At 38.8% G+C, this 69,021-nt stretch overlaps 1 protein-coding gene and 1 non-coding gene across 2 annotated transcripts; one reads left to right on the top strand and one right to left on the bottom strand.

Moving 5' to 3' along the window:
- Positions 1-27,911: 27,911 nt before the first annotated feature.
- On the bottom strand, positions 27,912-28,017 carry LOC145621662 (small nucleolar RNA R71). The gene has a single exon (XR_014108482.1). It is a non-coding gene; the product is annotated as a small nucleolar RNA R71 (small nucleolar RNA).
- A 5,837-nt stretch (positions 28,018-33,854) lies between these two features.
- Positions 33,855-58,402, top strand: LOC145619706 (uncharacterized). The gene is made up of 12 exons (XM_081674410.1): positions 33,855-33,882; positions 35,748-35,866; positions 35,963-35,974; positions 54,474-54,719; positions 54,903-54,970; positions 55,041-55,491; positions 55,732-56,985; positions 57,082-57,315; positions 57,582-57,893; positions 58,010-58,066; positions 58,159-58,289; positions 58,333-58,402. Exons 1-12 carry the CDS (start codon positions 33,855-33,857, stop codon positions 58,400-58,402), a joined length of 2,982 nt encoding a protein of 993 aa, XP_081530536.1.
- Positions 58,403-69,021: the final 10,619 nt, after the last annotated feature.

Genomic DNA, 69,021 nt, shown 5'->3' on the forward strand with positions numbered 1-69,021 from the left:
TCGCTACATATAAAAAATTAGTTGTCAGAATTTGTTGATATGGAAACGAGACAAAATTTGATGAAATTTAGCAACAACTAGTAAGACAACTTGTTTTCAATAACAACAAAAAGAAATATATTGAATCAAATGAAAGTCAAATGCATTCAACAAAGGTAATTGGGTCAAATGAAAGTCAAACACATTGATACAAAGCTTTTTGAATCAAATAAAACTTAAATGCATTCAACAAAGCTAATTGAGTCAAATCAAAGTCAAACACATTCAACAACGCTTTTAAAATTAAATGAAAGTCAAATGCATTCAACAAAGACAATTGAGTCAAATGAAAGTCAAACACATTCAAACAAAGCTTTTTGAATCAAATGAAAGTCAAATGCATTCAACAAAGATAATTGAGTCAAATGAAAGTCAAACACATTCAAACAAAGCTTTTTGAATCAAATGGAAGTCTAATGCATTCAACATAGCTTTTTGACTCAAATGAAAGTCAAACACATTCAAACAAAGCTTTTTGAATCAAATGAAAGTCAAATGCATTCAACAAAGCTTTTTGACTCAAATGAAAGTCAAACACATTCAAACAAAGCTATTTGAATCAAATGAAAGACATATTCATTCAACAAAGTTAATTGAGTCAATTGAAAGTCAACCATATTCAAACAAAGCTTTATGAATCAAATGAAAGTCAAATATTCAATAAAGATAATTGAGTCAAATGAAAGTCAAACACATTCATACAAAGATTTTTGAATCAAATAAAATTCAAATGTATTCAACTAATATAATTGAGTCAAATGAAAGTCAAACACATTCAAACAAAGCTTTTAGAATCAAATGAAAGTCAAATGCATACAGCAAAGCGAATTGAGTCAAATGAAAGTCAAACACATTTAAACAAAGCTTTTTCAATCAAATGAAAGTAAAATGCGTTCAACAAAGCGAATTGAGTCAAATGAAAGTCAAACACATTCAAACAAAGCTTTTTGAATTAAATCAAAGTGAAATTCAAATAACAAAGCTAATTGAGTCAAATGAAAGTCAAACACATTCATAATAAGCTAAGTGAGTCGAATGAAAGTCAAATGCATTCTACAAAGCTAATTGAATTAGATAAAAGTCAAAAACATTCAAACACAACCTTTATAATCAAATGAAACACAAATGCATTCAACAAAGTTAATTGAGTCAAATGAAATTCACACACATTCAAACAAAGCTTTTTGAATCAAATGAAAGTCAAATGCATTCAATAAAGACTATTGACTAAAATGAAAGTCAAACACATTCAAACAAAGCTTTTTGAATCAAATGAAAGTTAAATGCATTAAATAAAGATTATTGAGTCAAATGAAAGTCAAGCACACTGATACAAAGCTTTTAGAATCAAATGAAAGTCAAATGGGTTCAACAAAGATAATTGAGTCAAATGAAAGTTAAACACATTCAAACAAAGCTTTTTGAATCAAATGAAAGTCAAACACATTCAACAAAGCTAATTGACTGAAATGAAAGTTAAACACATACAAACAAAGCTTTTTATATTAAACGAAAGTCAAGTGCATTCAACAATGCTTTATGACTCAAATGGAAGACAAACACATTCAAACAAAGCTTTTTGAATTAAATGAAAGTCAGATGCATTCAACAAACCTAATTAAGTAAAATGAAAGTCAAACACATTCTAACAATACTTTTTGAATCAAATGAAAATCAAATGCATTCAACAAAGCTAATTGAGTCAAATGAAAGTCAAACAAAGCTTTTTAAATCAAATGAAAGTCAAACACATTCAAACAAAGCTTTTTGAAATAAATGATAGTGAAATGCAATTAACAAAGCTAATTGAGTCAAATGAAAGTCAAACACATACATACAAAGCTAATTGAGTCAAATGAAAGTCAAATGCATTCTACAAAGCTAATTTAGTCAAATGAAAGTCAAACAGATTCAAACAAAGCTTTATGAATCAAATGAAAGTAAAATGCATTCAACAAAGCTAATTGAGTCAAATTAAAGTTAAACACATTAAAACAAAGCTTTTTCAATCAAATGGAAGTCAAATGAACTCAACAAAGATTTTTGACTGAAATGAAAGTCAAACACATCCAAACAAAGCTTTTTCAAACAAATAAAAGTCAAATGCATTCAACAAAGCTAATTATGTCAAATGAAAGTCAAACACATTCAAACAAAGCTTTTTGAATCAAATGAAAGTCAAACACATTCAAACAAAGCTTTTTGAATTAAAAGAAAGTGAAATGCAATTAACAAAGAGAATAGAGTCAAATGAAAGTCAAACACATACATACAAAGCTAATTGAGTCAAATGAAAGTCAAATGCATTCTACAAAGCTAATTGAGTCAAATGAAAGTCAAACAGATTCAAACAAAGCTTTTTGAATCAAATGAAAGTCAAGTGCATTCAACAATGCTTTTTAAATTAAACGAAAGTCAAACACATTCAAACAAAGCTTTTTAAAACAAATGATAGTCAAATGCATTCAGCAAAGCTAATTAAATCAAATGAAAGTCAAACACATTCATATAATAGTTTTTGAATCAAATGAAAGTCAAATGCATTCAACAAGGCTAATTGAGTCAAATGAAAGTCAAACTCATTCAAACAAAGCTTTTTGAATCAAATGAAAGTCAAGCACATTCAAACAAAGCGTTTTGAATTAGATGAAAGTGAAATGTAATTAACAAAGCTAATTGGGTCAAATGAAAGTCAAACACATTCATACAAAGCTAATTGAGTCAAATAAAAGTTAAATATATTCTACAAAGCTAATTGAGTCAAATGAAAGTCAAACACATTCAAACAATGCTTTTTGAATCAAATGAAAGTCAAATAAATTCCACAAAGCTAATTGACTCAAATGAAAGTCAAACACACACAAACAAAGATTTTTGAAACAAATGAAAGTAAAATGCATTCAATAAAACTAATTAAATTAAATGAAGGTCAAACGCATTCAAACAAAGCTTTTTGAATTAAATCAAAGTGAAATGCAATTAACGAAGCTAACTGAGTCAAATGAAATTCAAACACATTCATAAAATGCTAATTTAGTTAAATGAAAGTCAAATGCATTCTACAAAGCTAATTGAGTTTAATGAAAGTCAAACACATTCAAACAAAGCTTTTTGAATCAAATGAAAGTCAAATGCATTCAACAAAGCTAAATGAGTCAAATGAAAGTCCAACACATTCAATCAAAGCTTTTTGAATAAAATAAAAGTCAAATGCATTCAACAAAGATTTTTGACTTAAATGAAAGTCAAGCACATACAAACAATGCTTTTTGAATCAAATGAAAGTCAAATGTATTCAACAAAGGTAATTGAGTCAAATGAAAGTCAAACACATTCAAACAAAGCTTTTTCAATCAAATGAACGTCAAACACATTTATGAAAGTGAAATGCAATTAACAAAGCCAATTGAGTCAATGAATGTCAAACACATTCATACAAAGCTAATTGAGTTAAATGAAAGTCAAATGCATTCTACAAAGCTAATTAAGTCAAATGAAAGTCAAACACGTTCAAACAATGCTTTTTGAATCAAACTAAAGTCAAATGCATTCAACAAAGCTAATTGAGTCAAATGAAAGTCAAACACATTCAAACAAAGCTTTTTGTATCAAATGAAAGTAAAATGCATTCAACAAAGCTAATTGAGTCAAATGAAAGTCAAACACATTCAAACAATGCTTTTTGAATCAAATGAAAGTAAAAAACATTCATACAAAGCTTTTTGAATCAAATGAAAGTTAAATGCATTCAAATAAGCTAATTGAGTCAAATGAAATTCAAACGCATTCAAACGAAGCTTTTTGAATAAAATGAAAGTAAAGTGAATTCAACAAGGGTAATTGAGTCAAATAAAAGTCAAACACATTTAAACAAAGCTTGTTGAATTAAATGAAAGTTGAATGCATTTCACAAAGCTAATTAAGTCAAATGATAGTCAAACACATTATACAAAGGTAATTGAGTCAAATGAAAATTTTGTTTTTGCGAGATGTCGTAAGTCGGTAACCCAGCCTCCCATAATTGCTTTAACTCTTCAATAAGAGGTTGCAAGTACACATCGAGATTCCCTTTAGGATTCTTTGGACCTGGAATTATCAAACTTAGAAACATAAAAGGTTTCTTCATGCACAATTCAGGTGGAAGATTATAAGGAGTTAAAATAACGGGCCAACAAGAATATTGCCTTCCTGTCTTTCCAAATGGTGAAAATCCGTCGGTACAAAGACCTAGTCGGACATTTCTAGGCTCCGCAGCAAAAGAAGGGTACTCTTCATCTAGGTGTTTCCACGCCTCTCCATCACTTGGATGAGACATAAGGCCATGAACTCTAGGATTATCTTTATGCCACCTCATCTGCTCCGCAGTAGATCTTGTTGCATATAATCTTTGTAATCTCGGGCCTACAGGAAAGTAAATAAGAGCACTATGAGGAGAATTGTTGCCACTTTCTCTAAGTTTCTTATAACGACTTCCTTTGCAAAATAGACATTCTTTGAGATCTTTGTGTTCCTTTTAAAATAACATACATCCATTTAGACATACATGAATCTTTTGGTGCGGAAGTTTTGGCCCTTCAAGCAATTTCTTAGTCTTGTAAAAACTATCTGTCATCTTGTTTTCATCTAGGCACATGTCTTTCATTAAGGAAGCAACACCATCTATAACTGACGTGGGGAAAATTATGTCGTTGAACTAATCCTCCCTACGGTCAAACAAATTTATAATCACTCAACTACCTAAATACAAGTATAGAGGTAAGTCAAGGGTCGAACCACTAGGAACGGTTATGTTCAAGTATTTCTAATTAACGCCTAAGCTAGGTCGAAGTCTAAAGTGAAAGGTAACATTATTCAACTTCCTAAATCAAGAACCAAACAAATGAAACACTAGGGAGTGGGGATCAACATGCATTCATGATAATCAAGCTAATTAAGGAGTCAAGCAATCCAAGCAATGCAAAGACAAATAGTAGGAGCAATTAGGGGCATTCAACTAATCATCCTCACACTCTCTAACATAGATTTCTCTAGTGCTAAACAATATGAAGAAACATAATCAAATACTCAACTAATTATGATCAAATCAATATCAATTGGTCATGTCAATCAATTCAATCATGCAATCAATGCTAGCAATCATGGTTAGCTACTCCAATCAAACTTATGCAACATGCAAACCTCTATGAATCAATTTAATCCAAACACAAGAACTACTCAAATTCCCAAATCAAACTCAATCCATCAATCATACATGTTTACCCAAACCCTAGCAAGTAAACTACTCAAGAAACATGATCAAATCTACTATCAATTATAGAAAACAAGAATTAACAAAATATGAAGAACAATTACTCTAATCAAACATCAAATATCAAAATCAAACCAAACAAACATCAAATTAAACAAAGCAATTAAATGAGATAAAGTTTAGAAATGCTCATTGATAATATAGAAAATCTCAAACACAATTGTCACACTTGCATCTTCAATCTCTCAATCACCATTGAAATCTCTCACTTTCTCTCTCTAAAACTACTCCTAAAATAGCCTAATCTAGAGAGAGAAGCTCTCAACCTAAGAGAGAGAAAACTAAGCTAATTCAGAAAATAGAATAAAAGTTGCATCCTAATTATCCCCCAAAAATGGGTATATAAACTAAGCTAAGAAAAATAATAAAAGAAGGGAAATAAAATAAATAAACTAGGAAAAGGAAAATAGAAATTAAGAAAGGAAAAATTAGTTCAGAAAAGAAATAAGAAAAAGAGAAATAAAATAAAATGAAAAGGAAAAGAAATAAATAAAAATAAAAGGAAAAGAAAAAGAAAATAAATCCCCAAAAACAAGTCAGACCCTCAACTCCCCTCCTTCTCCTTTCATGGCTGCTCTGAAATTCATCACACCACCATCATCTCTCGCAAATCTTCATCATCAAATCAGCACCATTAGCAATTTTTAGCAAATAATCTTGACCGCCCGATCTTATTAATGCTCGCGGAGAAGCTCGTGATACGGGTTTAAATTGAACCCAGAAAACCGCGCCCGCGGTGGTCTAAGTCGCGCCCTCTCCATAGCCACCGCGTCCGTGGGAGGTCCTCGGGACAACCGCGGCTACTTACTACCTGATTTGTGACATCGAGCCCGCGTCCGCTCCTCTCACACCCGCGTCCTCGGGGAATTTCAATTGAATTGGGGGAAATGAAGGAGGTTGCGAGAGTGGTGGCGGTTTTGGGTGGTCTTGCGACTGTGGTTGCTGCAGGATTTTGGTGGCTGATTTGGTGGGAGATTTGGAGGGGCAGCAGGGGCTGCTTGCGTGGCTGTTTGTGGTGGCGGAAATGGAGTGCAGCAGGTGGTTGATTTATGTGGCTGCGATTGTTGTTGTGAGGTGGTTTGCGGGATTTGTTGTTGTGTGTTGCGTGTGTGGTGGCTGGCAGAATTAAGGAGCAGGGAGGTGGCTGCGTGTGTGGCTGGTGTTTGTGTTGCGGTTGTAATGGTGCATTGGGGGTTCGATTGGTGGCGCTGCGGTGGTGGTTAAATGAGGGAAGAAAGGTGGCTGGAGGTTGCGGCAGGTGCGTTTTGGGGAGGTGCTGCTGCTGTTGGGTGGTGTGGTGGTGCTGCGTGAGGTAGAGGCTGGAACAGGGGAAAGCAGGGGAGATAAGGGAAGAGTTGTTGAATTGCAGTTGTGGTGTAGGTTAAGAAAATGGGTGGTGTAGGTTAGGCTGGCAGCAGGGGTTAAGACATGTTGGCTTGTTATCGTTGCAACACTTGATTGACTTTGAACTTAAGACCTCGAAACATCAAGCTTGAATATCGGAATTCCGAATATGACAATGTAACTCGTGTCTTATCCCGAGCAATCACCTACACAAACAACTGAACATGAGGGAGAAATAGAAGACAAAAATAGAAGACAAATAAAATAAATAAAATGAAAATAAATAAAAGAAATAAAACTAAAACTACGAATTAAGGGCTAAAATAAAGAAAAACACATAAAAACTAGACAAAACTCAAAATGAGTTATTAAAATGGAAAACCAAATAAAACTAAGAAAAATATAGGAAAATAATGAAAGAAAATAGAGAAAAAGAACCTAAATCTTATTCTTTGGAGCGCCATAAATGACGCTCATCAAATTCCCCCAAGCTAAACTTTTGCTCGTCCTCGAGCAAAATAAAATCCAACCCAAGGAAAAAAGATGAAATTATTCAAGCAAGGAAAGAAACAAGAAAAACTAGAGAAGATGGGAATATACACTAACTCACTTTCGTAGGAATCACGGTCAATTTTAGCAACTAAAGACAAGCCATTTATACCCCTAGATCGCCCTAGAGGACGAGTGATGCTCTCGTAAGGGTATCCTAAGAGTTTACCCATAACTCTCATAATAATACAAACAAGGCAAAGCATGAAAAAGAAAACAAAATACAAGAAAAGCAAACAAATGTTCATGAGAGGAATTTTGCAAATGCACAAGCACAAGAGGATGCAAATCTTTCTAAACAAGCAAGGGAGTGCACGCTATAAGATACCTAAGGTTGATTGAAACATAAATATGCTAAGCATAGGAACTAGCTTTCACAATCCACTTTCATCCCAAACGATCTTACCGCGTCCTTCCTAATAGCTTCAAATCGACCTCTAATGAGCATCCCAATGATTCCACGAAGGAACCGGAAAAAGAGAATTTTTAGGCTACTTGACATCTAGACTTTTGCATTCCCTCTCCCTATTTCTAAAACTCACATTCCTCTCCACCGATGAATGACTCAACCATTTAGGTTAAAAGGTCTTTCCCCAAGGTTGTAACGTAAGGCAATAAGGGTGAAGGTAGGCTAAAAATTTGAAATTTGGTGGTTTTCCTAAAAGTGAAGCAAAGAACGGCCAATTCTTAGAATCACAATTAAGTAGACACCAATCCAAACAAAAATACTCACACCCCCAAGCTTATTCAAAGCTATAAATCACAAACATATACACAAAAAGCGTGAGAACGCTTCCCCCCAAGCTTAAATGGAGCATTGTCCTCAATGCTCAAAAAGGGAGAAAACTCACAACAAAATAATTTTGAATTTTTTCATTCTTCACTTTTTTTTTTCTTTTTTTTTAGTGCTTTGTCCTCGCCTCTTTCTACTTTGGACGGCTTTTTCAATTTTGCACTTATTTATCCATGCCTTTTATAATGTAGGACGGCTTTTACTCATACTCATTTGCCATTATTCACAAAGAAGACATAACACAATCTTGCTTTCATAAGAACCAAACATTTCAACTTCTCCACCACAAACTCCATCAAGAATGATCAATTGCTTCACAAAAACCAAGAAAAGAAAGAAAATGAAACAAAAGGCCAAAGATCTAAAGATGTGGCTTGAAAAGAAAGTATAAGGCTCAAATGGTTGCAAGAAGGCAAATGTAAACCCAAAAATAAAGAAAATGAATAAAACTATCCTAAAAATGAAAAATACCACCCCGTTAATCTGCCTTTGTCCTCCCTAAATGGTTCGGTCTCGGATTCAAGATCTATGAGTCAAGTTTCAAGATTAGGTTTGCAAGAAGTCAAGGATCCATGCCGCTCATACAAGTATAGGTAGAAGGCTTGAAAAACAAAGAACTCACACGGGTGTAGCAAAAACTCACTATTGGCGTCAAATCGACTATAGGAAGCAACTACTAAACATGCCACAATCAAGTAGAATCCGTCGAACCACTAGGAACGGTTATGTTCAAGTATTTCTAATTTGCGCCTAAGCTAGGTCGAAGTCTAAGGTGAAAGGTAACGCTATTCTACTTCCTAAATCAAAAACCAAACAAATGAAATACTAGGGAATGGAGATCAACATGCATTCGTGATAACCAAGCTAATTAGGGAGTCAAGAAATCCAAGCAATGCAAAGACAAATAGTAGGAGCAATTAGGGGCATTCAACTAATCATCCTCACACTCTCTAACATAGATTTCTCAAGTGCTAAACAATATGAAGAAATATAATCAAATAATCAACTAATTATGATCAAATCGATATCAAATGGTCATGTCAATCAATTCAATCATGCAATAAATGCTAGCAATCATGGTTAGCTACTCCAATCAAACTTATGCAACATGCAAACCTCTAAGAATCAATTTAATCACAATACAAGAACTACTCAAATTCCCAAATCAATCTCAATCCATCAATCACACATGTTTACCCAAACCCTAGCAAGTAAACTACTCAAGAAACATGATTAAATCTACTATCAACTATAGAGAACAAGAATCAACAAAATATCAAGAACAAATACTCTAATCAAACATCAAATATCAAAATCAAACCAAACAACCATCAAATTAAACAAAGAAATTGAATGAGATAGAGTTTAGAAATGCTCATTGATAATTAAGATGATCTCCAACACAATTGTCACACTTGCATCTTCAATCTCTCAATCACCATTGAAATTCTTCACTTTCTCTCTCTAAAACTACTCCTAAGCTAGCCTAATCTAGAGAGAGAAGCTCTCAACCTAAGAGAGAGAAAACTATTCTAAAACTAAAGAATTACATGAATCAAGAATAAAGGAAACCAAAAACTATATAAACAAAAGGAGAAAAGAAGCTTAAAATCGTAAAAGACCTAGAAACCCGCGCCCGCGGAGAAATCGGCCGCGCCCGCGGAGAAGAACGGACACCCCAATAGCCGCGCCCGCGGCCCAAGCCCGCGCCCACGGGGCCAAGGCCCGCGCCCTCGGGGAGCCCTCGGGACAACCGCGGGTGCTTACTGCCCAAATACGGCAGTTTTGGAGCAGCAGCAACCCCGTGCCCGCGGGTACTGTAGCCCGCGCCCGCGGCAGTTTTCCTGGGCCAACTTCAGAAGGCTGTAACTTCCGATCTAAGAATCGTATGAAGGCGTGCGACCTATCATTGGAAAGCTCTTCAAGTGTAGTTTCCAACCCAACTTGAATCACATCAATCCGATCTCTAGAACTTGAGATATGGCTGACACAATGCACAAAGGTCCTATTTGATACTTTGCAATCCTTCGTTTTCCTTTGTTTCAAACTCAAATTCAATTCCAAAAAGTGCATATTGATGCTAGTGGGTGCTATTTTCAATTTCCATGCATATAGCCCGCGACGTACCTACAAAACAACACAAATATACAAAGAAGCGAGAGAAATAGCCGAGAAATGAATAAAATGATAAGAAAACCATTAAAAGCATGCATTTCTCTAAACTAACACAAAATAACACAAATCGAGCATTATTTTCTATAAACACGACACAAACAACTAAAAACGAGCATAGAAATATAAAGAAAACATAGCCTAAAGGTGCCATAAATGGCACGGATCAATGGTCCGTATCATAGCATGCTCACAATGCAACCTAGTGCAATAATCAAAGATGGCAATACCTCAATTAATCACACACATGCACATGAATTATCAACCAAATTTAATCATATCATCAACTCCATCAATTATCCCCAAATTACTCTAATCCATTATTCAAACATGCTTCACCATTTCCCTAGCTAGGAAACTACTCACTAGCCATAGGAATCAAGATCAAAACTACAACAATCATCAATTTCATCATCAACATAATAGAAATCAAAGATTAAACCAACAATCAATCAAAATCAATCAATCAAAATTCGATTAAACTACAATCAATCATCAATAACATGGAAAACAAATGAAATCAACTAGAATCAAACTTATATTGAAATCAAGAAGAAGATCCTTACAAAACTTTGATCTAAAGATCAAATACAATGAGGAATTGTTGAGCAATCACCAAAAATCATGAGTTTCTCTCTCTAAAGTTCTTGAGTTTCTCTCTCTAAAATTCTCCAAAAACTAACTATCAAAAATCAATCTAAAAAAACTTCCTCCTAAAAATAGGTAGAAATAACTATATATACAAAGAGGAGGTCGGTATTGACGCCCAAAAATAGACCCTTGTAGGTGCGGGCGCTCGAAGGAGGGAGAATGGTGCGCACGGGGGATACCCAGATTGGTGCGCCCGCACGCACCAGGTGTGCGGCCGCACCCGACCAATGTGCGGCCGCACACCACCTTGGTGCGCCCGCACATAACTGGGTCTTTCCCCCTTCTTCTCTTCGTCCTAGCTCAAGCGGTGCACACGTCCTAGATGATGATGATGGAGGACAGAGTAGGCAGAAACTTTCTTGAATTTCTTGAAAAGTATAAGCCATGAAGAAGGCATATACAAAGCCTTGAAGCTTGCCTCTTGGATCCACCCTTAACTTGAAGCTTCTTGCACCATCTCTAGGCATGAAAACAATGAAAGCTCATAGAGAGGAAGCTCGGGATTTCTTGGAGAATCAATTACCACCTACAAATAAATGATAAAAAGCAAGTAAAAGAGAAAAATAACAAGTAAACTAGAAAAAGCATGAAATAGAGAAACTAACTACAAAAGGCATAAAATAAAGAAAACAAGAATAAAACTAAGGAAAACTAAAGAAAAGAGAGATAAAATGAAATAGAAATCATCCAAAAAGGAACCAAATGAGTGCCATAAATGTCACTCATCAAACACATTCAAACAAAGCTTTTTAAATCAAATGAAAGTCAAATGCATTCAACAACGATAATTGAGTCAAATGAAAGTCAAACACATTCATACAAAGCTTTTGGAATCAAATGAAAGTCAAATGCATTCAATAAAGGTAATTGAGTCAAATGAAAGTCAAACACATTCAAACAAAGCTTTTTGAATCAAATCAAAGTTAAATGCATTCATCATAGTTAATTGCATCAAATGAAAGACAAACATATTCAAACAATGCTTTTTTAATCAAATGAAAGTCAAATGCATTCAACAAAGCTAATTAAGTAAAATGAAAGTCAAACTCATTCAACAAAGCTTTTTGAACCAAATGAAAGTCAAACACATTCAAACAGAGCTTTTAAAATCAAGTGAATGTCAAATGCATTCAACGAAGATAATTAAGTCAAATGAAAGTCAAACACATTCATACAAAGCTTTTTGAATCAAATGAAAATCAAATATTCAATAAAGATAATTGAGTCAAATGAAAGTCAAACACATTCATACAAAGCTTTTTGAATTAAATGAAAGTGAAATGCAATTAACAAAGCTAATTGAGTCAAATGAAAGTCAAACACATTCAAACAAAGCTTTTAAAATCAAGTGAAAGTCAAATGCATTCAACGAAGATAATTGAGTCAAATAAAACTCAAACACATTCAAAAAAAGCTTTTTGAATCAAATGAAAGTCAAATGCATTCAACAAAGCTAATTGAGTCAAATGAAAGTAAAACACATTCAAACAAAGCTTTTTGAATTAAATGAAAGTGAAATGCAATTAACAAAGCTAATTGAGTCAAATGAAAGTCAAACACATTCAAACAAAGCTTTTAAAATCAAGTGAAAGTCAAATGCATTCAACGAAGATAATTGAGTCAAATGAAACTCAAACACATTCAAAAAAAGCTTTTTGAATCAAATGAAAGTCAAATGCATTCAACAAAGCTAATTGAGTCAAATGAAAGTCAAACACATTTAAAAAAAGATTTTTGAGTCAAATGAAAGTCAAATGCGTTCAACAAAGCTAATTGAGTAAATGAAAGTCAAACACATTTATACAAAGCTTTTTGAATCAAATGAATGTCAAACACATTTAAACAAAGCTTTTTGAATTAAATGAAAGTCAAACGAATTCAACAAAGATAATTGAGTCAAATGAAAGTCAAACACATTCAAACAAAGCTTTTTGAATCAAATTAAAGTCAAACGCATTTAAATAAAGCTTTTTAAATCAAATGAAAGTCAAATGCATTCAACAAAGTTTATTGAGTCAAATAAAGTCAAACACGTTCAAACAATGCTTTTTTAATCAAGTGAAAGTCAAATGCATTCAACAAATCTAATTGAGTAAAATGAAAGTCAAACATTCGAACAAAGCTTTTTGAATCAAATGAAAGTAAAATGCATTCATTAAAGCTAATTTAGTCAAATGAAAGTCAAAAATGAATGTGAAAGTAAATGAAATTTAGAGAGAGAAAGTCTCAAGAACTAGAGAGAGAAAGTGGTGAATTCGATTGAAACCCACGATTTTGTTCTTCGATTTTAAGCTCGATTTTAATGGCGAAGAGGAAGAAGGGCAAGGGAAGTAAGAATTCAGGATCAAAATCGAAGAAAAAGCAGAAAGCAAGGCAGTTTTCTAGGCCCAAAACAAGGAATTTTACGAAGAGGAAGGAACAGAGCATTGCTACTGAAGATGTTTCAGTTGAGAGTTGGCTTGATGAAGTAATGGAGAATGTTATTTCGGAGATAGAGATCACTGAGGAAGAGAAAGGTGCACATCAAGAAGACTTCAATGCGTGGTTACAGGTAATCCATAATTCTGCTTCCGCCATTGATGCTGAGCTTAGAACTGATTCATGTTGTGATAGTGTGCTAAATTTTGATAATCCAACTCCTATTTTGATGATTGAGCATGCTAATTGCACTCCGAAGTTGTTTTCCCCAATTTCTAAGACCCCCGAGTTGCGTTCCCCTGTTTTTCAATATCCTCCTGCTCGATTGAATTGGCGGGAATCTTTATTTGAGGGGACCAGGGATGAGGGTTTAGATCTTTCTGGGGGTAGGAAATCTTGTGTTGGGGGGCAAGATGCTAGCCATTTGATGCAGATTACCTTTGATGATGTGAAACCAGAAATTGAATTTTGGAAGTCTGCGATTGTTTGCTATATAGTGTGTGCCAAACCTCCTTTGAATGTGATTAATGGTTTCATAAGAAGGGTTTGGGGCAAGTATGGGATAGACAAGTGATCGGGATTTAGTAGGTCGTTGGGACTACCAACCCAAATCAAATTAACTACTTATAACCTAAACTAACCTAATACAAATATAGGGGTAAGTATAGGGTCGAACCCAAAGAACACATGATCCTACCTAAACAATTCATTCTCATGCAATAGTCTAGGTAAATCAATGAAAGAGCCCTATGCTAATAGAATCATTCTCATGCATCCTAATAGACACTAGCAAAATCAAGAGAATAAAGAGGCACAATTCATAAAACACTATTTTAACAACTCATTTTCATGCAATCATCAAAATAGGGGTGATCTTAATCTAGTTCAAATCATTTTCATGCATTTAAGCTAGAAGGCAATCAAATAAAGTGCAACAATAATCTCAAGCCATTAAAAATCATATCTTTCATCAATTTAAGGCATGTATTCAATCCAACCATCATCATTCATCCAACATTCAACACATATTTTCCACCCCCTTCCCCTAGCTAAGAAATTAGCCTAGAGAAGGGAGATTAAACATGATGATAAAACAAAATGAAAACAAAATAGACATGGAAGAAAACATGATCAAAAACAATGAAAATACCAAAAGATATCAATCCACAAAATAGATAGAAATAAACAACTAGAGTGAAAATAAACAAAGCTAAGAGAAAGGAATAGAGATTACTAGATAGGCAATAGTAGAAAGATTAAAACTTGCAAAGTTACTTGATTGATTGATTGAAGGGAAAGCTTGAACCAAAGTTGCATACAATGAGATAAATTGTGCAATAGTACTCTACCTCTCTCTAAGATTAGGTTTAATTGTCTAAGATAATGAGATAATCCCCCAACATTACATAAAAACGTTCTAAAATAACCGCCTAAAGTAAACCGTACAAAGCAGCTAGCATAAAAGAGATGGTCCAACCGAACAGTGGGAAGGTTCGGCTGGACCACAAGGTAGGTTCGGCCGAACCCTGGGTAGGTTCGGTCGAACTTCCCCTGATCTTGGTCTGGTCAAACTGCTGATGTTCGGTCACTCCTGCAAAACGGCCGTTTTTCATCTTGAAACTGCCAAACTGGTTCGGCCGCACCACAAAGAGGGTTCGGCCACACCCAGGTTCGACCGAACCTCCTCAAGGTGTGGCCGAACCAAGCTCATTCTTCCACCCTTCTACTTCTCTTGACCTTCATGCTCCTCCTTCACGGGATGCCATGCAATCCAAAGCTCATCCAAGGAGGCCAAATGATGGGATGAAGAACGGTAGGTCGTTGGGCTACCACCCCACCCAATCAAACAAAATTTATAACTCAAAAAACCCTTATAAAGTGTAGTGGTAAGTCAAGGTCGAACCCAAAGGAATGGAGGTCGAATGTATATTGCCTAGGTCAAGCTATTCCGAAGTCAAATAAAGGGGTTTATAGTAGAAACTAGAGCTAGAGCTAAATGATGCAAGAACTTGTATGAAATCAATCTAAAAGACACTAGGGCAATGGATCCACATGTAATTGTAATGGAGAATGGTAATTTGGGAGGTCAAACCGACTAAGTCAAGTAATATGAAGGAAGATCAATCATGTATCCAAAAGAGCATACCAAGATAATTCTCCTAGAGGTCTAACTAGCGTCAACTACGCTAAACACTACCTAGGAAACATCACAAGGCACCTCAATTGTGAAATTGCAAGTTACTAATCAATGGTCTGTATCATAGCAAGCTTACAATGCAATCTAGTGCAATAATCAAAGATGGCCAAGCTTCAATCAATCACACACATGCACATGAATTATCAACCAAATTTAATCATATCATCAACTCCATCAATTATCCCCAAATTACTCTAATCCATCACTCAAACATGCTTCACCATCTCCCTAGCTAGAAAACTACTCACTAGCCATGGAAATCAAGATCCAAACTACACTAATCATCAATTTCATCATCAACATATTTGAAATCAAAGATCAAATCAACAATCACTCAAAAATCAATAAAACTTCAATCAAACATCAATCAATAATCAAACAAACTTCAATCAATCAACAATAATATGGAAAACAAATGAAATCAACTAAAATCAAACTTGTACTGAAATCAAGAAGAAGATCCTTACAAAACTTTGATCTAAAGATCAATTACAATGAAGAATTCATGAACAATCAACCAAAAACCATGAGTTTCTCTCTCTTCAATCCTTGAGTTTCTCTCTCTAAAATTCTAATAAAAAACTAACTATATGAATTCTAATGTAAAGCTTCTCCAAAAATAGAAGGAAATAACTATATATACAAAGAGGAGGTCGGTATTGACACCCAAAAATAGACTCACGTCGGTGCGGGCGCTTGGAGGAGAGAGAGTGGCGCGCACGGGAACACACCCAGAAAGGTGCGCCCGCACGCACCAGGTGTGCGGCCGCACTCGACCAATGTGCGGCCGCACACTCCCCGAGTGCACCCGCACATAGCTGGGTATAGCCCCCTTCTTCTCTTCGTCCTAGCTCAAGTGGTGCACACATCCTAGATGATGATGATGGAGGACAAAGTAGGCAGAAACTTCCTTTGAAATCTTGAAGAATATAAGCCATGAAAAAAGGCATATACAAGGCCTTGAAGCATGCTCCTTGGATCCCCCTTTGACTTAAAACTTCTTGCACAAGCTTTAGGCATGAAAACAATTAAAGATCCTGGAGAGGAAGCTCGGGAATTCTTGGACAATCAATCACAACCTACAAACAAAGGATAAAAAGCAAGTAAAATAGAAAAATAACAAGTAAACTAGAAAATGCATAAAATAGAGAAACTAACTACAAAAAGCATAAAATGAAGAAAATAAGAATAAAACTAAGGGAAACTAAAGAAAAGAGTAATAAAATGAAATGAAATTCATCCAAAAAGGGACCAAATGAGTGCCATAACTGTCACTCATCAAATTCCCCCAAGCTAAACTTTTGCTCGTCCTCGAGCAAAACAAAGCAAGAAAGATAAAGGATGAAAAATTTATTGAAAATGAAAAAGAAACGACTCAAGATAAGAATATACACTAAGACTCACTGTCGTAGGAATCACGGTTGCTTTTAGCTACAACAAGCCCTTTAAATCCCAAAGTCGCTTATGAGGACAAGTGAGGTCTCGTAAGGGTGTCCTAAGAGTTTGACCCATAACTCTTCACCAAACATCAATGAGGCAAACCATTTTCATGCATTTAAGCTAGAAGGCAATCAAATAAAGTGCAACAATAATCTCAAGCCATTAAAAATCATATCTTTCATCAATTTAAGGCATGTATTCAATCCAACCATCATCATTCATCCAACATTCAACACATATTTTCCACCCCCTTCCCCTAGCTAAGAAATTAGCCTAGAGAAGGGAGATTAAACATGATGATAAAACAAAATGAAAACAAAATAGACATGGAAGAAAACATGATCAAAAACAATAAAAATACCAAAAGATATCAATCCACAAAATAGATAGAAATAAACAACTAGAGTGCAAATAAACAAAGCTAAGAGAAAGGAATAGAGATTACTAGATAGGCAATAGCAGAAAGATTAAAACTTGCAAAGTTACTTGATTGATTGATTGAAGGGAAAGCTTGAACCAAAGTTGCATACAATGAGATAAATTGTGCAATAGTACTCTACCTCTCTCTAAGATTAGGTTTAATTGTCTAAGATAATGAGATAATCCCCCAACATTACATAAAAACGTTCTAAAATAACCGCCTAAAGTAAACCGTACAAAGCAGCTAGCATAAAAGAGATGGTCCAACCGAACAGTGGGAAGGTTCGGCTGGACCACAAGGTAGGTTCGGCCGAACCCTGGGTAGGTTCGGTCGAACTTCCCCTGATCTTGGTCTGGTCAAACTGCTGATGTTCGGTCACTCCTGCAAAACGGCCGTTTTTCATCTTGAAACTGCCAAACTGGTTCGGCCGCACCACAAAGAGGGTTCGGCCACACCCAGGTTCGACCGAACCTCCTCAAGGTGTGGCCGAACCAAGCTCATTCTTCCACCCTTCTACTTCTCTTGACCTTCATGCTCCTCCTTCACGGGATGCCATGCAATCCAAAGCTCATCCAAGGAGGCCAAATGATGGGATGAAGAACGGTAGGTCGTTGGGCTACCACCCCACCCAATCAAACAAAATTTATAACTCAAAAAACCCTTATAAAGTGTAGTGGTAAGTCAAGGTCGAACCCAAAGGAATGGAGGTCGAATGTATATTGCCTAGGTCAAGCTATTCCGAAGTCAAATAAAGGGGTTTATAGTAGAAACTAGAGCTAGAGCTAAATGATGCAAGAACTTGTATGAAATCAATCTAAAAGACACTAGGGCAATGGATCCACATGTAATTGTAATGGAGAATGGTAATTTGGGAGGTCAAACCGACTAAGTCAAGTAATATGAAGGAAGATCAATCATGTATCCAAAAGAGCATACCAAGATAATTCTCCTAGAGGTCTAACTAGCGTCAACTACGCTAAACACTACCTAGGAAACATCACAAGGCACCTCAATTGTGAAATTGCAAGTTACTAATCAATGGTCCGTATCATAGCAAGCTTACAATGCAATCTAGTGCAATAATCAAAGATGGCCAAGCTTCAATCAATCACACACATGCACATGAATTATCAACCAAATTTAATCATATCATCAACTCCATCAATTATCCCCAAATTACTCTAATCCATCACTCAAACATGCTTCACCATCTCCCTAGCTAGAAAACTACTCACTAGCCATGGAAATCAAGATCCAAACTACACTAATCATCAATTTCATCATCAACATATTTGAAATCAAAGATCAAATCAACAATCACTCAAAAATCAATAAAACTTCAATCAAACATCAATCAATAATCAAACAAACTTCAATCAATCAACAATAATATGGAAAACAAATGAAATCAACTAAAATCAAACTTGTATTGAAATCAAGAAGAAGATCCTTACAAAACTTTGATCTAAAGATCAATTACAATGAAGAATTCATGAACAATCAACCAAAAACCATGAGTTTCTCTCTCTTCAATCCTTGAGTTTCTCTCTCTAAAATTCTAATAAAAAACTAACTATATGAATTCTAATGTAAAGCTTCTCCAAAAATAGAAGGAAATAACTATATATACAAAGAGGAGGTCGGTATTGACACCCAAAAATAGACTCACGTTGGTGCGGGCGCTTGGAGGAGAGAGAGTGGCGCGCACGGGAACACACCCAGAAAGGTGCGCCCGCACGCACCAGGTGTGCGGCCGCACTCGACCAATGTGCGGCCGCACACTCCCCGAGTGCACCCGCACATAGCTGGGTATAGCCCCCTTCTTCTCTTCGTCCTAGCTCAAGTGGTGCACACATCCTAGATGATGATGATGGAGGACAAAGTAGGCAGAAACTTCCTTTGAAATCTTGAAGAATATAAGCCATGAAAAAGGCATATACAAGGCCTTGAAGCATGCTCCTTGGATCCCCCTTTGACTTGAAACTTCTTGCACAAGCTTTAGGCATGAAAACAATTAAAGATCCTAGAGAGGAAGCTCGGGAATTCTTGGACAATCAATCACAACCTACAAACAAAGGATAAAAAGCAAGTAAAATAGAAAAATAACAAGTAAACTAGAAAATGCATAAAATAGAGAAACTAACTACAAAAAGCATAAAATGAAGAAAATAAGAATAAAACTAAGGGAAACTAAAGAAAAGAGTAATAAAATGAAATGAAATTCATCCAAAAAGGGACCAAATGAGTGCCATAAATGTCACTCATCAAATTCCCCCAAGCTAAACTTTTGCTCGTCCTCGAGCAAAACAAAGCAAGAAAGATAAAGGATGAAAAATTTATTGAAAATGAAAAAGAAACGACTCAAGATAAGAATATACACTAAGACTCACTGTCGTAGGAATCACGGTTGCTTTTAGCTACAACAAGCCCTTTAAATCCCAAAGTCGCTTATGAGGACAAGTGAGGTCTCGTAAGGGTGTCCTAAGAGTTTGACCCATAACTCTTCACCAAACATCAATGAGGCAAACCATAAAAAGAAAGAAAAAGAAAATGAAAACAAACCTTTGCAAAATGAACTAACATAAAGACTACAATGCAAATGAATGACAATCTTTCTCAAGTAGTTAAGGTGTGCACTTTTCAAGATATCTAAGGTTGATTGAAACATAGGGTATGGTCATCAAAATCCACGTTCATCCCAAACAATCTTACCGCGTTCTCCCCACTAGTCTCAAATCTCCCCTTAGTGAGTGTCGCAATGATTCCTCGAAGGAACCAAAAAAAGAATTATTTTTAGGCTACTCGACATTCTTGACTATGCATCCCCTTTCCCTAGGCAATGACCCATGATGCCCTCCCCCGAATAGTGACTCAACTATCTAGGTCGAACGGTCTTTCCCCAAGGTTGTAACGTAAGGCATAAAGGGTGAAGGTAGGCTAAAATTTAAAAATTTGGTGATTTTCCTAAAAAGTGAAGCAAAAGGGTGATCAATCCTTAACACCACAATCAAGAAATAACCAAACAAAAACAACACCCCCAAGCTTACTTGAAGCTATACTCACAAAGAAATATATAAAGCGTACACACTTCTCCCTTAAGCTAAAATGAAGCATTGTCCTCAATGCTTAGAAGGAGAAAAGAATACATCAAAATAATTTTGACTTTTTCCACTTTTTCAATTTTTTGTTTTTTTTTTTTTACGAATTTGCAATGTCCTTGCCTTTTACTTAATTCGGACGGCTTTTTCTATATGCAACTTATTAGTCCATGCCTTATATGAAGTAGGACGGCTTTTTCACAAATATTTGCCGTTATTCACAAAGAAAATGATATCACAAACTTGCATTCATAGAGATCAAAATTCCAACTCATCCACCAAAAACTCCATCTCAAATGATCATTATGCTTCCCAAAAACCAAGAAAAGTAGAAAATGAAACAAAAGGTCAAATATCTAAAGATGTGGCTTGAAAAGAAGGGAAAAGGCTCAAATGGTTGCAAGAAGGAAAATGTAAACCCAAAAATAAAGAAAATAACAAAATATAACAAAAATGAAAAATACCACCCCGAAAAATGTGCCTTTGTCCTTCCTAGATAGTTCGGTCTCGGGTTTAAGAATCATACATCAAGCTTTATTAGATTAGGTTTACATAGTCAAGGATCCTCGCCGCTCATACAAGAAATGTTGAAGGCTAGAAAAACAAGTAACCTCACAAGGTTGTGGCAAAAACTCACTAATGGTGTCAAATTGACTATAGGGAGCAACTGCCAACATGCCACAAACAAGTAGAATCCGGCTTCATGATCCTGCTAGTTCAAACCAACTACCCTAGCATACACCTATCATAGAGTCACTCGGCCCGGCCCCATTGGGGTCCATGTTACGCTCGGGGTCATCGAAGGGATGAGGGTAAGGCTCCCATCCCTATAGTCTCTACCACCCGGGCAAGGTAAGTTCGAAGGGGTGGTTGGGATGGACATGGGGGTAGTTAGGATCACCCCTATAGTCTCTACCACCCGGAGCCTTGTAATCATAGTTACCATGCGCATCCGGATAGTAGCGACGCTCGGTATCGGGGTTGGAAGGCCCCAACCAATATGGATGCCCATACGAAGGTAAAGGACCTTGTTAGGGCGGGAAATACGGATAGTTAACCGGGGGAGTAATGTTCCCACGGTCAACTTCCGCATCATAAATTTGTTGTTGTTGAGCAAACATACCTTGTTGCATTTCTTGAATACCTCTTAGTTGTTCATAGATAGCCCCAAAGTCTTGATCATACATGCCATCCAAGTGGATTTTCCACTCATTTGCTCACTAAGAGCCCTCAAATCGGCATTGGCATAAGCATGATGCCCATCTTCTTCTTGTTCTTGAGGAACTTGTTGTTGTGGAATTTGTTGTTGTTGTTGTTGTTGTTGTTCATCATCTTCCTCATCCTCATCGGAGTCGAAGTTAGGACGCCAAAAGGACTTAGGGACATGCCACACATTGTTGGCGAACCGGGCCAAAGAAGTCAAGCCGGGGTTAGGCAAATAGCACCAATGCTCATTGCCCCTTAGCCACTCATATCTCCCTTCACTATAGCTCTTGGAGATGAATTGGATTTGACCCAATTGTTGCAAATCAAGGTAGAGGGAGGTGCTATCCCCAATCTCCTTACAAAAGGGGAGATATGCATCAAGGCGAAGGCGAGTCAAGAGCCTAGTCACCATGCCCCCGCATAGGATCTCTCCCGAACTCCGGCCACGAAGATCCACACAATATTGGGCAAAGATATACCCCAAGTTCAACCGGCCCACATACTCCGGGCGGGTAGACAACCACAAGACCTTGAGCTCCAATTTGCTCTATTTCCCCAACTCTTGTTTAGGGAACACCACATAGCCCAAAAGACGGTGCACAACCCTAAGGCAAGGTTGGTACACCGATGAAATCTTAGCCATGTTGGTGATGAACTCGTTACCACCCGAGATGTCTTCCTACCATGAGTTGTGGTCGTAATCCGGGAAGATATAGTGTTCAACGTTCAAAATATCCTCATGGGGATCAAAGTCCAATGCCGCGTTGAAATCTTCCAAGGAATGATCGATGACATGGTTGAATATTTGGAATCGCACCCGATATACCCCTCCCACGGGCACAAGCTCCAAGGTAGCCAATAATTCCAATGTAGGCTACTTGTAGGTGCGATATGCGTTGTTGATGAAAGAACCCAACCGAAGGTTCAAGAGCAAAGACCGCACATCATCATCTATCCCCAATTTTACCATGTCGGGTTGGAAATAATGGCGGGTTTGTTTGAGGGTTCTCTCTTCCTTCAACTATTGGTAGAAGGTCTTTTGCTCGTTGGTGAAATTTTTCTTTTTGGGTAGAGAGGTTGGAGGTCGTGTTTGAAAGGAAGAGGGGTTGGAAGTACTTGGCCTAGAAGATGTACTTGGCCTTGAGGAGGTACTTGGGCGAGGCTCATCGATGATAACATTGGTTTTTCTTTTCTTGGTGAGTTTCTTTATGTATTTAGACATGTTTGAGAGGTTGAGAAAGGTCACCAACAATGATCAAATAGAGCAAAACCAACGAACCAAGAACACCACACCCAAAATCACCACTTACTACTAAATTCACCAAACTTCAATTTCACACTTCCTTCCAATCAAAACCAATTCCAAACCAATCAACAACACCAATAATCCAAGAAAATCCCCTTTCAAACAATTCAAGAGTAACCAAAAGACCAATACCAACAATCACAACATACTACCCATATTCCAAAAATCCAACTCACAATATATCAACCAAAAATGATGAGAATCACTACAAAATCAACAAACAATACAATGTTATGCAAAATCAATCATTAAACATCACCAAATCACAACCAATATCAAGATCAAGCATCAAAACTCACAAAACCAATACTACACTATTCATGCTCATACAAATTTTCAATCTATGCAAAATTATGATATATTTGGCAAAATTAAAGCAAGGATTAGTGATTATACCATAAAAGAAGCAAGATTAAGCAAATTTGAGCAACCAATTTCGAACCCAAACAAAAGCCCCAAATTCGGCCACCAAGAGTAGGAGAGAGAGTAAGTGAAATTTGGTTCAATTTGTGAGGAATTTTGAGTGTAGGAAGGTTTGTGAGTGATTTTAAGTGAAAATAGAGTGATTTTAGTGACAATTTGAGAGATTTTTGATGGTGAATAAGGGGGTTGGAGGTGCGCACAAGAGGAGGGTTTGAGGGGGGTTTTCGTGAGCTTGAAGAGGAGGAATGAAGGAATGAGAAGAAGAAGAAGAAGGAGGAGAATAAGAAGAAGGCACGACAGCAGGTGTGCGGCTACACCTGCTGCTGGTGCGCCCGCACACGCAGGCTGTGCGCCCGCACAGGCCTCGTGTGCAGCCGCACACACTGTGCTTTTCCTATTTCTTCTTTTTCTCATCTTTTTGATACTTACTGCCTATTTGGGTGCGCACATGAATCATGATGGTGATGAGGAACACCAAAGGCAGTAGCTAAAATCATTTTCAAAGATCTCCAAGTTGAAAATTCATGTGCTCACCACAAAAATTCACTAAGTATCAATTTCCTCCAACTTTCAAAACAATGAATTTCCTATCTTACCTTTCTAAAATTCTTACCACTTTTACCTCAAATTGCGATTAGAATCGAACAAAATATGATATGTGCCACGAACACCTTCCATTCACCATGCATTCTTGTAGAATTCCAATCCCGCAAAAGTCATCCTAAAAATCCAATCAAGTAGAAAAGTGAAAGAAAAGACAAAGTAATAAAAGAAACCAAAAATAAGAAAATTCAAAAATCAAAAGGAAAAGTTAGAAACTCCGAGTTGCCTCCCGGGAAGTGCTTGCTTAAGGTCCTAAGCTCGACCCTTCCTCCAAATCATGGAGGGTCAAAGAACACCACCTTCTTCAAGGTGGTTGATGGAGCAAAATCTTTTTCAATTTTGAGCAACTTCTCATCGTTGCTTGATGAAACCTTCACAAAATTCTTTTCCAATTCTTCCTTCTCTTTTCTCAATTTCTTTCTTTTTTCTCAATTTCTTCGAATCACGGGCCTTTTTCTTCGGCTTGACTTTAACATCCTTAACCATGGAAGCTTTCTCTTCATCTTGAGAATTAAGCTTGAACCAATTTGAAATCTCAATTTCTTTCTCATCCTTAAGCTTTGGAATTACAAATTCTTCTTTACTAACATCATCAAAACTTGCACAAACATCATCAACATTCTCAAAAACATTGTTAGTAGAAGAATCAACCATGCACACATCATCAATGGAACGAGAAAGACTAGCACATGCTATATCTTGCACACAAGATAAGGACTCCTGCATTGGCTTCAACTAAAAACTCTCTTCTAACTTTCCACATCTCAAAGTAATTCGGCCTCCCTTCAAATCTATTAAGGCTCCCGAGGTGGCTAAGAAAGGTCTCCCTAGAATGATTGGAATATGCTCATCTTCCTCAATCTCCAAAACCACAAAATTTCGGGAAAGACAAACTCTCCAATCTTTAGAGGGACATCATCAACTCTCCCCTTAGGAAGCTTAATAGACCGATCGGCCAATTGAAGTGTTATATTAGATGGTTGAAGCTCACCTAGATCAAGCCTCTTGAAAACCGAATAGGGCATGATACTCACACTAGCCCCTAGATCACACAAAGCATTCTCAAACACCATTTTCTTTATCTTGCAAGGAATTGAAAAATTTCCCGGATCCTCCATCTTCTCCAGAAGCTCAACATGGACAAGAGCACTAAAACACTTCCCTCCTTCCACCGAACTACCCTTATCAAAATCTTCCTTCTCCTCTAGTATCTCTCTAAGAAACTTGGAGTACTTAAGCATTTTGGGAATTGGCTTGGTAAAGAACTTCAAGGACCTTCCCAAATTTCTCATCCATTTTGAATCTCAAAAATTTTTAGGGTATGGTAGATCGGGAAATCTCTCTACCTTACACATCTTTTCAACAACACTTTCTTCTTTTTCCTCATCCTCACAATAAACTTCCTTAGACTCAACCCTCTCAACTTCATTCTCCATAGCACCATTCTCATCTTCTCCCTCCTTTGAACAAGAAACTCCTTCACTAAAGTCATTCCCACCACTAGTGGCAATAGAGTACACGGGCTTCTTTGGTTCAACACCATGGGAAGGTAAAGATGAAGGACTAGCATAATCCTTAAGAGTGTTTTCTAGTTGGGTTATTTGAGTCTGAAGCATCTTATTGTGAGTTATCATTTCGTTGAATTTCTTATCACTAACCGCTATATAGGTGTTAATGATCTTGGTTTGATTAACTTTCAATTCCTCCAAATTTGTCCTAAGAGAAGAAGGTTGTGAATAGGAATTTTCACCTTGAGTTTGATGAGTGACATTTATGGCACTCATTTGGTTCCTTTTTGGATGATTTCTATTCCATTTTATCTCTCTTTTCTTTAGTTTTCCTTAGTTTTATTCTTGTTTTCTTCATTTTATGATTTTTGTAGTTAGTTTCTCTATTTCATGCTTTTTCTAGTTTACTTGCTATTTTTCCCTTTTACTTGCTTTTTATCCTTTGATTGTAGGTTGTGATTGATTGTCCAAGGATTCCCGAGCTTCCTTTCCATAGTTTTCCATTTATTTTCATGCCTAAAGCTTGTGCAAGAAGTTTCAAGTTAAAGGGAGGTTCAAGGAGCATGCTTCAAGGTCTTGTTTATGCCTTCCTCATGGCTTCTATCCTTCAAGAAATTCAAGGAAGTTCGTGCCTACCTTGTCCTCCATCATCATCATCTAGGATGTGTGCACCTCGTGAGCTAGGGCAAAGAAGAAAGAAGGAAGCAACAGCGTTGTGCGGGCGCACTATAGGAGTGTGCGGCCGCACATCTGTCGTGTGCGGCCACACATCAGGTGCGTGCGGGCGCACCTGTCTGGGTGTGCTCCCGTGCGCACCATTCTCTCTCCTTCGAGCGCCCGCACTGACGTGGGTCTATTTTTGGACGTCTTTCCCAACTTCCTCTTGGGATTGTTAGTTATTTCTTTCCGTTTATAGAGAGAAGATTAGATCTTCATTAGTAGGAAATAGATTAGATTAGATTTTAGAGAGAGAAAACATTAGTTCTTAGCATTTTTAGAGAGAGAAAGTGTGGGTTTGATGATTGATGATTGAAGATTGTTTCATTTGATTTGATTCCTATCAAGTTTGTAAGAATTCTTTACTCCTTAATGCAATTCAATGTTTGATTTCATTACTATTGTTGTTTGATTTGGTTAATTGATAGTTTGATTGATTTAATTGAATTTGTTGGTTTCAATTTGATTTCAATTGATGAATTTGGGAATGATGATTAGTTTAGCTTTGATTTTGTTGTTCTTTATGGATTGTGAGTAGTTTATTTGCTAGGGTAGTGGTGAAGCATGTATTGATGATGAATTGAGATTAATTTGGGGGAAATTGATTGAGTTGATAATGTGATTAAATTGGTTGATTGATTTTGTGCATGTGTGTGCTTGATTAGGCTTGATCACCCTTGTTATTCACACTAGATTGCATTGGGAGTTCACATTGATACGGACCATTGATTTGTGGCTTGCATTTACTCGATTGAGAAATCTTGTGATGTTTCCTAGCTAGTGTTTGATGTAGTTGACGCTAATTAGACCTCTAGGAGGATAGCTTGATGTACTCTCTTGGTTGCAATTTCGATTTTCCCTCACATTGCTTGACTTGATTGGTTAATTCCCCAAGTTGATTGAACTTCATCGTTGATGCATGTTGATCCATTCCCCTAGTGCCTTAGCATTCATTTAGTACAAGCCTTTTGCATCGCCTAGCTTAGCCTTAGTTTCTACCATAAACCCCTACTAGACCTCGGAGTAGCTTAACTTAGGCATCGTGCATTCCACCTCCATTCCTTTGGGTTCGACCTTTACTTACCACTACACTAAATAGGGGTTTGTTAAGTTACAAATTTTGTTTGATTGGGTGGGGTGGTAGCCCAACGACCTACCGTTCTCCTTCCCATCAAAATGACGCCGTTGCCGGGGAGTGGTGCTTTAAGTGCATGTTGTTGTTGAGTCTATTCCACTTTATTTGCAAAATACAAAAAGATTTTACACTTTAGGCTACACTTGTAACCGTGCTACTAATATTGTCTTTGAGTTTTGTGTGCATAGATCCCAAGCCATGGGAGGTAATTCAAGAGTTACCTTGAAAGAATTGGGAGTACCCGGTGCATATAGGTATGAGAGCGGCATAGCTCCACCTACAACACCGGAAAACGACTTTGAAATTCGGCCGGCAATGATCACCCTAATTGAGAGGAGACAATATAGTGGGGCAAAGAACGAGAGCCCATTGAACCATCTTAAGGAGTTTGAAAAATATTGCAACACGATCAAGGTTAATGGAGTGTCTCAAGAATTCATCCGCCTTAAGTTGTTCCCTTTCTCCCTCATAGGAAGGTCTTTGGAATGGCTAGACAAAGAGGTGAAGCCCAATTCATTGAGAACTTGGGATGATGTCACCAAAGCTTTCTTGTTCCGTTTCTATCCTTAAAAGAAAACGGCGGAGGCAAGAGCTTTGATTCAAGGGTTCAAGCAAAAGCCAAATGAAAGCCTTTATGAAGCATGGGAAAGATTTAAGGATTATCAAAGGGAGTGTCCACACCATGGGATTCCTACCTATCAAATCATACATATCTTTTATGGTGGGTTGAGTTCTCATGGGAGAGCAAGTTTGGATGCCGGAGCCGGAGGCCCAATCATGAACAAAACGGAAGAAGAAGTGGTTGATGCAATTGATGAAGTAGCTCGTCATTATATGAATTGGCAAGAAGTGGAGAGAGAACCAACAAGCAAGGGTTACTCGATCGAACAACTTGGTGCCATCAATAATTTGACCACTTTGATTGCGGGCTTAGGGAAAGAAGTTATGTCTCTCAAAGAAAAGCTTTAGAAGCCCCCTTCCCAAGCTCCAATTCTTCCCTCCCAAATTAAGGGGAGAGGTACATCTTCTCACTCTAACTCCAATCTTTCTACTTGTTGCATGATTGTGGAATGTTGGCCATGTGAATTATGTGGAATGAATGATCATAATGCTTCTATGTGCCCAAATGTTCCTTGTAGTGAATGTGATTGAAGTGAAATGGAACATATGAATTATGTCAATAATCATGCTTGTGAACCTAGAATTGATGTTCAAAGGAATATTGAAAATAGAAATTATCATATGAATCATGATGATTATAACCAAAATGGAGATTGTAGAAATCATGGATACCAAGGGATTCATGGTAACTATAACCATCATGGTTGTAATGGTCATGGTCATGGCTATAGACATGGGGATCATAATCAAGGTTATGATAACTATGGTCAACAAAGGAGCCAAAATGAAACTAGGGGTAATTGGAATAATCAAACTAGGGGATATTTTCAAGCAAGTTTTCAAGATGGTTCCCCAATTGATTTAGTTCCAAATGCTCAAAGTTCAAATGATAATTCCCATGACCAATCATTTTCTTCTAGGGAATTTTTGGAAAGTGTCATTGAGAAACAAGCCAAAACTTTGGAAATGTGTATGGTTTTGAATGAAGAGAAGTTTAATTACATGTTGGCTTATAACAAGGATTTGAGCGAAAAACTTTCTCAATTGACTAGTGTATTCAAGGAATATGCAAACTCTTCTTCTTTGACTCCACCTAGCCTAGATTCTAGGAAACCTATTGATACCATTGTTACTAGAAGTGGTAAGATACTTGAGGGAGGTGTGCCTAAGAAGAGTGTTGCTAATGAGAGAACTAGTAAGAATTCCATTGAAATTGAAGGGGGTGAATGTCCCTTGAGCGAAAATGTTGGTGAGGAACAAGAAGAGAAGGTGATAGAGAAAGAGAAAGAGGTTTGCAAACCAAGGCTTCCCTATCCCCAAAGATATAATAGATATAAGTTGGATGAGTAATTTGGGAAATTTGTAGAGATGCTTAAGCAACTTCATTTAACTCTTCCTTTCACCGATGTTGTTGAACAAATGCCAAATTATGCTAAGTTCCTTAAGGAGATTTTGAGTAGAAAAAGGACTTGTGATGTGGCGGAGACCATTAGCCTTACCGAGCATTGTAATGCAATCATCATGAATAAGATGCCTCCTAAGTTGAAGGATCCCGGAAATTTTTCCATCCCTTGTGCCATCAACAAGACCCAAATTGATAATGCCTTATGTGACTTAGGAGCTAGTGTTAGCCTTATGCCATACTCGGTTTATCAAAGATTAGGTCTAGGAGAACTTCTACCTTCAAAGATTACTTTGCAATTAGCCAATAGGTCGATCAAGATTCCTAAGGGAAAGGTAGAAGATGTGCCTTTAAGGGTTGGGAAATTTGTTATCCCGGTTGATTTTGTAGTGTTGGATATGGATGAAGATGCTACAATACCTATCATCTTAGGTAGACCTTTCCTTGCTACATCGGGGGCTATGATAGATGTGAAAAGTGCTAAGATATCTCTTAAGATTGGAGAGGAAGTAGTTGAATTTGACTTAAATGAAGGAATGAAATATCCCTCTTCTTCTTTAGAAAATTGCATGAGAGTTGAAGTGCTTGATAATATTGTGAATTCCATGCATGAGCACTTGCTCACATCTAATGATCCTCTTGAGTGTGTCTTGTTGAATAAGGAAAAGATAGGTATCCCAACCAAGGAAGAGCAATTGTACGAAGATTTGCTTAATGGAGGCGATATAGGGAGTGGAGAAGAAACTTGTATGGGGATATCAAGTCAAGATGCTTTGCAAGTGGCCTCAACCAAAGAAGGTAAAGGTGTTCTCATGGTAGAGCTAAAACCTCTACCATCACACCTTAGGTATGAATTCTTAGGCCCTAATTCTACATATCCCGTTATTGTTAGTGCGTCCTTGAGTGAGAGCCAAGCTCAAGCGTTATGTGGTGTTTTGAGAAAGCACCAAGGTGCTTTGGGGTACACAATTGATGATCTTAAAGGCATAAGCCCCGCCTTGTGTACACACCACATAACACTTGAAGAAGGAACCCTACCTTCTATTGAACGAAAAAGGAAACTACATCCCCAAATGGGAGAAGTAGTCAAGAAAGAGATCGCCAAGCTTTTAGATGCGAGAATCATATTCCCCATCTCAAGCTCAAGGTGGGTCTCCCCCGTGCATGTCGTTCCTAAAAAGGGGGGTATGACCGTAGTTGAGAATGAGAAAGGTGAGCTCATTCCAACTAGAACGGTCACCGGTTGGAGGATGTGTATAGACTATAGACGTCTAAACACGTCAACCAAAAAGGATCACTTCCCTCTCCCTTTTATTGACCAAATGCTTGAAAGGTTGACTAGGCACAAATTCTATTGCTTCCTTGATGGATATTCGGGATTCTTTCAAATTCCTATACATCCCGAGGATCAAGAAAAGACAACCTTCACATGCCCCTATGGTACTTTTGCATATAGAAGAATGCCCTTTGGATTGTGTAGTGCTCCGGCGACCTTTCAAAGGTGTATGATGAGCATTTTTGGGGACATGCTTGAAGAGGAAATGGAAGTCTTCATGGATGATTTTTCTGTGGGAGGTGTTTCATTTGAGGATTGCCTCAAAAATCTTGAAAGATGCCTTGAGAGATGTGAAAAGGTCAACTTGGTGCTTAATTGGGAAAAATGCCACTTCATGGTGGAAGAAGGGATTGTTCTAGGCCATAAAATTTCCAATAAAGGCATTGAGGTTGACAAGGCTAAGATTGAGGTGATAGAGAAGTTGCCCCCCCCCCCGGTCAATGTGAAAGGGGTAAGATCGTTTTTGGGTCATGCCGGATTTTATAGAAGGTTTATCAAAGACTTTTCTCTTATTGCTAAGCCCTTAAATGATCTTCTCAAAAAAGATGTTGATTTTGTCTTTAATGATGCTTGCTTGGAAGCTTTTAATAAATTGAAGAAAGCTTTGACTTCTACTCCTATTGTCCAAGCCCCTAGATGGGATTTGCCATTTGAGCTCATGTGTGATGCAAGTGATACGGCCATAGGAGGTGTGTTGGGTCAAAGATCAAAACATATTTCATCAAGATCAAAACTACACTAATCATCAATTTCATCATCAACATATTTGAAATCAAAGATCAAATCAACAATCACTCAAAAATCAATAAAACTTCAATCAAACATCAATCAATCATCAAACAAACTTCAATCAATCAACAATAATATGGAAAACAAATGAAATCAACTAAAATTAAACTTGTATTGAAATCAAGAAGAAGATCCTTACAAAACTTTGATCTAAAGATCAATTACAATGAAGAATTCATGAACAATCAACCAAAAACCATGAGTTTCTCTCTCTTCAATCCTTGAGTTTCTCTCTCTAAAATTCTAATCAAAAACTAACTATATGAATTCTAAAGTAAAGCTTCTCCAAAAATAGAAGGAAATAACTATATATACAAAGAGGAGGTCGGTATTGACACCCAAAAATAGACCCACGTCGGTGCGGGCGCTTGGAGGAGAGAGAGTGGCGCGCACGGGAACACACCCAGAAAGGTGCGCCCGCACGCACCAGGTGTGCGGCCGCAATCGACCAATGTGCAGCCGCACACTCCCCGAGTGCGCCCGCACATAGCTGGGTATAGCCCCCTTCTTCTCTTCATCCTAGCTCAAGTGGTGCACACATCCTAGATGATGATGATGGAGGACAAAGTAGGCAGAAACTTCCGTGGAAATCTTGAAGAATATAAGCCATGAAAAAGGCATATACAAGGCCTTGAAGCATGCTCCTTGGATCCCCCTTTGACTTGAAACTTCTTGAACAAGCTTTAGGCATGAAAACAATGAAAGTTCATGGAGAGGAAGCTCGAGAATTCTTGGACAATCAATCACAACCTACAAATAAAGGATAAAAAGCAAGTAAAATAGAAAAATAACAAGTAAACTAGAAAATGCATAAAATAGAGAAACTAACTACAAAAAGCATAAAATCAAGAAAATAAGAATAAAACTAAGGGAAACTAAATAAAAGAGTAATAAAATGAAATGTAATTCATCCAAAAGGGACCAAATGAGTGCCATAAATGTTACTCATCACCAAGAACCTACAAAACAACAAAGAAACGCAAGAAGAACAACCAAAAAGAGAAAAAGGGAAAGGAAACACGAGAAAAGAAAGAGAAAGGAAAAACTAAAGGAAAACCGCTTAAAAAGGCTCAAACGAGTGCAAATGAGGGGACGATCATTAGAGAAAAAGGATGTAAAAGTGGCATAAATGCCACTCATCAAAATCCCCCACACTTGCCCTTTGCTTGTCCTCAAGCAAGAAACACTAAAACAAAGAAATAACAAACACAACAAGCATAATATGACAAGGGTTAAGAAAATCAATCAAGTACCATGGTGAGAAATGCTCAATTCGGACTCAAATATAATGACATTGATCAAAGAATACTTACCTTTCTCAATTCAAGAGGGAAAACACGTTTTAAGATGCTCAAGGTTGAAAAAGACAAACCTAAGCTAAGCATAGAGAACTAATGATTTCATCCTCCGGCCCTAGCCCCATCCAAGACGGTCCACGTTCTCTCCGCTAGCTTCAATTCATCCCCTAGTTGGCTCCTCATGATTCCGCGAGGGAACCGAAAAAAATCAATTCTATGTGGAACAATGAGGCTATTCCGACATCTCAACTATTCATACTCTCTCCATAGGGTTGAAATCCATCTCCCTCCACCGTTTCCTTGACCACGCCACTCTAAAGTCCAAGGGTCTAGCTAAGGTTGTAATGTCATGGCTAAAGGTTAAGGTTAGGAATTAATTTGAAAACTTTGGTGGAAACTCCTAAGTGAAGCATCAGAGTGGCCATCTCTCAATAACGACATAGGAATCTAACCTAAATTTCAAATCACAACCTTCAATACAAATTACATGACAATACTACTCTTTTTTTTTTGCAAGATTTTCATTCAACTCAATTTTTCTTCTCTTTTTCCTTTCTTTCTTTCCTTATCAATTATTTTTTTTTCATAAATTCACTAGTAGAAAAATACAAAAAGGCACCCCTCAATGGCCACCGGTTTTCGAAAACCGGTGGGGTAAAAAATGGGCGGGATTAGGCATATTTATATTGCCACCGGTTCAAACCGAACCGGTGGCATAAATGTTAAAGGCCACCGGTTCAAACCGGTGGAAATTCTTTTTATAAAAAACCCGGTCATTTTTTCTTTTTCATATATAAACCCCTTTTATTTCCCAAACCCTAGCTTCTTCTTCTTCTCTATCCTCTTCCTCTCTTCTCTGATCTCGTCCCCTCCCTCATCTTCTCTCTCTTTTCTCATTTTCTGATCTCTTCTCTTGTCCCCTTCCTCCCTCTTCTCTCGCACCGCCGTTCATTCCACCCCGCCGCCGTTCTTTCCTCTATCATTCTTCTCCACCTTACCGTCGTTCATTCCACATCGCCGCCACTACTGTTTATACTAATAAAAACAACATTAATCAGTGTAGATCTTTCTCGAGCAACCATGACTGCTTACAGAGGCAAATACGCTGGTATCTTTCTCTCTTATGTAGATCTATCAGCTTATCATTGCTTCGTTTTTTAATTTTTTTGCTTTGATTTGATGAATTTGTTTAGTTTGGTTTGAAATTAGATCTGATCTGTGGTTTATTTATGTCTGTTTTTGGATTGATTTTCATGTTTTGAGATTTTTTTCTACGATTTTTGATGTTTTCGGTTTAGATCGACGCCGGAATCCTGTTTCTGCTTGTTTAATTGCTAAATATTTATGATTTTAGCGTTATTTAATGGTCATAAAAGTTAGTTTATTAGATGGTTGTGTTTGTGCTTTGTTGTAGGTGATTTAGTGCTGTTTTTAATGGAACTTCTATGAAAGTATTGATTTTTTTGCGATTTTTCAAAGTTTAATTTTCCTCAAATTGCTTAGATCTATATATCTGAATATCTACACATTTACGCTTGTTTTTGGTTGATATAATGGTCTGGATTCATTCTCAATGATTACAATAAGTCACTTAAATGTTCTCTTAAATTTTTGTATGCGAAGCTTCTTGCAGTTTGTTGATTTTTGGTTTTGTTTTGTTTGCATTAGAGATTTGTATTTAAGATGCTAACTTCTGAATATTGGTTTTGAATTCTGGAATCTTGAATTTGTGAGTTTGAAGTTATGAAGTGTGTTCTGTGTTGATTTGGGATGATTTGAGGCCTCAATAATCAATATTGCCACTTAAATGTCTAGTGTTGTTTGAATTTTCTGAACTCTGTGGTGTTTGAGATGGAATGAGTGATTGTCTTAGTTGTTTCGAGCATCGATTATTGGTTCTGAGTTTGTGTCGTGTCGTATTGTTGTCATGTGATAAAACGTTCTACTTTTGTATCACCATGAGGAAGAAATTTGAGATATGAATAGTTGAATATGTTTCTGAGGGTCATACAATTTGATGTGATGATGCTATAAGGTGTTTAAGAGCTCATTTTTTATTGTGTTTGATTATTTAATTTTTTACATGCTTAATTATTCTACGATGTATGTCCTGCCCTCTGTTAGTCTCTTTGTTTTCGTTATTTTATTGTCTTTATTAAGTATTATATCTTTTCTCTTTGAAGACTATAAAGTGAGGGGTCTATTTCTCCAAAGTCCCAGTACCTTTGAAAGTGTAGAAGGATCTGATGATGAAGACACCTTCACAGAAAGTTTTATATTACATCCTACTATCTGCATACTAGTGGAAATCTGGTGAGTAAATTCCATGTATTGTATTAGTTAAGTCTTTAGTCTTCCCTAGTTGTTTGTTCTGGTTTATCACTTTGCAATTGTATGTGCTATGGAAACTGGAGAGAGTAGGGAATTGTTTTTAGTTTCTTTTACTTGTGCTTTCTCGCTTGGATGTTCTCTCTTTTCATTTCATTTTTTGGGCCTTATAAACTCCAAAATATAAAAGAACAGAAGAAGAAAAATAAGGGAGGTTATGAAGAAAAGGTGGCTGTTATGTCCTAATTTTTGGTCTATACTCATTATTTGGGATGAAAAATTTAATGAGATGATTTGAAAATGTTAAAATGAATACATTTGAGGCTAAGATTGTTGGGTTTTTTTTTTTTGGGTCTATATGGAGCCACTCTTAAATATTTGAATTTTAGTATCTTGGTGCGCACTTTAATTTGAACTTAAGAGGAGGTCAATGCCTTCATTTGAGAGCTAGGCATGTGAAGGGACACAAAAAGAGATTAGGAAAGGTAGGCGAGTGATTGTGAATCGAAATTGTTTTTGTTTTTATTGAATCAGGTATGCTTTATTCAGAGAAGTTATTTTCTCATTTTGAGCTCCTTATACTCAGCTGAAACTTTTTAGTCACCCATTTTAATTGAAAAAGTTATTTTGCATCTGGTATCTCAGGTTTTGAAGTCTTGGCTTTTCCTTGCAATCAATTTCTCAAGCAAGAACCTGGGACAAGTGAAGATGCTGCAAATTTTGCTTGTACCAGATTTAGTGCTGAATATCCCATTTTTCAGAAGGTAAGTTCGTATTTTTTTTTGCTGGAATTTTGATTTTTGTGGAATGTATACTTGTCCTCATTGAGCATTCCTTAGTTTATAATTAATTTTGTGCAGATTGGTATTGATGTATGTGTGGCCTGTTGTATGCTAAGTAATAATATACCTTTACACATGTCTGTTATGGATTTCTTTTGAAGTATTCTTTTCTTTTTTTTTGCCTGTATTTGTGGTCTTTTTAATCCGATTGAGATACATGGACTTGTAGTTCTCCCTTTGTTGCATTCATCCTTATATTTTTTCATTTTCTATGATTGTTTTCTTGTGAATGATGCATTGAATACTAGAACTATAAGTGACATTAGATGTAGGTGGCCTGGCAAGGCTATAGCTACGGCTGCCCTGTAGAGGCTGCTGCTGCAGGGTGCCATGGCAAGGCTGCAGCTGTTGCTGCCCTGCCGAGGCTGCTGCTGTAGGTGGCCTAGCAAGGCTGCAGCTGCTGCTGCCCTGCCGAGGCTGCTGCTGCAGGTGGCCTAGCAAGGCTGCAGCTGCTACTGCCCTGCCGAGCCTGCTGCTGCAGGTGGCCTAGCAAGGCTGCAGCTCCAGAATCGTATTGAGTGTTTAGTGGGTTTTTGGGGGTATTTTTAGCTGATAATATGAGTTTTGATTTCGATTTCGTTGAGTAATAGGGTTATGATTTTATTTTGAGTTCGATTTTGTCAGAGAAGTTGCTTACGGAATTTCTCTAATGTTTGTTTCTTTGTATTCCCCCTATCTGTATGAGAATTCTCCTGTAATGGACTTGATTGATGATGTTATTTTTAGGGGGTGCGGGGTTGAATATTGAATACTCCGTAGTATGTCTTTGTGCAATAGGTCACATTGTCGATTATAACTTGTACTTCGTATATATTTTAGCTTCTCGAATTGCTATGTTGTTTAGGTGTTCATGGTGTATTACATCGTAGTTTCTTGCTTATTTTACCAGTTGTTTGTAATTTTTGTACTCAAATCAAATGTGCGAAGCAGTAGTTATCTGTAATAAACAGGCTTATTCATATTATAGTATAGCTTATATTTGGGTTTGGGTGTTTCCAAGATGATAATAAAATGAAGCTAGGTTAATGTTTTTTTTTATAGAAATTCTTTGAATGGCTTGTGTTTGAAGGTTGTAGTGTGTTTTGTGTAGCATAAACATGTTTTATGATGGAGTAGTGAAGCTTTTTGGGTTATTTGGATTTGCGGGGGCATCCAGCTGTCCGGCTGGAACTTGATCTTGTGGGCCCAGAAGATCAGCTTACTGAGATGTCACTAGAAGACGAGATAGAGCAGCGGCTGCTGCTGCTGCAGCTTCTGCCTCACAGGGCTGCTGTTGTTCTGCTATGCTACTGTTTTTTTTTAAGTTTTTTTGGACCAAAATTGTAGTGTTACAGCCTTTTTTAATGAAAATATGTAAGTATATATATGTAAGTGTATATATATTAATTTATGTGGAAAAAATGCAAAAAAAAAAAAAAAAAAAAAAAAATTATTTTTTTGGGCCATTTTTGCCACCGATTTTGAACAGAACCGGTGCCAAAAACCCCTTTAAAAAAAGCGGGAATGGGTTTTTGCCACCGGTTGACCGGTGGCCATAATAAATATTACCACCGGTTAACCGGTGGCAATAATCATTTTTGCCACTGGTTTTTAACCGGTGGCCTTTCTTGGGGTTATTGCCACCCCCCAAATGACCACCGGTTCAAAACCGGTGGCTTAGGGGGGTTTTGAACCGGTGGCTAAGTGGTTTTTTCGCCTAGTGATTACAATCTCCATGCCATACCTTTTGCACACTTTTTCATGATTAGACTTTCAAGACCTCATTCGAACCAAATTACACAACTTCCTTGCTTGAAATCAAGACTCTCAAACTCGAACCTCACAAGCCGATGCTTCACTAACTACAAGGGTTGGTAAAACATAGGCCGCTAGGTTTGTAATGTGGTTTAACCAAGAAAGGGGAAATAAGGCTCAACATGGCTAGCATGAAGGTATATGAAAAATAAAAACCAAATTTGTAACAAAACACAACGAAAACAAAGAAAAATGAGAAGAAATGCCCTCTTCCTCCTCTAGAGTTATATGATCACGATTTTGGGAGCTAGATACCAACACAAGGATTAAGACACGCATAGTTAAGGATCCAATATGCCGCTCAACAAAAGTGATGGAGGCTTGAACAATTGACGCTCACATGGGACATGAAAATAAGCAAATACCAACCAAGGGAATCCTATTCACTACGGAGAGCAACACCATCTTACCGCTTTCCCGTGAACTAGGGGTTCAAACGTTCTCAAGAGTTCTAAACCGGGCTACCTTAGCTTAAAATGTGTCTAGCTCAACCCTAAGCACTCTCAAACCGTGAAGACCCACTTCAACTAGGAAGGTAAGCATTCAAAAATATGTCATAACAAAAGCATATAGGTCCACATGTCCAAATGAACGAGCAAATTCTGAATTTTCAAAAAAATTTCTCTTTTCATGATTATGAATGTCACAAAAAAGAAAGAAGAAGAACAACACACAAAGAAAAAGGAAGAAATCAAAAAGGTTCATAAATGAGGCATGTAAATCATATAAATCCCAATCGACATACAATGATCGTTGAATACAACATCAACGATCCCAGGTTCCTTAGAACCAAATTAAACAACCACGAACCATTCAACTCTTTCTAAACTAACCTAAACTAAGCACTCAAAAAGAAAAAAAAAGGAAAAATAAAGGAAAGGTCTCACCAAATGCCGCTTGATTATAGAAGACAAGGCAATAAAACCAATATCACCAAGGGAGCTCGGGTTGCTCCTTTACTTCCTTCATCTCCGATCTCAAGCTTCAAGAAAAGTGAGCCAAACAAAAGAAACTACAACAAAACAAGAAAAAAGTTAGAAAACAAGGAGGAAGACTAAAGAAATAAACAAAAAGAAGAAAAATAAATAAAAAGCTATCTACAAAGTTTGGATTAAGGGGATTTGGATTTTCAGGAATTTGGATTTGGATTTTTCTCTCGGGAGCATCTCCACCTACAAAAACTCAGGAATCATCAAAGAAAATCATTAGAAATCAACAAAGACAATCATAAAACATCATCATCATCACCATCACATCACCACATCAATATCATCACCACATCACCATCACAACATCATCGTTACAACATCATCACCACCATCACAACGCCATCAACACCACAAGGCCACTATCCTCACTACCCTCCTTATGTGCAAGCAACTACCCTACCACTCTACCTTCCTATGTACACTTCAACCAACCAAAAGGACATCCTCCCCCACACTATTCTTTTGCTCATTCCGAGCAAAAGTGATAAGTTAGAAGACCGGGGGGAAATGGAACCCTCATCACTGGTTATCATCTCCTTGCCCCCATGGGTGAGGGGGGTTATTAGGATCAAACCCGGGAGTGTCCATGAAAGGGTGGTGGGGTTGGTTGAAGTGCTCATAGGGCCACCCTTTGTCACCCCACCATACAACCCTTATCGTCCGAATTCATAAAAGAGATGGTCCGACCGAACAGTGGGAAGGTTCGGCCGGACCACAAGGTAGGTTTGGCCAAATCCCCGGCAACGGCGCCAAAATTTATCGGGATTTAGTAGGTCGTTGGGACTACCAACCCAAATCAAATTAACTACTTATAACCTAAACTACCCTAATACAAATATAGGGGTAAGTATAGGGTCGAACCCAAAGGAAGCATGCCAGCTAAATATCAAATTCACTAAGAAAGAGTCAAGGAAAGGATAATTTTGTTGGTTTTTGGATAAAAAGCACTAAGACTACAAACAAGCAAATAAAAAGAAGATTAACAACCAAGAGAGAACGACGCTAGGGGTACGAGGGTGTCAAACATGATTAGAATGAGGTGAATAATGATAGTTATCATGAAGAACATGCCAAAGAACACAAGATCCTACCTAAACAATTCATTCTCATGCAACTGTCTAGGTAAATCAATGAAAGAGCCCTATGCTAATAGAATCATTCTCATGCATCCTAATAGACACTAGCAAAATCAAGAGAATAAAGAGGCACAATTCATAAAACACTATTTTAACAACTCGTTTTCATGCAATCATCAAAATAGGGGTGATCTTAATCTAGTTCAAATCATTTTCATCCATTTAAACTAGAAGGCAATCAAATAAAGTGCAACAATAATCTCAAGCCATTAAAAATCATATCTTTCATAAATTTAAGGCATGTATTCAATCCAACCATCATCATTGATCCAACATTCAACACATATTTTCCACCCCCTTCCCTTAGCTAAAAAATTAGCCTAGAGAAGGGAGATTAAACATGATGATAAAACTAAATGAAAACAAAATAGACATGGAAGCAAACATGATCAAAAACAATGAAAATACCAAAAGATATCAATCCACAAAATAGATAGGAATAAAGATTAATAGATAGGCAATAGTAGAAAGATTTAAACTTGCAAAGTTACTTGATTGATTGATTGAAGGGAAAGCGTGAACCAAAGTTGCATACAATGAGATAACTTGTGCAATACTACTCTACCTCTCTCTAAGATTAGGTTTAATTGTCTAAGATAATGAGATAATCCCCCAACATTACATAAAAACGTTCTAAAATAACCGCCTAAAGTAAACCGTACAAAGCAGCTAGCATAAAAGAGATGGTCCGACCGAACAGTCACTACTAAAAATTGGCCAAATTGCGACCGGCGCAAACGGTCGCAAAAAATAGTGAAAACGGTCGCAAAACGTAATTGCGACTGTCAACGGTCGCAACATGGCTGTCGCTATTATGATGGTCGCAAAAAAAAAATTTACGACCGTTTGACGGTCGCAAATTCTTAACGGTTGTTTTAACTATTTTCAACGACCGTTAAAAAAACGGTCGCAAATATTAAAAATTGCGACCGCCTTATGAAACGATCGCAAATATCGAATTTAGCGACCGTCATAAGCCGTCGCTAAAAGTGTTTCGGGGTTTTTTGAGTCCCTTGGGAGAGTTACAACACTAAGACTGGATGCTCGCTTGGATGCCTGTACCTGCAAAACAACGGAGCACCGAATGGTCGGTGGTCCGCCTCCGAAGCTTAAGTTAGTCAAAGTCCGAAGAATAAGGTGCGGAATGTAAAGGGTTATCTGCTCGGATTCCGAGCTCGGGTGTACTGTTCTCTTGAGAGTGACAGTTCTGACAATGATTAGCAATCACTGAATATACTTCATAAAGAGTGTCAAAAGAACGTAACCATAAATGAGGAGGTCATCTCCTATTTATAGGTTTCTCGAAAAACGTGCACTCCCTAGGGTTTCGTGCCTTAGGGAATATTCACGCAGCTTTTGCAGACCTCGGGATTTGGGCCTGAAAGCTGCCAATCCCAGGTCCTTTTATCTGTCTGCCACGTGTCGTTCCCTGAAAGGTCCAAGGTGGCGCCCCTTTCAGTGACACGTGCCGGACTCTGATTGGGCCATCTGGCCTAGGGTATTTTAACCCAAATCATTTGCCCCTCACAGGTGACACGCGCTTGCCATGTGTTGCCTGTGACAGGTGTCAGCATCCGATTGGTCGGATTTTGAAAAGTTACTGTGGAGGGAAAATTTTAGGGTTTTTAACCCCTCTATAAATAGAAAGTTTTCACCCCCGGATTTTTTACACCTTTGCGAATCTTTGGAGAATCTTGGACTTTAGAGTTTAAGAATCTCAAAATTCCCTAAGTGTTTCTTAGCTCTCAAGCATCCGACACTCGGCCCGCTGTCCGACCGCTCCCAGCCAACCAAGCGTCTCTCACCCTTCTTCTAAAGGTAACGCCTGTTTCTTCGTTTACTTTTCATTTTTTCTTTGTTTTCGAAAAAATGGTTTCCCAATCGCATGCGGCACAGTATAGGATAGTGATCAGCCGGTCACCGGGGACGGCTAAATCTAGAACTTGCAGTGCCGACTGCTTGGCCAGCGACTGTGCAGGACACGATGGCCAGAACAAAAAGAACAGCAAGAAAACCCAACTCCGATGGATCTTTTTTCCCATCGGATGGTTCAACTCTTTATTCTGACGGCTCAATGAGGGTGCCTCGAAGTGAGGTGTCAGAACACCCTGATAGCCCTTCTTATCTTCCTCCTACCCCCACTTATTACCATTCGCCCTCTTCAAGCGGTACTCCTAGTGATAGGATACTGGAGGAGGAAGATGAAACCTATGCAGCCGGGCCTTCTGAACAGGCGCCGGTAGAGAGTCTAAGGGAGGACCCTGCTGGCACCAGTCGGCAGTCCCTTAGCTCTGATGACGAGTCGGCCTCGTCATCTTCTTCAGATAATGCCTCCGCCTCTTCAGGGGTGGCAAGGGCAAGAATAGATACTACCAGGGAGTCCCTGGCAAATGAGAAAGGGAAAACTTGGGCCGAGCCGAGCGCTTCCAGGCGCTTGGAGAAAGCCCCTTACTATCATCATGTTCCGCAGGGAAGACGGAACACCATGGCAAACGGCCTTGCAAGTTTTAGGCGCAGGGTTGTGTTGGGCCATGGCTTTACTTTATGCGTCCCTAATAAGGACGACACCATTACTTGGCCGAGCATGGCCAGCTACTAGGACCGAGCATTCGGTTGTTATGAGGCGGCCTTTCAGGCTGGCTTGTGCTTCCCTCTCCATCCGGCTGTGGAGAGGATTTTGGATGGATACCAACTTGGTATCTGGCAACTTGTACCCAATTCCTGGATCAACATTCTGGGGTACGTTGCCGCCTGCGAGATGCTGCAGGTGTAGGCGAGTTTTGAAGCATTAGCCCACATGCATTATCTTAGCAGGGCGCTTGCTAGGGGTGGCGAGGGCTGGTACACCTTGACTACTTGCAAGGGGTACATGATGGCTGTTGGCAAAGAAAACAAGTGGAAAGATTGGAGAACTAAGTTCTACATAGTCAAAACCGCCGACAGCCGCCTGAACCAAAAGTATAACAGGTGGAACAAGGATCCACCTCTCCTAGCAGGCAGGAGTGCATTGCCAGCTCTTCCTAGACGAGGAAAGGAGGAGATCATGGATGCGGGTTTGTTTACCGTGTCCGTGAGGACGAATGATGAGGGGGACAAGGAAGTCACCCCTCAAGGCTATCTCCCTTTGTACAAATGGTTTGAGGAAGGGACATTCTTGGTTGCTTGTGGGCTAAGTACTGAGATGCCGAGAGGTAGTTGGCCGTCTGTTTAATATGCCCTTTTTAGTTTGCTTGTCTTCACTAGTTAAATGTGACTAACCCTTGATTCTTTTTTGCAGATAAAGCGATGGAGAAACTTTCGGCCTCCAAGAAGCCGGCTGTATTTGCTGCCAGATACAGATCAAACGTCCTTAACAGGGCGGAAGCCACCACAAGGGTGGAAGAGCAGCAACCAGCCGGTACCCCAGGGGTGAGGTTTTATACTTAGCATTTTTCTAATTAATGCTGATCCTTTGCCGAATGTTTACTGACCTTGTTTTCTCTTCAATAATACAGGGTACCTCCTCCAAATCCCCGTCCAAACCATCCGACCCCAAGCTCCAAAAGACTAGGGCTGGTGATGTGAGCGCATCCGGCAAGGGCGGCTGGAAGCACATTGCTCATAAGCCAAAGAGGCCCTCAGACGCCCCTGCCGGTGAGATGAGGTTTTTGGGGGAAAAGCCCCCCTCGTCCACCGGTCAGAAGAGGTTTCTGGGGGAAAAGCCCCCCTCTTCATCCGACCCGAAGAGGTCTCTGGGGAAGAAGCCCGCCTCTTCATCCGGTCCGAAGAGGATTTTGGGGGAAGAGGAGGTGGATAAGGACGATGGTAAGGACTATTCGTCCCCCTTTTCCTTTCTTTAAGCTATCCATACTTAAATACTTTTCTAACTTTTTCTTCTTGCAGTCCCCATACAGAGGCCGACTGTAGTTCAAATGGCCAAGTCCATGCTGAGGGCGATTGATCCGGATGATAAAGCATCCGTCAGAGGAGTCGGCACCCTAGACCTTGATGGTATTCTAGGGAACCTTTGTGAGGTATAGACTTAGCCTTGCCTTAACATTCGTTTTTTTTTTTTTTTTTTTTTTTTTTTTTTTTTTTTTTTTATATATATCCGCCTGGTTCTTAACCATCCGGCTTCTTTTTGCAAGCCATGCTGCGCGTCCAAGGGCTCGGCAGACCCCTTAAGGAAAAGACCAAAGAGGTAAAAGCTGCCAAGGCTCAGGCCGAGTCCGCCATGGATAGGGCTCAATTTGATATTGCTCAGAATGAATTTCTGACGCTTGATATGATGTATTCGCAGTCGGAGGCCAATCTGTAGGTGAAGAAGGACCTGGACTCGGCCCGCCTTCAAGTCTCCAACCTCAAGAAGGAGATCAGGTCCCTTAAGGCAGAGCTCGAGCCCCTTCACGACGCCAAGGATGAGGCCGAGAGGGCCCAGAATAGGGTGAGCCGCCTGCAGCATAAGCTCACCAACCAGGAGCATCAGCTGAGGACCAAGTTCGAGTCCCGTGCCGAGCAAGAGAGAGCTGAACTGGTCAAACAAATGATCAAGGATAATGAGGCCATCATGCGGGACACTTGGGCGGCTGTTCAGCCAGACTCGGACTACCAAATTTGGAAGTCCAAGTTTGACGAGCTCAGCAAAGCTCTCGACGATCGCCTCCTTGAGGAGATGGAAGAAGCTTCCAAGGCTGATGCTGAGGCCGAGGCTGCCGAAGGCTCTGGGTCCAACTCTTCTAGGGAGTCGTCCTCTAGGGAGGAAGAGGAAGATCAGGCGGAGGAGCAGGAGAAAGACGATGAAGAGCAGCCGAAGGGCAACAGTCCGGCTGCCAATGAAGAGGCTCTCCCCTAATCACTTAAGCTTTTTATTTTTTCTGTTTCTCAGCCGAATGGCCAAGCACTTGTTTTTCCGGCCTGTGTGCCGAGTATTTATGTATCTTTACCGACCGAGGGGTCGGGTAATTTGACAATTTCCCTGGCTTTGCCAGATAGCAATTTAACCAATCGTCTAGTGGCGATTGGTCATTTTTAATTTGAATCATTCGGCCATTTGGCTGAAGTTTTTCATATTTTGCCTTTGAATTGTTTGAAATTTTTGCATGTTTTTTGGCTAAGTATTATAACCTGTATACCATGCGAATGTTCTTGCCCCTGGACGGATGTCGAGTGGTTTCGGTTTATGGGATTGATTAACTTGGAAATTATTGATACTTAGAAGAGTATTCATGGTTTCTAAGTCAATCAATCACTATGGTGATTGCCCCAAACCACGCGGCAGACGTCCATCCAGATTTTGGCAAAAATAAGTGTTCGTTCGGCCATTGACTCGAACAAAACTCAAATTTCCAACTTAGCTGTTTTGCTAAGAAAAAATCTTCGCCTGTTCTGCCCCTAAGGAAAAACAGGCGCATCCGGCCATTGGCCTCATTAAGATTAAAGTGTTAAATCTGGGACTTAAATAATTTTCGTAAAAGTAATTCATCCGCCTGTCTTGCCCCATAGGTAAGGTTCAGGCGTCATCCGGCCAACGACCTTAAATAAATGATAAGTAATTAACTTAACATATTTTTTTATAAAGTTATTCCGCCTGTTTTGCCCCTACTTTATGCCTCGGTTAGCCTCTACTTATGAAACAGTGACCATTTCCGAACTATGCTAGAACAGATGAAAAATCCTGGCCTTTTAGATTTCACTTTCGATTGAAACAAACGACTGCGAGTGCTGCCTTAGCATTAGGTTGGGCCGCTTGTATTTTCGTAGAGCAATGTGCCACCCAAATGGGAGATGCTTCTCCTCGACGAATTCACCCGAATGGGCGTTGCCGGTTATCTGACTCATGTTGGAGCAGACGGTCATACTCATGTTGGAGCAGACTGTGACCATTCGGTCTTCTTTGTTTTTATCTGGCCTTGAGCCTCACAATTGATTAAGTGTTGGTATAAACTTATTAAAATTTCGTAGGAACGACTGTTTAGAACAGTCGGCTCCTTCAAAGGGTTTGAGGCGTCTGCTGTTGGGACAGACGCCCTTCATAGGGGTCGTCTGTAGCTGGTACAGACGGTACTAAAAATTTTAAGATAATAGAACAAATTGGAACATGGAAGCATATTCTCATTAACAAAACTTTGAGATAACAAAATTGAAGTATTTACATTCGTACTTAGAAGTAGTAATTTTTTAAGTTGTCTACATTCCAAGTTCTGGGCAGCTGCCTGCCGTCTGGTTCTTCCAGGCGGTAGGTGCCGTCTCTTACTTCCTCATAGATTCGGTAGGGGCCTTCCCAATTTGGAGTAAGCTTACCCTGCTCATTCGCCCTACCGATTGCTTCCATTTTCCGTAGCACAAAGTCCCCTACTTTGAGAGGACGCTTGTGTACTCTTTTGTTGTAAGCCCGAGTCATTCTCAGACGGTATATCTCATGGCGCAAGGCAGCATTGCCCCTGCGCTCTGGTAGTGAGTCCAATGCTAGACGCATGGCCTCCCAATTCGCCTCCTCATCATACAACATGATTCGAAGAGTCGGCTCATAGTGTTCAATGGGCAAAACAGCTTCTGCACCATACACCATAAGGAATGGGGTCTCTCCAGTTACCCCTTTAGCAGTCGTCCTGATGGACCAGAGGACGTGTGGTAATTCATCCGCCCAAAGGCCACCAGCCCGTTCAATTTTCTTTTTAATCCCGTCTGAGATTAACTTGTTAAAGGCCTCGACCTGGCCGTTTGCTTGAGGCCGGCCGACTGATGCAAAAAAGCTAGAGATCACTTGGTCTCCTAGCCAAGTCTTGAGTTGAGGCGTTTCAAATTGAGGACCATTGTCAAAAACCATAGACATGGGCACCCCGAAACGAGTGATTATGTTTCTTTAGATGAAGGAAATAACATCTTTTGTCTTAATGTTTTTGACTGCCTCCGCCTCTACCCATTTAGTAAAGTAATCCACAGCCACCAATATGTAGCGCTTGCCGCCTGGTGTGGCTGTATATGGCCCCAAAATGTCCATGCCCCATTTGGCGAAGGGTATTGGGCTGTGGATGGTCGTCAGGTCTGTAGCCGGACGATGAATGAGCTTGCCAAATTTTTGACATTTGTCACATTTTCTCACCAATTCCATTGCATCAGACTCCAGTGTAGGCCAGAAATAAATCCGCTTGGCTTTGGCAGCAAGGGATTTGCCCCCTATATGGGAGGCGCAGAATCCCGCATGCAACTCTTCGAGGAATTCCTTACCCTTCTCGGGGGTAACACACTTCAACAGAGGTTTCAGAAACCCAGCCCTGAAGAGTTCCCCTTGTCGCAACTCGAAGTTAGCCGCTCGTTTTTTCAAAACAGCAGCCTCCTACGGTGAGTCAGGGAGCGTGTCGTCTGTAAGGTAAGCCCGGATGCTATCCATCCAGGTTGAGCTTCGGTCAAGAACTCCAATGGGGTCTTCTTCAGAGATACTCCTTTTTCCATGACCTCCCAGAAGACTGACCGAGGCGTTTCACAGGAGGCGGATGATGCCAGCTTGGACAAGGCATCCCCCAAGATTGTTGGAAGACCTAAGCACTTGACTTAGTGTAAATTCTTCAAGTGTCCCAACTTCAGCCTTGACCGCCTACAGGTATTTTACCATGGCCGGATGAGTGGCCTCGTACGTTCCATTGACTTGGAGTACGACCAATTGTGAGTCTGAGCAGGCGTCAATTTTCTTTGCTCCTGCTGCCTTACAGTACCGAATGCCAGCAAGCAGGGCTTCATATTCGGCCTCGTTATTGGAGACCTGGAACTTGAACCGTAGTGCATATTCAAATTTGTCCCCCTCAGGAGACTGACAGATAATCCCTGCACCACAGCCATTCGCAGTAGAGCTCCCGTCTACATACACTTTCCAAACCTGACTAGTATCATCCGGAACAACCGGCCTTGTCATTTCCACAATAAAGTCGGCGAATGCTTGCCCCTTTATTGCTTTCCTGGGTTCGTAAGTGATTTCCAATCCTTGCATTTCAATCGCCCATTTGAGCATTCGTCTAGAAGAATCCAAGGTTGTCAGAGGTCGTTTAATCGGCTGGTCAGTGTAGACCACTACCGCATGTGCCAAGAAGTAAGGTTTCAATTTCTTGATGGCCATGTAGAGGGCGAGACCAAACTTTTCAACCATAGGATACCGAAGCTCAGCGTTCCTGAGAACATGGCTGATGAAATAGACCGGGAGCTGAGTGCCGTCTATTTCAGCTAAAAGAACAGCGCTGAGGACATGATCGGAGACGGCCAGATACATGAAGAGCGTCTCTTTGGGCAAAGGGCTAACAAGCCTCGGCAAAGAGTGCAAATGAGTTTTTAACTTTTGAAAGGTCGCCTCTGCATCATCTCCTCATTCAAAATTAGTCTTCTTCCTTATTGTCTGGAAAAAGTAGAGACACTTATCACCTGACCGACTGAGGAATCTCCCCAGGGCCGCCAGACAACCTGTAAGCTTTTGAACCTCTTTCACAGTTCGGGGCGACTGCATGTCGATGTCCGCCCGTATTTTCTCAAGATTGGCCTCTATTCCCCTTTGATCAATCAGGAACCCGAGAAACTTCCCAGACTCAACACCAAAGACACACTTTTTTGGATTTAGCATGACCTTATGCCGCCTGAGTGTGGCGAATGTTTCTCGGAGATCAACAAGGTGATCCGCTTGTTGTTTGGATTTGACTATCATGTCATCAATGTATGCTTCTACATTTCTCCCAATATGATTAATGAAGACTGTGTTAATCATTCTTTGGAAAGTAGCAGGCGCATTCTTCAAACCAAACGGCATCACAGTATAATAGAACAACCCCTGATCAGTGACAAATGCCGTCTTTTCTTGATCTTTTTTCCACAGGGGAATCTGATGGAAACCTGAATAGGCGTCCATTAAACTCATCAAGGCATGACCGGCTGTTGAATCAACCAGGCTGTCGATCTTTGGCAATGGATAACTATCCTTTGGACATGCCTTGTTCAGGTCGGTGTAGTCAACACACATCCGCCAAGTTACATTCGGCTTTTTTACTAACACAACGTTAGCTACCCAGTCAGGAAAGTTACATGGCCGAATGAATTTGGCGTCTAGCAACTTTTTAACTTCAGCTGCTGCCGCCTGACTTCTTTCTTCGCCGTGATTTCTTTTCTTTTGCCGAATGGGCTTCTTTTTAGGATCAACGGCGAGTTTGTGGACAGCGAGATCCGGGCTTATGCCAGGCATCTCTTCCACTTCAAAGGCAAAGATGTCTTTGAATTCTTTCAGAAGTTGTTGCAGACTGTCACCTAGCTTAGCAAATGCAACCGTCCCCACCTTAACGATCCGCTCTGGCAGAGAGTCGTCCAGAGGGATATCAATGTGTTCACCAGTCGGCTGGGGACGGAGATTATCCGACCGTTCCCCGGTCAGTGATTGCTATTTTTTCTCTTTTTTGACCGCCACCAGTTGATCAATTTTTCTCTTTTTCTCAGCTGGTGGGGCCGCTTGGTCTTCCTTGTCATCATCAAGGTCGACTGTTTGTTTGCCCCGGACGGCTGCTGCGGCCGCGGGCTTGACATCCGAGAGATAGCACTCCCGAGCTGTCTTCTGGTGCACATTAAGGGAGCTGACTGTGCCATCATCCCTCTCATACTTAACGAGCATGAGGGCAGGAATGATGACGGCCTTGCACTCGTTAAGAGTGGGTCGACCAAAGATGAGGTTGTAGGCAGTAAGCTCTTCAACCACAAGGAAACGGATGGTCATATGCCAGCCGTTTCCCTTTTGCCCCAGCCGGATGGGCAAATCTATCCGTCCGACTGGGTGCACGAGTCCTCCCCCAAACCCTACAAGGGTGTGCGAGACCTCCATCATGCTATCTGGCTTGTACTTGAGATTGGAGAAGCATTTGAGGCTGATGAGGTCAGAGGAACTGCCTGTGTCGATCAAGATTCGACCAACCAGTTGGTTGGCCACTTTGCATTCAATGACAACAGGGTCATCATGCGGCCGACGGACTTTGCCTCTGTCCTTTTCGGTAATGATGACCTAAGGGAAGGCGGATGTGCTTGCCGCCTCTCCCTCTTCAACAGAATGGATCATCTTTTTCAGATGATCCTTGGTGCCCCGAATGGTCGGGCCACCCCCGGCGAATCCGCCTGATGTGGTATATACCGGATCTTCATCGGTGTCGGTACTAACAGTCGGCTGGGGAGCCTTCTTTTTGGACTGCCCCTGATTCGCCTTTGAAGTCACATTGGACTTCACATAGGACTTTAGCTGTCCTTTGTCGGCCAGACGTTCAAGCTCTCGCTTGAGGCTGAAATAGTCATTGGTGTCATGACCGACGTCTTCATGGAAGTGGCAATGTTTATTTTTGTTCCGATTTTCAATGGAACCTCTCATTGGAGTCGGCTTCTGAAGAGTCAGCCGGTCCTTTATTTCCATCAAGATGGAGCAGCAGTCCTTGTGGAATTCGTACCTTGGGACGTACGGTTTCCACTCTTTCTTCTTCTTCTGGGCCGGCTGATCAAAGTTATCAACGGCCTAGACTTGCTTTTTCTTTTTGCTCTCTTCTGGCTTGGGAGCCGGCTGAGCAGGCCGACTCTCCTTCTGTCGGTCGGACCTCTTAGAGTCCGACTGTCTATTGGAGGAGCAGAGCTCGGTCGCCTGTATATAGGCTTCCGCCTCTCGCAACGCTCCCTGCAGAGTGAAGATTTGCTTTCGGACAAGTTCGTACTTAAATGTAGAACAGTCCTTTAAACCTTTGAAAAAGTCTGTAAAGGCGACCTCGTCAGATAGCCCATGGATCTGGATTTGTACCAGATTGAACCGCCTGACGTAGGAACGCAAGCCTTCTCTATCTCCCTGCTGTACATTGCCAAGATCAAGGCTTGTCTTCTTGGCAGGGATGTTCAGAGAGAAGTTGGAGGCAAACAAGAACGCAAGCGTCTTGAAGCTATTAATGCAACCAGCCGGCAAGTTGCCGAACCACTGTTGGGCTATGCCCTTCAGCGTGGCTGGAAAGCAGCGACACCATCCAGCATCATCCAGCCCTTGTAAATACATGAGGTGGGTGTATGCTAGCAGGTGGTCTTCCGGGTTGGTGGTCCCATCATAGGCTCCTACCAACACATTTTTAACCTTGGTCGGCTATTCGGCGTCGGTTATTTCCTTAGAGAAAGCAGAGGGTTGATCTCCAAGGTGCTGCAGCCTAAGCTGCCAGTCCATGGGCAGATAGCCGCATGCCGCCTGTCCTCCGAGGAAGGCAGGCTAGATGTAAGGTTGAGCAGGCGTTTGGTACAATGGCTGAGCCATGTACTGAGCCTGCTGGATGACATGAGGTCCAACTTGAACCCAGGGGCTGCTTATTGGAGTCTCATGCACAGATTATGAATACCTCAACGATGTATGCTGGAAGCTGTTATGGTAAGTCGACGTTGAGGCCGACTCTGAAAGCTCATTCCTCCTCTGCTCGATGTAATGTCGAGCATCAGAGAATGTTTTCTTGTTACCATCCGGCTGAACATGTCGAATAGCTTTCCTTGCAAACTTTTCTGGGAAACGGAGTCTCGAGAGGTCAAACTGAGGCCGAGTCGTTTCCTTAGGATGAGGAGTCGGCTGTCGGTCCCTGACCGATTTGTTCTTGCCCATTTGGGCTGACTTCTTGGCCGACTGTTCCTTGGCAGGAGTAGTCGACTTCTTGTTGGTGAGTTGTTTAATCTCACCACGGAGAGTGCTCACAAGCTTCATGAGCTCATCTCTGGTTACTGGGTCTGACCTTTCCGCGTGGGTAGAATCAGACGGCTTCTTTGAATGTCCGGCTGGTTTGCTCGGAGCATTTTGAGAGTGAGGGCGCTCCCGCTTTTCCTTGCTGCGGACGCGCCTGGAGATGAGAAACCCATCTCTAGCAGTATAGGTTTCGACGTCACCGTCGTCACCTGAATCATGGTCCGTCTGGACTAACACTTCGTCCAGGGACCGATTGGTCTCTGGTGGTTGATTAGTCTCCAGTGGCCGATTGGTTTCTGGAGGCCGATTAGTTACAGAAATTGGTACAGTTTCCAAAGAGGCCATCTTACAAGTACTCTCCCCACAGACGGCGCCAAATGTTTCGGGGTTTTTTGAGTCCCTTGGGAGAGTTACAACACTAAGACTGGATGCTCGCTTGGATGCCTGTACTTGCAAAACAACGGAGCACCGAATGGTCGGTGGTCCGCCTCCGAAGCTTAAGTTAGTCAAAGTCCGAAGAATAAGGTGCGGAATGTAAAGGGTTATCTGCTCGGATTCCGAGCTCGGGTGTACTGTTCTCTTGAGAGTGACAGTTCTGACAATGATTGGCAATCACTGAATATACCTCGTAAAGAGTGTCAAAAGAACGTAGCCATAAATGAGGAGGTCATCTCCTATTTATAGGCTTCTCGAAAAACGTGCACTCCCTAGGGTTTCGTGACCTAGGGAATATTCACGCAGCTTTTGCAGACCTCAGGATTTGGGCCTGAAAGCCGCCAATCCCAGGTCCTTTTATTTGTCTGCCACGTGTCGTTCCTTGAGATGTCCAAGGTGGCGCCCCTTTCAGTGACACGTGGCGGACTCTGATTGGGCCAATTGGCCTAGGGTATTTTTACCCAAATCAAAAAGTATTAAAAAAACAAAAAAAAAAAAAAGACCCACCCACCCACCCTTAGCCCAGATCCACCCAAACCAGATCCCACCCAAACCAGTAAACCACCACCACTACTCACCCTAAACAACCACTAGCCTGCCTCTGCCTCCTTCTACCCACCATCACCGTCGCCCACCATCGCCCACCAATACCCAGCACCACCCACCCATCCTTAACCCAGAAAAACAGTTTAAAAAATTCCAAAAAAAGCAAACAAAAACGAAATAAAAAACTATCAAACAATCAAACAATTTCGAACAAGAATCCAAAAAAGACATAATTCGAACAAATTTATCAAAACAATTTAACCCACAAATAAAATGCACAAAAATAAAACCAAAAAAATCGCCCTAAAATTCAACCCATAATTATACCCAAAAAAATAAACCCACAACAATTAAGCCCAGAACAAAAAATTCGACAAAAAAATCAAACAAAAGCGAAATAAAACCCTCATAAATCGAACCTAAATTCGAGAAGTTCAAGCTCAAAATCAAACCAAAAATCTATGAAATTCAAACAAACAAAAAACAAATTCGAACAGAATTAACAGAGACTCGAAATAAAATCAAAATCAAAGGAATTCGAACAGAAACGCAAACAAAAATCGATAACAAAATCAAAACAAACATGGAAATTCGAACGAAAAACGAATTCAACCACAAAATTCGAAAATAAACAAAATTTAAGAAAATTAAACATACCTTTTTAGGTCAATATGGTCAAATTCGACCAAGAAAACTCCAGATCTGGAATTTTTGAGGTCGAATTTGACCATAAACACCAAAGTTCGTGTGGTGTTTTTAACGGTGGGCTTTGCTTGTGAAGGTGGCTGCTCTATTTCGGGTTGGTGAAAAGAGGAGATGCGAGAGAAAGAGAAAAAGATGAGGTGAAGAGGATGAGTGAGAAGAGGGGCGTTCACTGGGAGGTGGAAAAAGGAAAGAGAAGAGAGAGATAGGAGAAAAGGATGTGTGAGGAGAGAGAGAACGACTGCTTCTAATAATAGGGTTTGGGTGATCTTATTTTATACCCTTTTTTTTTATTTGAAAAAGCACTTTTGCGACCGTTATGGCGGTCGTAATGTTGCGACCGTTTCTCAAACGGTCGTAATTAAAGCATTTTGCGACCACTACTAACGGTCGTAACAGAATTAATTTAATTTTGAACAAATTTTCACATGAATTTTATTTTTAAAATATATTTCAGTACCTTTGCGACCGTTTTATAGCCCAAAAACGGTCGCAAATATCAATTTTTGCGACCGTTTTTTATGACGGTCGTAGAAAAACAGTCGCAATTCGACCGAATTTTAGTAGTGAGTGGGAAGGTTTGGCCGGACCACAGGGTAAGTTCGGCCGAACCCTGGGTAGGTTCGGTCGAACCTCCCATGATCTTGGTCTGGTCGAACTGCTGATGTTCGGTCACTCCTGCAAAACGGCCGTTTTTCATCTTGAAACTGCCAAAGTGGTTCGGCCGCACCACAAAGAGGGTTCAGCCACACCCAGGTTCGACCGAACCTCCTCAAGGTGCGGCCGAACCTAGCTCATTCTTCCACCCTTCTACTTCTCTTGACCTTCATGATCCTCCTTCACGGCATGCCATGCTATCCAAAGCTCATCCAAGGAGGCCAAGAACCTACAAAACAACAAAAAAACGTATGAAGAACCAACAAAAAGAGAAAAATGGAAAGGAAACACGAGAAAAGAAAGAGAAAGGAAAAACTAAAGGAAAACCGCTTAAAAAGGCTCAAACGAGTGCAAATGATGGGACGATCATTAGAGAAAAATACTGTAAAAGTGGCATAAATGCCACTCATCAACAAGGTCTCTTTGATGGATAATGGGGTGTTCTTGGTTCGGTTAAGATCTGTTGAGAATAGAGATAAGGCCCTTATGCTGGACCCATTCTTTTTTACAAGAAGCCTATTATCATGAAGGCATGGGAGCCTGGTTTGGATTTGTCTAAGGAGACAGTGACTAAGGTTCCTGTCTAGGTTAAGCTTGTAGGGCTTGATCTTAAATTCTGGGGTCAGAGTGCTTTGATGAAGATTGCTTCCTTGATTGGCAATCCTATAAAGACTGACAGAGCTACTGCCTCTAAAGAAAAGCTGAACTATGCTCGTGTAATGGTAGAGGTTGAGATTAATGACTCATTCCTAGAAAATGTTGAATTTCTTGATGAGAAGGGTGTGTGCATCACTCAAAAGGTGGAGTATGAGTGGAAGCCTATAATCTGCAAGGTATGTCATGGTATGGGGCATGAGGATGTTAAATGTCCAAATCATAAAGTGCAAGCTAGGAACCAACATAGGCAGCCACCTAAGAAAGTGTGGAGACCAGTCTAGAAGCCAAGCTCTACTCAGCAGCAAACTAGTGTTGTGAGGGGGAGCAGGACAGTTGATCTGACTGATGATGGTGGACAGGATGTTGTGGGGGAGGCTCCCAAGTTGCTTCCGCCGGGGGTTATCTTGGTTGGTGGTAGCAGTAACAGGTTTAGGGTGTTAGAGGAAAGGGAGTGTTCTGAACTCTTTAATGGATAGTGTGGGATTTTGGAATGCTAGGGGCCTTAACATGCCTAAGAAGTTATGTGATGTGTTATGGTTCATAAGACAACACAATATAGGGTTGTTTGGGCTCCTTGAAACCAAAGTGAAGGATAGGAATTTTGGTAAGGTGTTTGATAGAGTTGGGAGTGATTGGTCTGTCTGCTCTAATTATAGTAAGCATAAAAATGGAAGGATTTGGGTAATTTGGCTGTCACAAATTTTTGATGTGATGGTGCTTAAAGTTGAGGTGCAGCTAGTTCACTGTAAAGTAGTTCATAAGGCAACTGGTGTTCAGTTTGAGGTTACTTTTGTGTATGGTATGAATGAAGCTGTGCAAAGGGAGGAGCTATGGGATCATCTAAGAGTGCTTGCTGGTGCTGTTCAGAATCCTTCGTTTATTGGTGGGGATTTTAATAATGTCCTTAATCTTAGTGATAGGGTGGGTTCTACTGTAACTCTTGCTGAAGTAGAACCGTTTAGACAATGCTTGGGTGATACTAAGTTGTTTGATTGACAAACTGGAGGTATGTTCTATACTTGGAACAATAAGCAAGGTGGAGTTGATAGAGTGTGCACTAGAATTGATAGAGTTTTGGTGAATAATGCTTGTTTGGACAAGTTTTCTAATCTAAAAGCTACTTTCTTCCCTGAGGGCCTTATGGATCATTGTCCTTGTGTTATTTAGTTGTTTGACTGTGGAATGCAGCTGAAAAAGCCTTTTCGGTTCTTTAATATGTGGATTGATGCTCCTGGTTTCTTGGATGCTGTAAAGGAAGCTTGGGCCATTGAGTTTCAGGGAACTGATATGTTTCAATTGGTTAGGAAGTTAACTGAAACTAAAAAGAAACTGAAGTGCATTAACTTGACTAGATTTACATGTGTTGAGACAGCTGATGCTATTGCTGAAAAGAAACTGCTGGATATTCAGTCTCAGTTGCAGAATAACCCTAGGGATGAAGATTTAATAGTGCGAGAAAGGATAGCAAGGGAGGAGTATACTCAAGCTCATAATGCTAGATATAGCTTCTTGAAGCAAAAAGCCAAGGCTCATTGGTTAAAAGATGGGGACATGAATTCTGCTTTCTTTCATGCAATTCTGAGGAAAAGGAAAATTCAGAATAGTGTATACTCTATAGTTTGTGAGGATGGGACTGTTTTGGCTGAGCCTAGGAAAGTTTGTGAGGCTTTTCTGGACTATTATAAAGCTTTATTGGGTAGCAGTGTTGTTGCTACTGGTGAGGTGCAAGCTGGGGTTATTCAGGAAGGGAAGTGTCTGGGTGCTGATCAGTTAGACAGTCTATGCAGGAATTTTAGTGAAAAAGATGTGAAAGAGGCCCTTTGGAGTATTGAGGATGATAAAACCCCGGGTCCTGATGGTTTTTCTAGCAAATTTTTCAAGAGTACTTGGGCTGTCACTGGTCACTCTATCACTAAAGCTGTGCTGAATTTCTTTCATAAGGGGAAGTTGCTGAAACAAGTTAATGCTATTACTTTGACCTTGGTGCCTAAAGTTAATTATGCTAACAGGGTGACTCAATTTAGGTCAATTGCTTGCTGTAATGTTGTATACAAGATCATATCAAAGCTCATTTGCAATACGCTTAAGGAAGTTTTGCCTGATCTAGTTGATGGTTGCCAGGGTGCTTTTGTTGCTGGAAGATCCATCTTGGATAACATTTTGGTGTGTCAAGATATGTTGAAAAGTTATAGCAATAAGAGATTGCCTCCTAGATGTACAGTTAAGGTGGATTTGAGGAAAGCTTATGATTCTATAAGCTCGAGCTTTATAAAAAATATGCTTGGGGCCCTGGGTTTTCCTGTAAAGTTTGTTGGTTGGATTATGGAATGTGTGTGTACTCCTTCTTTCTCTTTGATGTTAAATGGTGGCTTACATGGTTTTTTTGTTAGGAAGAAAGGGATAAGACAGGGTGATCCTATGTCACCTTTATTGTTTGTTTTGGTCATGGAATACTTAACCAAAAAGGGATAAGACAGGGTGATCCTATGTCACCTTTTTAGAGCTTTGAAGTCTTTTGAAAGAAGATCTGGTTTGCAGGTTAATACAGACAAGACAGCTGTTTATTTTGGTAATGTGCCAAACCAGGTCAGGGATGATATTTTGCAGCTATCTGGTTTTGTTGTGGGTGATATGCCTTTTAGGTATCTTGGGATCCCTTTGAATGATAAATATCTGAGGGTTACTGACTATGATGCAATAGTTGACAAAATGTTGAACAAAATACATTGTTGGAGTAGTAGAAACCTGTCTTATATTGCTAGAGCTACTCTGGTGAATGTAGTGCTTATGAGTTTTCACACTTATTGGGCTCAATGCTTATTAATTCCTAAGACTGTAATGCTCAGGATTGTTCAGATCTGCAGAGCTTTTCTTTGGGATGGTAAGTTTTGCTGAGTAGAGCTCCTCCCTTGGCTTGGGACTGGGTTTGTAGACCTGAGGATGCTGGTGGCTTGGGTGTTAGGAATTGTTTGCTGTCGAATAGGGCAGCTCTTGGTAGCTATGTGTGGAAAATTGCTAAAAAAACTTATTCCTTGTAGGTAAAATGGGTTCATTCAGTTTACTTAAAAGAGCAAGATTGGTGGCAGTATAAGCCAAAGAGGAGTGCTGGGTGGGGTTGGAAATTGATGTGTAAAGTCAAGGATGAGCTCAGGGAAGGTTTTGAAAGCAATAATTGGCTCAGCAAAAAATATAAGATTGCTGACTGTTATAAATGGTTACAGGGCAGTTTGACTAAAGTTCCTTGGTGCAAATGGGTCTGGAACAAATTTAATGTGCCTAAACATTCTTTTGTAGTTTGGCTGGCAGTGCTGGGTAGACTCAGAACTAGGGACAAGCTCTTACAGTTTGGGGTCTGTTCTGATAGTTTATGCCTGTTATGTGGTGAAGAGACTGAGACTATTGATCACTTGTTTTTTTGACTAGAAGTACAGTAAAAGATGCTTAACTAGTGACTGCAATTGGCTAGGTATTGGTGTGCTGCAGGATAATATTGGTGAGGTTTGGAAGCATTAGAAGAAATGTGGTAAGAATAAAATTCAGAGTAAATTTTTCTTGGCCACTTTAGCTGCAGTTATCTAACATATTTGGTTAGCCATAAATCATGTTTTCTGGCAGCATGCTGTAATTCATCCTGAGGGGTTGGTAAAGGCAATTCGAAGAGAAGTTGGTGGAAGAGTTCAACAGCTGATTGATGCTAGATGGAAGACTAAAGACTGTAAATGGTTGTTTAAGCTAAGACATGTGCTGTAATTGTGGCTTTTGCTTTTTGTCTTATTTTCTAATGTTTAGGTCTTGTTTCTTGTGGTTTCCTGGGGTTAGCTTTTCTGAGCCCTTCCTAGAAGGTAGCAGAATTGTCTAGCTCTCAGATGAGTTGCCAGTTTTTCCCGTGCACCCTTCTTGGAAGGTGGCTGGGGTTTTTCTTAGCATCTTGGAGATGGTGTGGGCCTTAGGCTCTTGTGTAGTTTGGGAAGCCAGTCGTAGGCTGTTATATTTGTAATTCTCTTGTACACTTAAATTTCTTTCTAATATATTTACTTACTTACCAAAAAATAAAAAAAAAAGTCAAATGAAAGTCAAACACATTCAAACAAAGCTTTATGAATTAAATGAAAGTAAAATGCAATTAAAAAAGCAAATTGAGTCAAATGAAAGTCGAACACATTCATTTAAAGCTAATTGACTCAAGTGAAACTCAAATGCATTCTACAAAGTTAATTGAGTCTAATGATAGTCAAACAAATTCAAACAAAGCTTTTTGAATCAAATGACAATCAAATGCATTCAACAAAGCTAATTGAGTCAAATGAAAGTCAAACACATTCAAACAAAGTTTTTTGAATCAAATGAATATAAATTGCATTCATCAAAGCTAATTGAGTCAAATAAAAGTCAAACACATTCAAACAATGCTTTTTGATTCAAATGAAAGTGTAATGCATTCAACAAAGATAATTGTGTCAAATTAAAGTTAAACACATTCAAACAAAGTTTTTTGAATCAAACGAATGTCAAACACATTCAAACAAAGCTTTTTGAACCAAATGAAAGTCAAATGCATTCAACAAAGCTAATTGAGTCAAATGAAAGTCAAACACATTCAAACAAAGCTTTATGAATCAATTGAAAGTCAAATGCATTCAACAAAGATAATTGAGTCAAATGAAAATCAAATACATTCAAACAAAGCTTTTTGAATACAATGAAAGTTAAAAGCATTCAACAAAGCTAATTTAGTCAAATGAAAGTCAAACACATTCAAACAACGCTTTTTGAATCAAATGAAAGTAAAATGCATTCAACAAAACTAATTTAGTAAATATAAAGTCAAACACATTCAAACAAAGCTTTTTGAATTAAATGAAAGTGAAATGCAATTAACAAAGCTAATTTAGTCAAATGAATGTCAAACACATATTAACAAAGCTTTTTGAACCAAATGAAAGTCAAATGCATTCTACAAAAGTAATTGAGTTAAATGAAAGTCAAACACATTCAAACAAAGCTATTAGAATCAAATGAAAGTCAAATGCATTCAACAAAGCTAATTGAGTCAAATGAAAGTCAAACACATTTAAACAATGCTTTTTGAATTAAATGAAAGTGCAATGTAATTATTAAAGCTAATTGAGTCAAATGAAAGTCAAACACATTTGTACAAAGCTAATTGAGTCAAATGAAAGTCAAATGCATTCTTGTAGACACCTAAAAATGTCTCCCCAAAACCAAACCCGATGATGAACAACCTTTCACCGCCATTATTGGTCGGGTTGAGTATTTAATCTTGGAGTGCTTAAATCCATATTTCCATTTTATAAACCAATCCAATTTCTAACCCATTTCACCAAACCATAACTTATTTTCCTCTTTTGGTGCCTTTAAGCCCAAATAATTCATTTCGTGTCCATTAAAATCATTCATTTCGTGTCCATTTTATAAAAACGTTTAGACCAGTTTATTTTGGTCCATAATGTGGGTTCAATTGTTAAATATTTGGATGGAGCTTTAAAATAGCTTTCCAACGATATATTATAAGCCCAAATCCGAGTTATAACGAATACATTATGGCCAAAATACCAAACTGGGTCTAAACCGAACTTAAGCCCATCTTACCTACGACCCAATGATCATGTGGAGGGTCCAAAGGATTTAATCCCATTCCTAAACCAATTAGGATTAATTGGAAGCTTCTATAAGCTTCTAAAAGATCTTAATTATCCTTTTTGAAAAGATAAGATTAAAGCATTTGAAATTGAATAAAACTTTTATTTTTGAAAGTCCTAATTCTATTCGAATTGAAAGACATTCAAAGATTGACAGATATTGTATTCGTGCCTCACTGTTTTTATCTAATTTTTATATGGTTGGATATCTCTTGAAATTATCTTTCCAATGATATATTATAATATTAATTCCGAGCTATAAAGAAAAAGATATAAAAGAAATACGAAACTCTATCCAAAACTAACACCGGCCCACTATTTCGGCCATATCTTTTATTCTGAAAAATATTTTAATCTGATTTCAATTGGGTTAGAAACTAGACTTCAAGAGATTTCCAACGACATCTTTTTCATCTTATTCCGATTTCTGGATCAAAAGATATGATAAAAACAAACACCGCAAAAACTGCTGTCTATCGCAAGAGTTTTATCCGATTCGAATTCTTATCTTTTCTTGATTCGACCTCTCTTTTTTCCCTATAAATAGAGGTCATATCTCCCCTTTTTTCAATCATCAACAAGCTTGATCACCAAATCATTCTCTCTTCCTCTCTTCTACACCAAAAATCATCCTCTCTTCCTACACCAAAAATATTCTTTCCTCTCTCTCTAGCCCAAACTCTAGCCACCCTATTCTCTAATTTTGTATCCCTTAAGCACTCTAAGGAGTCCATACGATACTCGAGTTCTATACTTAAACCAAGGCGTGAAAGGTAGAATTAACTGAGGGTTTGGACCAAATCAACTCTACTTTTTATTTAATTTAATTTCAATTTGATTTATATTTTTATTGAAGTTATTAACAGTTTATTCATGATGTAGCAATTTCAAGGAAACGCGGAAAGTGAGTAATTAATCACTTAATTACTCTTATTATTATTTTTATTGCTAGTATCATGATTAGGATTATTATTTGATTTGGACTAACGCTATTATTGTTAGATTGCTTCCTATATTAATGTTTATTTTATTATTTATTATGATCACCATATTGCATGTTTAAAGAGAATATGTAATTGAAAATCACGACTAATAAGATAATTTGGACAACCGGTTTAGGTTTCTTTTTAATCTTGTTGTTTAATCAAGTGATCACTAATATTTTAGAATTATGTGTTGCATTAATATTCAACCAATTTAGCATAATAATAGTTTGGAGCAAATTGAATATTTTGTTTGTATGCCTTTGAGATCACAGGAATACTTTTCAATATAAGAATCGAGTAGAGGCCAATACGGGCGAATGTGACTCCATGACTCACTTCGTACCATCATCCCCGATCCTCTTTTCGTGGTTCCGAACCATATGGAGTTAGTAATCTCATGGATTATGAATGGGGTGTAACCTTCACGGGTCAATCGTTGTTACCTATCGTTGTCCCTTTTCGTGGTTGCCTTATAATGATCCGTGAACGGTTTACAAGTTCCTTAAAAACTTGTTGGCAGCTCCCTACTTTATTTGTCCCTAATCGTTGTCCCTAATCGTTATGTCAATTCCCACTTCCTATGAGTGCCAAGCATATTCACAACATGCTTACGTAGGCACACTTCGAGCGACTCCTACAATTTGGCGACTCCACTGGGGAGGATTCTTGGTTATTTATCGATTTGAGTGATCGGTATTTAATTGAGATGAGTGGATGAGACTTGAAAGATTCTTGAATTGTATTCCTGCGATTTAATTGGCATTGTCACATATGCATATGCATATTAGGTTACCTATTTTTCCACAATAGTACGTGTTCTACGTACGTGGCTAGCCTGGGGAATTTAAGCTCTATCAACCCAAAAACGTTCATGACAATAAGGGTTCATCCGAGTTTTTAAATCCACCCAAACCATGGAGTCGAGTTTGATTTCATCACGAACTTGCGGAGCCGCCCGTTGGCATACACCCTCAAGGGAGGCTGCCTTGCTAACGCGTCCAAACTCTTAACCATGGTACCCTTTGACACCCAAAAGCTTGACCATAGTGGAACATAGATCTTGACTTTAGGTTGCGAACTTCATTGCATCATTCGTGACAATGTGCTTATGTGTGCATATTTTATTTTATTTTTTCTTCTCTTTTTTTTTCTCTTATCAAACCTTTTTTTTTTTGTTAGAGTCGAGTCATAGACCTTTTTATTTATTTTGAGTCAACCCGGATTTTTATTCCCGTATCCTGCATAAGAGTCAACTTGTTTTGGTCATAGACGGAGTTCTAGAAAGAGTTACATGTCGTGCCACCAATGGATCTGTAGCCCCGAGGTTTATCTTTTATTTGGCGTTGGTTTCGGCCCAATCAGAGTCACAGATATAAAGTTATAACCGATATACTACAGCCTGTCCAGTTTAGGTGTCTTTTTAGTATGCAACCTCTTATTTTTATTTTTTCTTTTCGTGTCAAGCTAGTTTTAGCCAAGTCCTTTAATCCGTGTCAACTCATATAACATAGGATTATAGATCTTTATTTATTTATACCCATGAGTCCTAACTCTTCTAGAATTCCACTCGTCTTCCTAGTTTCTTGTGTTTTATTGTGCTAATGTTAACATGTGTTATTTGTCTATGATTGTGGTTGATCTTATTTATGACTAACGATTGCCAATGGACCGTTTTCACCTAGTAAGTAGAATAAACATTAAAATTGGACAAAATTAATCAAGTTAGTTTGTCTTTTAGTCTTTCGTGCTATTTGGTCCTTTGTTTTTCACAACGTCCTCATGTCTAGCCATGCGATCATACCACGAGTCATAATAAACTTACCTAATCATACATGTTGAGTCGTTGCACACACTTTGTCTTCGAGTAATGCACTATATTGTTTATAATCGTATACTAGGACCATGCATGCGTCGGTTTTTGTCGTAATAGGAATGAGTAGAGTATTTCACATTGGTTTTGAAAATTTTTTCATACACTCTTCCTTTCCAATCCGAGTATTGAGTCAATGCATTAAGTGAGCTCATTTTGTTCCATATATAGTACTCGAGTTCAAGAATCACTAGGCAAGAGTTGGAAGAATAAGGGGAACGTCATTCCTTCCTTCTTTTCTTCTAATCAAAGCATCAACAATAACAAATTTCTTGTCCCTCTTGGCGGTAACAAGTAATTCATAAGCATCCATGAAGACGAAGCACAAGACAAGTTTCCCATACAAGATTTCATACTTTTTTTTTCTTCTTTTGTTTCAACCATTTCCCCTAATGAGTCTGGCATAGGTTCCCCTTATCCATGTGTACTGTCTATGTGTCATGTTTCTTACCCTTTCCATTAATGAACATTTCCTTCCTTTGCTTGATCATGTCATTCGGCAAAAAAAAAAAAAAAAAAAAAAAAAAAAAAAAAAAAAAAACGCTGAACTAAACACAAGGTACACCAATGATTTGAGGCACCTTTGCAACCCTGTCATTCCCCTTAAACCATTTCAATCACATATCCATTTCTTCATCAAACACTTTGAGCCTCATCTAACGTTTGGCCTTAACTTCTTCAACCCACATTCACCTAACCATGGGATTGGAAGATGTGCAATTTGTGTAACATTCAAAAAGCAAGTTCAAATGAAAAAAAAAAGAATAAGTAAATAAAAAAACAATGTCTAAAGGCAAGTGTTCCAATGTCTTTGATATGAACACGTCTCGAATTGCGTCTCTCATCGAGTGCTTGGTACCGTGCCTGAGAAACATGAATGCTAAGTGAGTGATGGACTGCATGATCCGGGATTGCCTACATTGATTCAAAAGAGCAATAAAAATAAAAAAATTAAAAAAAAAAAAATCAAAGCAAAAAAAAAATGTGAAAAATAAAACTTGCGAATTTAAAATTTTTGAATACACAATTGCATATCTTGGGGGCTTCTCTCGGGTCTTGAGCCTTTTACCTTTTTTTTTTCCTTAAACCATCAGCTTAACTACATTACAACCCTTGAAAGACCTCTTTGAGGTGTACATACACTTGTGCAAAGCTCGGTTAGAGCTACGTTCGGCCTGATTCCTAACGGATACGTAGGAAACCTCACATTGAGGTGCGGCCACATTCATATTCATATCAATGCATGATTGAGTCAAAGAATATCCAATACTTATCCCTTACCATTTAGAGCTAGACTTGGGGGCTTGAACCCACATCACTTAGCTTACCCAGCCAAACAAGATTCACCATCTTTGACTCTTCTCACATCTATTTCCATCACCACAACCTTTGCAGCCAACCTTAGTATCACTTTCACACACTTCACTCACACATACATAGCCATATCATCCTTCCCTTTAAGAACCCTTTATCATGAAATCTTGTTTCAACACTGTGCATGTCATCATCTTTCAAGACAACATTCATTAGAAGAAACATTGTATACTTGCCTAGCTTCCTGACCTGAGCAATATTCATTGTTTCACGTATCGCATAATGTGCTGAGCAACATTTATATATCAAAGATCTGAAATCATGCAAAGCATATCGTGCTTAGCTCCTTGACCTAAGCAACATTCATTATGCAATACACATCGATCACTTCATCTATATACGTGCTTAGCTTCCAGACCTAAGCCACATTCGAGATCATTTCTGTACACCATATATGATGCTTAGCTCCATGACCTAAGTTCATTCATCTATCGTGTCACATGATGTAATTATTCGTAGCCTTCTGGCCTAAGAACATGTATCATGCATACATTATCTTCAAGACGAGCAGTTCAATCTGACAAGAAGAAAATCCATGCGATTCATTTCTCTTTGCTCAACGAGGAAGTTCAAAACTTCTTCCCTTTTTCATATCTTTTCTTTTAGGGAAGTTTAAAAAAAAAAAAACTTTTTCAAATTTCTTTTTCGAGGGAAGTTCGAAAATAAACTTTTTTTTCACGTCCTTCTTTTTCGGGAGAAAGTCGGTACCCTCCACTCATCTCATGACGAAAACGACAGAAAATTTTTGCTTTTTGCATTGTTAATTGCTTGTGTTTGCTCATGCATTTAAATCATACTTATACACACACAATCACAAGTCATACACATGTCATGTCATGTCGTGTCAAGTCATTGGTTAAGTCAATTGGTCGAGTCAATCATAGTCTATACGAGTCCCATCTAGACGAGTTCCTTGGCAAATTTTATTTTGCAGGTCTCATCTACAGCCCACGTCCGGGACAAGCGGACCATTTACAGCCCACGTTCGGGGACAAGCGGACCATTTAAAGCCCACGTCCGGGGACAAGCGGACCATTTAAAGCCCACGTCCGGGGACAAGCGGACCAACTACAGCCCACGTCCTGGGACAAGCGGATCATCTACAACCCACGTTCGGGGACAAGCGAACCAATTACATCCCATGTTCGGGGACAAGCGGACCATTTACAGCCCACGTCCGGGGACAAGCGGACCATCTACAGCCCACGTTCGGGGACAAGCGAACCAACTACAGCCCACGTTCGGGGACAAGCGAACCAACTACAGCCCACGTTCGGGGACAATCGAACCACCATCATTTCATGGCGCAAGGTTCTCGATACACAGAGACTTGCAATTTCATCATTAGACAAGTTTTTCCTCAAGCATGGAAAATTGTCATCTCACGACTTTCCTCAAGCATGGAAAGTATCTCAACCGGTGGGTTTCTTCAAGCATAGAAAACTGCCAACATCATCTGTCGACTTTCCTCAAGCATGGAAAGTATCATCCGGTGGATTCCTTCAAGCATAGGAAGCTACCAAAGTCATTTGTCACCGATACACTGGTGTTAGATATGCATTCTATCCCTTTACTCTTTTATCTGTGGAACTAACATTTTCTGCAGGTATCGGCGTATACAGAGTGATTTAGGATCGCAGAACGTCTTAAATCATTCTCCGTCCCAATCGACTACTTTGACTATCGTTTTCGAAACTGACGTTTCTACAAACTCAGTCAAAGCGGGGGCTTCTGTAGACACCTAAAAATGTCTCCCCAAAACCAAACCCGATGATGAACAACCTTTCACCGCCATTATTGGTCGGGTTGAGTATTTAATCTTGGAGTGCTTAAATCCATATTTCCATTTTATAAACCAATCCAATTTCTAACCCATTTCACCAAACCATAACTTATTCTCCTCTTTTGGTGCCTTTAAGCCCAAATAATTCATTTCGTGTCCATTAAAATCATTCATTTCGTGTCCATTTTATAAAAACGTTTAGACCAGTTTATTTTGGTCCATAATGTGGGTCCAATTGTTAAATATTTGGATGGAGCATTAAAATAGCTTTCCAACGATATATTATAAGCCCAAATCCGAGTTATAACGAATAAATTATGGCCAAAATACCAAACTGGGTCTAAACCGAACTTAAGCCCATCTTACCTACGACCCAATGATCATGTGGAGGGTCCAAAGGATTTAATCCCATTCCTAAACCAATTAGGATTAATTGGAAGCTTCTATAAGCTTCTAAAAGATCTTAATTATCCTTTTTGAAAAGATAAGATTAAAGCATTTGAAATTGAATAAAACTTTTATTTTTGAAAGTCCTAATTCTATTCGAATTGAAAGACGTTCAAAGATTGACAGATATTGTATTCGTGCCTCACTGTTTTTATCTGATTATCTTTCCAATGATATATTATAATATTAATTCCGAGCTATAAAGAAAAAGATATAAAAGAAATACGAAACTCTATCCAAAACTAACACCGTCCTACTATTTCGGCCATATCTTTTATTGAGTCAAACGAAAGTCAAACACATTCAAAAAAAGATTTTTGAATCAAATGAAAGTCAAATGCATTCAACAAAGCTAATTGAGTCAAATGAAAGTCAAACACATTTAAACAATGCTTTTTAAATGAAATGAAAGTCAAATGCATTCAACAAAGATAATTGAGTCAAAGGAAACTCAAACACATTCATACAAAGCTTTTTGAATCAAATGAATGTTAAACACATTCAAACAAAGCTTTTTAAAACAAAAGAAAGTCAAATTCATTCAACAAAGATAATTGAGTCTAATAAAAGTCATACACATTCAAACAAAGCTTTTTGAATCAAATGAAAGCCAAATGCATTCAACAAAGATAATTTAGTCAAATGAAAGTCAAACACATTCAAACAAAGCTTTCTTAATTAAATGAAAGTGAAATGCAATTAACAAAGCTAATTGAGTCAAATGAATGTCAACCATATTAAAAGAAAGCTTTTTGAACCTAATGAAAGTCATATGCATTCTACAAAGCTAATTGAGTTAAATGAAAGTCAAACACATTCAAACAAAGCTTTTAGAATCAAATGAAAGTCAAATGCATTCAACAAAGATAATTGAGTCAAATGAAAGTAAAGCACATTTATACAAAGCTTTTTGAATCAAATGAATTTTAAACACATTCAAACAAAGCGTTATGAAACAAATGAAAGTCAAATTCATTCAACAAAGATAATTGAGTCAAATAAAAGTCAAACACATTTGAACAAAGCTATTAAAATCAAACGAAATGCATTCAACGAAGCTAATTGAGTCAAATAAAAGTCAAATAGATTCAAACAAAGCTTTTTGAATCAAATGAAAATCAAATGCGTTCAATAAAGCTAATTAAGTCAAATTAAAGTCAAACACATTCAAACAATGCTTTTTAAATCAAATATAAATCAAATGCATTCATCAAAGCTAATTGAATCAAATGAAAGAAAAACAAAGCTTTTTGAATCAAATGAAAGTCAAATGCATTCAACAAAGTTTATTGAGCCAAATGAAAGTCAAACACATTCAAAAAAATGCTTTTTTAATCAAAAGAAAGTCAAATTCATTCAACAAAGATAATTGAGTCAAATGAAAGTCAAACACATACATACAAAGCTTTTTGAATCAAATGAATGTCAAACACATTCAAACAAATGTTTTTGAAACAAACGAAAGTCAAATTCATTCAACAAAGATAATTGAGTCAAATAAAAGTCAAACACATACAAACAAAGCTTTTTGAATCAAATGAATGTCAAATGCATTCAACGAAGCTAATTGAGTCAAATGAAAGTCAAACACATTCAAACAAAGCTTTTTGAAACAAATGAAAATCAAATGCGTTCAATAAAGCTAATTAAGTCAAATTAAAGTCAACCACATTCAAACAATAATTTTTAAATCAAATGAAAATGAAATGCATTCATCAAAGCTAATTGAATCAAATGAAAAGTCAAACAAAGCTTTTTAAATCAAATGAAAGTCAAATGCATTCAACAAAGTTGATTTAGTCAAATGAAAGTCAAACACATTCAAACAATGCTTTTTTAATCAAATGAAAGTCAAATGCATTCAACAAAGCTAATTGAGTCAAATGAAAGTCAAAAAGTGTCTCTGTAATGTTCATAAACCCTATCCTGCTCATTAAACAAAGCTTTTAAAACCAAATGAAAGTCAAACACATTCAAACAAAGCTTTTAAATGAAAGTCAAACACATTCAAACAAAACTATTTGAGAGAAATGAAAGTCAAACACATTTATACAAAGCTATTTGAATCTAATGAAATTCAAATGCATTCACCATCGATATTTGAGAGAAATGAAAGCCAAACACATTCAAACAAAACTTTTAGAATCAAATGAAATTCAAATGTATTCAATAAAGTTGATTTGGTCAAAAGAAAGTTAAACACATTCATACAAAGCTTTTTGAATCAAATGAAAGTCAAACGCATTCAACAAAGATAATTGAGTCAAATGAAAGTCAAACATATTCAAACAAAGCTTTTTGAATCAAATAAAAGTAAAATGCATTCAACAAAGCTAATTATATCAAATGAAAGTCAAA

This window comes from Chenopodium album, chromosome 27 (assembly GCF_948465745.1).
Source record: "Chenopodium album chromosome 27, dcCheAlbu1.1, whole genome shotgun sequence".
Lineage (NCBI taxonomy): Eukaryota > Viridiplantae > Streptophyta > Magnoliopsida > Caryophyllales > Amaranthaceae > Chenopodium > Chenopodium album.

What these genes read in the sequence shown, in the direction of transcription:
- LOC145619706 (XM_081674410.1), top strand. Translation starts at nt 33,855, where the DNA reads ATGACTGCTTACAGAGGCAAATACGCTG. An exon ending in CACCTTTATTGTTTGTTTTG is followed by an intron (nt 56,986 to 57,081) that starts GTCATGGAATAC and finishes TCTGGTTTGCAG; the next exon opens with GTTAATACAGACAAGACAGC. An exon ending in ACAAGCTCTTACAGTTTGGG is followed by an intron (nt 57,894 to 58,009) that starts GTCTGTTCTGAT and finishes GCAATTGGCTAG; the next exon opens with GTATTGGTGTGCTGCAGGAT.